Source organism: Coregonus clupeaformis, chromosome 10, assembly GCF_020615455.1.
Source record: "Coregonus clupeaformis isolate EN_2021a chromosome 10, ASM2061545v1, whole genome shotgun sequence".
Classification (NCBI taxonomy): domain Eukaryota; kingdom Metazoa; phylum Chordata; class Actinopteri; order Salmoniformes; family Salmonidae; genus Coregonus; species Coregonus clupeaformis.
In genome coordinates, this window is record NC_059201.1 from 47933340 (window position 1) to 48005209 (window position 71870).

Below are 71870 nucleotides of genomic sequence, written 5' to 3' on the forward strand. Positions count from 1 at the left end.
CAAGTGAGCACAGCACAACGATGAGTCCAAAAATGTATTGTATGCTGCTGCATAAATTATGTAATATGCCAGAGAGATATGTATACTGTAGCTAAGAAAGTAATACTAAGTGTATGTTGTGTAGTAAGCTGTTAGCAGGGGCGGTGTGTTCAATAGGGCGATATGGGCGACGCACTGCCAAACGGAAAAAGGAAGGGATTTTTTTTCTAATCAATTATATCACGGCAACAGTAGTTATCAGTGTTCTAATCTGATCTGACTGCCACTAAATGTCAAATCAGGCTAAAGTCGTGCTTCAAATGGCCCCGCCCGTTTTTGGGGCGATTTCAGTCATGTTGAAAATCGCCCAGAAGTCTGTCATAGACTCCCATGTAAAATCTATTTTTTTCAAATTTCAAAGCTTTCAATACAATCTCTATGGGTGTCTGTGGGCTTGCACTTACGCGCTTTCGTCATACGTGACGTAACCATGAACGTAACTAAGAAAATAGCGGCTAGCAGCGTCTCTGTTGCGACCTGCAGTGTGGCGTTATCTTATGTTTTTAATTTGTACACTTAGTGGCGTTATTTTATGTTTTTAATTTGTACACTTAGTTTACAAACATTCTGCCAACCATGGATTTCCAGTGGTGGGTTTTGGACTGATCTTGTTGATCGTGTACATACCCGCTACGAACGGACTAAATAATGAAAACGCTGCTGGCAGCGGAATCCAATACAGCTGGGAGACTTGGCTGGATGACAGAGTCCCGGACAGAGAAGTGGAGCCGGCCGGCTTCACCCTGGTCAGAGCGGACCGCGATCTGACAGTCACAGGGAAAATCGATCCTGGTAAGAGAGCGACTCTGTACCCCGACATTGAACTGCTTTCTGTGTCACTGCGACCTTACTATCTGCCCCGTGAGTTCCCCCAATTGTTTGTTACCGTTGTGTACTGTTGATAATCACAAGTTTACTGGAGAACTGAGACCAAGTAGAGACTTTGGACAGGGTGGATATGGTATAATAAAGGCAGTTTATTCAGAGGTAAAGATATCTGGAATCGCGTGCACGGACTCGTTCGTCAAACTCTTAGGGAGCTATCTGAAGAGAGCCCCGAAAACATTGTGTGCAGACATTTTATACAATAAATGATGTAGGTTGAATCTAGTAGTTCTGATCTTCTGATTGGTCCTGATGAGTTGGGCGAGGTCCCCTCCACTGTTGCATTGGCTCTGAGTCGGGTTCTCTGTCTTCAAATGTTCAGCCTAAAGAGAGGGGATTTTTTGTGTGTGTGTGTGTGTGTGTGTTTAACAGTGATGATGTGTGTGTGTGTGTGTGTGTGTTATCAGTGATGATGTGTGTGTGTGTGTGTGTGTGTGTGTGTGTGTGTGTGTGTGTGTCCTCAGAGCAAGAACTCGTGAGTTGGAAGAACTGAGAGACCTATGGCGTGGGTGTTGTCCTTGGCCACCTGCTGACAAGGCTGACAAGATAGGACTCTTTTGTCCATTGTTATAGGATAGGAACAGCATTGATTGAAAACAAACGCCCAACACAAAATGGGTCATGCACAAGATTTTAGTCAGACCAAGCTATAACATTATATATTTACTACGACAGTACATTCAACCAAAAGCTAATATAACAAAGGCATCAGAGATTATTTATAATCTGTCACAGAAACTGGAATCCATCTCCCCAGATCAGTCAATAAATGCTTCTGGTATTGACTTATATGCTGCCCCTGTCTTCATGTTGTTGCTGGACATATCTTTTTTAAAATGTGTGTAGGTCACCTAAATCATCAGAAAAATTGCCCCTCCTGAGAATTTTTTCAGGAGCCGCCACTGGCTGTTAGTAGCCCATGTCTCTCACCCTAATAATTTGGTCCCTTTCCCCCCTCATAATTTAGCCTACTGTTCTGACTTGTTTGGTGCACATGTAGCCTATAGCCTGTTTTAGAGAAATGTGATCATTGGATATTGTAAGAGCTTTCATTGTCTGCTTATATGCCCCCTTTATTTATCCTATGGTTCTGACTTGGTGTACAGGGAGAATACTGTAAGAACGGCTAATGTTCTGAATTCTGTGGCTGTACATTTCAAAAGTGCTGAACAAATCGTTTTATTGACTATGTCCGTCTTAGCTCGTTCATTAATGTCTTAATCGGATTACGGGTTGCCTCTTATCCGCTCATCGTTCCCTTATGCCATAGTTTGCACGTCTCAATTGTCAGTAGAAACCACATTTGTTTAAGCATGTCAGCCATATCAGCTATGTTGTTTAAAAAGGCAGTAAATGAACTGTTTCGCTGCCAGACAAAGCTCCTCTGATAGCCAGGTGTAGCGGTGGTAAGGATTCACTCCATGGTGAGAAAAGAAAGCTCTGCTGTTGGGTCAGCTTTATGTAGGCCCTAACAGGTTATGGGAACCGTTTGTCACCGTTATAGTGCAATTAATGTATATTTTAGTGTTGTGTTGTGGCTTTGCTGGCATGCATCTAAAACATTGTAATTGTTTTGCCCCACCAAGACTTACATGTTAAAATCGCCACTGCGCATGTGTAGCAAATGTTTTACAATTATTTATTCAACCGATCCAGCTGTCAATGAGGGGATTGGATTAATCTGGCCCAGGCGAAAGTTGATTGCATTCGTTTTTTAACCGGGCTGCCTCCCGGGCATGAGACAGTTGGCCCAATCAAAGCCCACTGTGAATTCCTCTCAAAATAAAAGTGAGGTAATTAAGCACGAGGAGTAATGAGTAGGATTCTGGGTTTTCACATGCAAAAGTGATTGCTTTTGATAAAAACGCTTTATTTGCCTTCCCAACTAAAACTACTTTGAAAATTCAAACACATATTTTATGGAAAAGATATCTATATTTCTGGACGATCAAACCATGCTGATTTGGTGACAACATGACCGGGCAGCGCAGATTACTGTTCGATTTAAGAAAGGGCGCTCCTCCCTCACAGCTTTTGGACCGGAGCCCTGCCGCTCAGCATAATCGAATCCAACCATTGTTGCCCGATAGCCCAACGCTTTGTGTTCGCGCCTTATGGATAACTGCCAATTAGGCCCATCTCGAAAGCTATTGGGTAACATGGACGTTAGGTCATGTCAGTGAGGGGGTTCGATTCATCTCGCTCGGGCGCCCTTATAGGTATGTTTTGCGTCAGCTGAAAGTTGATTGCGTTCGATTCGGAACAGGGCTGCCTCCAGGGCATGAGCCATGTTCCCTGTTCAAAACCCAAGGCGAAATTGTCTCAAAACAAAAGTGACGTAATTAAGCACGTGTAGTAATTATTAGCCTAGGATTCTGTGTTTTCCCATGCAAAAGTGATTGCTTTTGATAAAAACGCTTTATCTACCTTCTCAATGAAAAATCTTCTAAAATGCAAACATTTCTTTTATGGAAAAGAGATGTATGTTTCTGGATGATGCACCATGCAGCCTTGTTGACAAAATGACAGAGTGGCACATATTACTGTTAGATTTGAGAATGGTGCTCCGTGGCTGATTGGCTGAAAGCCATACACAACATCTGGGATTAGCATTTAGCCACTATAGCATGGTGGTAGAAAATGGTGTTTCATAAGGAAAGTATGCTAACATCAAAGCAGTAACTCACTCCTGCAGGTTCATGCTCTACAACAGGTGTGTCAAACTCATTCCATGGAGGGCCTAGTGTCTGCAGATTTTTGTTTTTTCCTTCCAATTAAGCCCTAGACAACCAGGTATGGGGAGTTCCTTACTAATTAGTGATCTTAATTAATCAGTAAAGTACAGGGGAGGAGCGAAAACCCACAGACACTCGGGCCTTTGTAGAATGAGTTTGACACCTGTGCTCTACAACATCCGTAGAGTACGACCCTACCTCACACAGGAAGCGGCGCAGGTCCTAATCCAAGCACTTGTCATCTCCCATCTGGAGTACTGCAACTTGCTGTTGGCTGGGCTTGTGCCATCAAACCCCTGCAACTTATACAGAACACTGCAGGCCAGACAAATAAAATAAATTAATCAATCCAAATTGTGCAGCGGTCATTTGATGAATGGAAAGAGACATCAGTTACAAAACACCAAAAGGTTTAATGACATTCGGAGATTGTCAAGCCAAGCCTTTGATATTGGGTAGGCCTACAAGGTAGGGAGGGATGTATTTTCTGTTTGTTGAGATATACATTGTCTACATTGTGGTGTTGAAAACACAAACCATGATGTTGAAGTGCCCAAAGTTTATTGGTTGTATGGTGCATTGGCACAGAAACCTGTTGGTGGAAAATTATTTGCATATATTTTATATAATTATAAATATGGCATCAAAATGTTGAAAATATGATTTGCCCCTAGCTGATCATTATCTGCAGCCGGCACTGAACGTAGTGTAGGCCTAGTGAAACAGGAAGGATCAGTGAGCTCCTACGTGGTGGTCGGAAACTCTCAACCGTCTGGCCCGTTGCCCTGCGTGGCATCGGCTGTGCCACAGAAGCATGCTGATGTGGCAAAGTCGATATTCCCGTTGGGTCACTACAGTGATTGTTATTTGTGGTCGTAGACATTATTTACTTAATTCTATGAGGAGAAGCCTGTAAGCTACATGCAACACATATCTGAGTGCACCACAACAGATGCAGGGATTTGAAAGTTGATCACGATGATCTCCCATCCTGTTATTGGTTGCAGCCTCAGCTAGCTTTATCCTGGGTCAGAGTCTGTTTTTTCTGTAGCCGACCTGTCATGGTTTAAAACAGAAACAGTCTGGCATCAAAGCTACCTGAACTCTCTCGTATTAGATAGTGCTAATATTGACTAGTGCTTTGCCACTCATTGACATCAACAATCACCACAGAGTTACACCATAAGGACAACCCTTTAATAATGGGGACAGGTCAATATCCCACTTTCCTGAGGAAAGACTATATCCAATTTCATATTACGAAATCTCCCCAACTGTCAGTCTACTGTTAGGAAGGAGTCCTATGTTCTAGTGTGTCCTTAGGCAGTCTAGAGAGTATCATATTACATTTTCAGGTGCCAGTGATAAGGTGTTCATGTAAGTCCTTATGAAACCTTGGTAGAAACCAGTAGAAAGTAGCCTAAATCATATTGCCTGCTATCTGGTTGACATATTCCAGTGGAAATTATCAATACAGAAACATAACAGTGCCTTGGTCATGTAACAATGTATCAAAAGTTATAAAACATTGCCACTTGCTTGCCATACTAGAAACATTGTAATGGTGAATGAATGAGCTCACTGTGTGTGTTGTAACTGAATGCATTGATGCACTGACAGACTGATGAGGATAGCAAAACCCACTTTATTGCTAAACATGATAGGACTATTAATGCAGGTTACTGTGAGCCTGTCCAAGTAATCTTTTCTGTGCTATTTTTTTCAGTGGTGGAAAAAGTGCCCAATTGTCATACTTGAGTAAAAGTAAAGATACTTTAATAGAAAATGACACAAGTAAAATATAAATAGTAAAATACTACTTGAGTAAAAGTCTAAAAGTATTTGCTTTAAAATATACTTAAGTTCCAAAAGTAAATGTAATTTCTCAAATATACTTAAGTACAAAAGTAAAAGTATAAAGATTTTAAAGTCCTTATATTAAGCAAACAAGATGGCACCATTTTCATGTTTTTTAAATGTATGGATAGCCAGGGGCACACTCCAGCACTCCGACATGTATGGAGTAAAAAGTACATTATTTTCTTAAGGGATGTAGTGAAGTAAAAGTAGTCAAAAATATAAAATAGTCAAGTAAAGTACAGATACCCCAAAAACTACTTAAGTAGTACTTTAAAGTATTTTTACCTAAGTACTTTACACCACATATTTTTTTAATTGGACAGGCTCACAGTAACCTGCATTCCTATCATGCTTAGCAATAAAGTGGCTTTTTCTATCCTCATCTTTTCCACCAGGGGGAACAATTTCTCTAAAATGTCTCAAGATGACCCTATAGACACCTGCTGCTATGATATTAATTTACAGTCTATGACCCATTGCCCCAATGCATGATTTTTTTTAAGCATGCCTTGAAAAATGATGGTTGGAGGGAGAACCTGAACACAAAAAAGTCAACCAGGAATATAGCCTAGGCTACTTGTTGACTGTTGTATGTATGTCACATAATATGAGTAATATGAGAGCATACATGAGAAATCAGTCATGACACCAAGATCAATATTAGGCCCATACCTTCTCATCATATTCAAAGACTGCAAGAGGGAATGGCAAATATTATTGTCAGTCTCTAGTGCATTGTGAGAATATACAGTAAGTAGTCAGCCTAATGCATCGTCATATGAGAGCCTAGATGAAATATGATAGGCTAAATACAACTATACATTATTTCCATATTCTTTGAAGCAGACCAATATGTTACTCCCTTAATTAATTAGACAACACGCTGTACAATAGTCTTCCAGGAGCAAACGAAAAGGGCGTGTCAGTCCCCTCCCCTTTGGCCACACACCTGACGTAAGTGATCGTGTCTGTTAAAATCCTGTTATTGTCGCCTCGATAACCTGCGCATGGTTCTGCTTTTTCAATAAATATACCATATAGGCAACTCACGCGACTCCGGCTACCAAAGTAACTTTGTTGAAAGTCTAAGTTAATTTCTGGAAGATAAAGACAGTAGAGACTAGCTGTCTTCCACTAGTGTCCCTCCGGTTCTTCCGCAGAATGCGGCACATCTTCCACTGAGGTGGAATAGAAACGGTTCCAGGAAATCGATTACTTGTACCACTGCTCTCTTGGCAATTGAACTACGGGCTTCGAGGTTGCGTGTGTGGAAGACGACCTAAATTGAAGCGAGACTAAAACGTTTAGGGGGGTTTAGGTTAGTTATTGAAAGATTCAGCGAAAAGTGAGTATTTGCCATTGATGTTGTTGTTTCTGTTTTTCTTGCAGTAATTGTTGTATATTTCAAACGTTTACGTTTTTTAAAGATTTTCCCGATGAATTACAGAATGCTGAGCATTCTTAGACAGAGACTACACTTTTTCACGTCGGCTTGTATTTATTTTCCACTTGAATACAAATTATTAATTACAATGGGGTATAAAGCCCCACGGTGGAGGTGTCCATAATACCCATAAAACGGGGAAATGGTTCCAATCGTTTTTCCACCATTCATTTTTCCCATAGCGGATTTTAGAAACACTTCGGGCTGTGTTTTGTGTAGGCTTAACCTGGCGTGACGTTTTGATAACCATGTAAATCTCTCTTGGAAAAGGTGACATCAATATATTCAACTCCATTTATGCTCCAATTCGAAAATGCGAATTAGCATCAAAGTAGACATCATGCAAGACTAGAAATCCCTGCAAATAATCTCTAGCTGACACCTTTGTTAACAAGTATTGTATCAATTTAAAAAGCTGCACAAGACAGTTCACAGAATTGTCCAGTTAAATACATTTAGCTAATTTATTCATTATTACATTTAGCTAACATTAGGTAGTAAATCCAGAGCTTCTTACCTTTGCTTCAATTTGGCAGTCTCGTCCAGATCATGGCATTTGTAGTTCTTTATGATAGCCACATTAGCAGCTAATTAGCATTTCATTTTTGTGGGGTAAATACAGTCAATGATTGGTTTAGATTTGGTCCGATTACAGTATGAAAATGTATGCACTCACTAACTGTAAGTCGCTCTGGTTAAGAGCGTCTGCTAAATGGCTAAAATGTAAATCAGGACATTGAAATTAAAGCCGGTCAGGACCGTTCCAAAAAACAACATCTGTGGACGTTGAAATCCAGGCCAGGGCGAACTGACCAAATTTCAACTACTTTTCAACGTCCTTGGACGTCCGGTGTCGGTCAGTTCTCACTGGGTAAGGATGCTGGCTACAGTAAATGGAGAGAGAGGGGGCTCATGGGTAGGTGTCGGTAAGAGCCAGGAGAGGTGACATTAACTGGAGAGAGAGAGCGAAAAGGAGGGGTTGTCCGGATTGTTTTCACACTTGCTTTGACCACCAGACGACAGAAAGAGAAACATTCAGTGCATTGGGAAAGTATTCAGACCCCTTTACTTTCTCCACATTTTGTTACATTACAGCCTTATTCTAACATTGGGAATAAATTGTTTTGTTTCCTCATCAATCTATGCACAATACCCCATAATGACAAAGCCAAGAATCTCAAATTTGGACTTTATACCAAAGTACACATTTCCACCGGTCTAATGTCCATTGCTCGTGTTTCTTGGCCCAAGCAGGTCTCTTCTTATTATTGGTGTCCTTTAGTAGTGGTTTCTTTGCAGAAAATCGACCATGAAGGCCTGATTCACACAGTCCCCTCTGAACAGTTGATGTTGAGATGTGTCTGTGACTTGAACTCTGAAGCATTTATTTGGGCTGCAATTTCTGAGGCTGGTAACTCTAATGAGGTAACTCTGGGTCTTCCATTCCTGTGGCGGTCCTCATGAGAGCCAGTTTCATCATAGTGTTTGATGGTTTTAGCGACTGCACTTGAAGAATTTTCCGTATTGACTGACATTCATGTCTTAAAGTAATGATGGACTGTCTTGTCTCTTTGCTTATTTGAGCTGTTCTTGCCATAATATGGACTTGGTCTTTTACCAAATAGGGCTATCTTCTATATACCCCCCTCCCCTAACTTGTCACAACACAACTGATTGGCTCAAACGCATTAAGAAGGAAATAAATTCCACAAATTAACTTTTAACAAGGCACACATTAATTGAAATAATAATAATAATAATAATAATATGCCATTTAGCAGATGCTTTTATCCAAAGCGACTTACAGTCATGCGTGCATACATTTTTTGTGTATGGGTGGTCCCGGGGATCGAACCCACTACCTTGGCGTTATAAGCGCCGTGCTCTACCAGCTGAGCTACAGAGGACCACGAAATGCATTCCAGGTGACTACCTCATGAAGCTGGTTGAGAGAATGCCAAGCGTGTGCAAAGCTGTCATCAAGGCAAAGAGTGGCTATTTGAAGAATCTCGAATATAAAATATATTTTGATTTGTTTAACACTTTTTTTTGGTTACTACATGATTCCATATGTGTTATGTCATAGTTTTGATGTCTTCACTATTATTCTACAATGTAAAAATAAAGAAAAACCCTTGAATGAGTAGGTGTCCAAACTTTTGACTGGTAGTGTAAGTATTCAGACCCTTTACTCAGTACTTTGTTGAAGCATCTTTGGCAGTGATTACAACCTTGAGTCTTCTTGGGTATGATGCTACAAGCTTGGCACACCTGTATTTGGGGAGTTTCTCCCATTCTTCTCTGCAGATCCTTTCAAGCTCTGTCAGGTTGGATAGGGGAGCATCGCTGCACAGCTGTTTTCAGGTCTCTCCAGAGATGTTCGATCGAATTCAAGTCCGGGCTCTGGCTGGGCCACTCAAGGACATTCAGAAACTTGTCCCGAAGCCACTCCTGCATTGTCTTGGCTGTGTGCTTAGGGTCATTGTCCTGTTGGAAGGTGAACCTTCGCCCCAGTCTGAGGTCCTGAGCGCTCTGGAGCAGGTTTTCGTCAAGGATCTCTCTGTACTTTGCTCCGTTCATCTTTGCCTCGATCCTGACTAGTCTCCAAGTCCCTGCCGATGGGAAAAACATCCCCACAGCATGATGATGCTGCCACCACCACGCTTCACTGTAGGGATGGTGCCAGGTTTCCTACAGACGTGACACTTGGCATTCAGGCAAAATAGTTCAATCTTGGTTTCATCAGACCAGAGAATCTTGTTTCTTATGGTCTGAGAGTCCTTTAGGTGCCTTTTGGCAAACTCCAAGCAGGCTGTCATGTGCCTTTTACTGAGGAGTGGCTTCTGTCTGACCGCTCTACCATAAAGGCCTGATTGGTGGAGTGCTGCAGAGATGGTTGTCCTTCTGGAAGTTTCTCCCATCTCCACAGAGGAACTCTGGAGCTCTGTCAGAGTGACCATCGGGTTCTTGGTCACCTCCCTGACCAAGGCCCTTCTCCCCCGATTGCTCAGTTTGGCCGGGCGGCCAGCTCTAGGAAGGGCCTTGGTTGTTCCAAACTTCTTCCATTTCAGAATGACGGAGGCCACTGTGTTCTTTGGAACCGTCAATGCTGCAGAAATGTTTTGGTACCCTTCCCCAGATCTGTGCCTCAACACAATCCTGTCTTGGAGCTCTACGGACAATTCCTTCGACCTCATGGCTTGGTTTTTGCTCTGACATGCACTGTCAACTGTGGGACCTTATATAGACCGGTGTGTGCCTTTCCAAATCATGTCCAATCAATTGAATTTACCACAGGTGGACTCCAATCAAGTTGTAGAAACATCTCAAGGATGATCAATGGAAACAGGATGCACCTGAGCTCAATTTCGAGTCTCATAGCAAAGGGTCTGAATACTTACTTAAGGTATTTCTGTTTATTATTTTTAATACATTTGCTAATAATTTCTAAACTGTTTTCGCTTTGTGTTTATGGGGTATTGTGTGTAGATTGCTGTTTTTACAATAGTTCCTCAATGTATTTGAAAAATCTTTCCAGCTCTCCCTTTCCATAACCACTCAGCGTGAAAGGGAAAAATGTCATGCTCTGATCAAGTGGAAACGTAATAAAATAGGCCTACCTGATTACTTCTTATCAGTGCTTGACTTGGACTGAAATAGGTTCCGGTACTCATTTTGGGTGCTGGTACTGTTTTTATATTTAGGTGCAGGAGCTTCACAATACTTTTTAGCTAATATTATATAAGAGGAACAGGAGCTCAAGCAGTAGAACATTTAAGGTGCTGGTAGTAAGCTCCGGTGAGCTCCTGCCCAAGTCAAGCACTACTTCTTATCCCTTGTGCAAATAGCCTACAGCTGTGTCTGTTCCAAGCTCTGAGGGCCCAGAATATTTTATCCAATGTTGCAAGTTCGCTAGTGCAAGCTTCAGGCAGGACTCAAGTTAATGGTTGATACAATGTTTCAAGTTTGTTGCAGACTGGCCATGTGTAGCCAATGTGATTCATAGGATATTTATTTTTATCAGGATATTTTCTACATGCAGGCTGCAATGTTTTTATTTATTGGCTTTATGTAGGCTATTTTTACATAGTTGGCAATAGAAGTTACTGATTTTCAGATATGAAGACATGATTATACATTTTTAATTAAACTGTTTCATGTAAATGTGCATATGAAAACCATAACTGGCACGCAGATCGGTAGAAATGGTAAGATAAATTGGCATTCCACATGAGAAAGTTTGCCGACTCCTCATGTAGCCTATTACCGGCAACTTCAGGAGAGTAATGGCAGAATCTGCGAAAGCCAGCAGGAGCGGGAGGATAATAGTTGGGTCATGTTACGTATATTTTCTTCTGGTTATCTAGATCTCTGGTGCCCTTTTGATGCATTTGTCTTATTTATCAAACCGTAAGCTTAAAGCATCAGACAAGCTCAATGCATATAGTTGATTTTATTAAAACGCATACAGTGGGGAGAACAAATATTTGATACACTGCCGATTCTGCAGGTTTTCCTACTTACAAAGCATGTAGAGGTCTGTAATTTTTATCATAGGTACACTTCAACTGTGAGAGACGGAATCTAAAACAAAAATCCAGAAAATCACATTGTATGATTTTTAAGTAATTAATTTGCATTTTACATTATTAGTAAGTGTCCCACACCAGTGATGACTGCTCACCTCCAAAACTTGGAAGAGCACTTCCCAATCCGTTTGACTATGACCCTGGCTCAGTTAACATGCCAGTAAGTGAAATCAAACAGCTGATCGAGCTGTCATGACCGAATGCATTCACAGGTCACTACGGAGGAGTTTTGTTTCCTGACTCAAAGGGAATACCCTGCCGTCTGCCTCTGAGCATTAATGCGGCATTCAAAACAACTGGGTACTCAAATCTTAGTGTTCCGACTTAAGTGCGTTCAAGACAACTGGGAACTCTGGAAAAAACACAAGCTCCGACTGGTTAAAATCTTTTTGAACAGTCATCCAACTCGGAATTCCAACTCGGGAACTCTGGCCTCTTTCTAGAGCTCCAACTTTCCGACCTGAAGATCACTGATGTCATGATTTGACCTCATATTTTTCAGAGTTTCCAGTTGTCTTGAAAGCACCATAGAACTCAGGGTACCCATCGCAAGCTCATATCTGTGTGAAGCTGGATTCAGTGCTCCCAGGTTGGATGTGACAACAGAGATGAGGTGCAAACTGTCGACCGCGCCCCCTGACTTTGAGAATCTCCGATGCAACATGCATCAAGCACACCCATCTCATTAGTGGTGGTGAGATAAGACACATTATGTCAGACTAATTTCCAATTGACTATCATAGACCCACATTAAAAGTATTTGATGGTGAGTTGAGAAGACAATCAGAAATGCTTTTAGACTGTTTTTCAATTGACTGCCATAGACCAAAATATAAAAGTTAACACTGGCTGTTATTTACATATTTTTATTTTTACGTGGTTGGGGTCGTGAGAATTTTCAGATATCAAAATGGGGTCGTGGACCAAAAAAGTTAGGGAACCCCTGTTCTAACCCATTTCTACTACAGATAATAATATGATTAGGCTATATCTTTACATACAAAAACAACTCTGTCAGATTTCCGGTCATTCCAATTAATTTAACACCCCTTGATCTTCAATAATAGGAAATATAGATTAGCCAAATTGTTTTACCTGAGCTTAACCCAAAAACGATGGACTAATTAGCCTAATCTGCTTTCTTTTTGTTACGTAACTGGGTACAGTTCATTTTTAGGTAATCCGTTACTCTCCAACCCTGTCTACTGGTGTAGTGTGGCCATCTTTGAATACATCAACATTATTTTCTTTAGGGAGTCCAAAGACCAAATTTGGAGGGAATCTGACTTTTAGGCCACGATAAGATTTTTATGACTATTTTAAGCATTAGCGTTACATAGTCAAAAAGTGAATTGTTAATAGTTTCCTTATTTTTTAAGATATCTATGCCAAACTCAACATGGTTCATCATGGTAGTGTCTTTGATGACCCTAAAACGTTTCAAGTTGATAGGCCATTGTGAGTTGATTTACAGAAGATTTAAATGGGCACGTAAAATCTGATTTCTTGATTTATCAATAATTTACTCATCTCTTAACCAGTCCCTTTTCTCAAAATAAGTTAAGAGATACAGTGGGGGAAAAAAGTATTTAGTCAGCCACCAATTGTGCAAGTTCTCCCACTTAAAAAGATGAGAGAGGCCTGTAATTTTCATCATAGGTACACGTCAACTATGACAGACAAAATGAGAAAAGAAATTCCAGACAATCACATTGTAGGATTTTTTTATGTATTTATTTGCAAATTATGGTGGAAAATAAGTATTTGGTCAATAACAAAATGTTCTCAATACTTTGTTATATACCCTTTGTTGGCAATGACACAGGTCAAACGTTTTCTGTAAGTCTTCACAAGGTTTTCACACACTGTTGCTGGTATTTTGGCCCATTCCTCCATGCAGATCTCCTCTAGAGCAGTGATGTTTTGGGGCTGTCGCTGGGCAACACGGACTTTCAACTCCCTCCAAAGATTTTCTATGGGGTTGAGATCTGCAGACTGGCTAGGCCACTCCAGGACCTTGAAATGCTTCTTACGAAGCCACTCCTTCGTTGCCCGGGCGGTGTGTTTGGGATCATTGTCATGCTGAAAGACCCAGCCACGTTTCATCTTCAATGCCCTTGCTGATGGAAGGAGGTTTTCACTCAAAATCTCACGATACATGGCCCCATTCATTCTTTCCTTTACACGGATCAGTCGTCCTGGTCCCTTTGCAGAAAAACAGCCCCAAAGCATGATGTTTCCACCCCCATGCTTCACAGTAGCTATGGTGTTCTTTGGATGCAACTCAGCATTCTTTGTCTTCCAAACACGACGAGTTGAGTTTTTACCAAAAAGTTCTACTTTGGTTTCATCTGACCATATGACATTCTCCCCAATCCTCTTCTGGATCATCCAAATGCACTCTAGCAAACTTCAGACGGGCCTGGACATGTACTGGCTTAAGCAGGGGGGACACGTCTGGCACTGCAGGATTTGAGTCCCTGGCGGCGTAGTGTGTTACTGATGGTAGGCTTTGTTACTTTGGTCCCAGCTCTCTGCAGGTCATTCACTAGGTCCCCCCGTGTGGTTCTGGGATTTTTGCTCACCGTTCTTGTGATCATTTTGACCCCACGGGGTGAGATCTTGCGTGGAGCCCCAGATCGAGGGAGATTATCAGTGGTCTTGTATGTCTTCCATTTCCTAATAATTGCTCCCACAGTTGATTTCTTCAAACCAAGCTGCTTACCTATTGCAGATTCAGTCTTCCCAGCCTGGTGCAGGTCTACAATTTTGTTTCTGGTGTCCTTTGACAGCTCTTTGGTCTTGGCCATAGTGGAGTTTGGAGTGTGACTGTTTGAGGTTGTGGACAGGTGTCTTTTATACTGATAACAAGTTCAAACAGGTGCCATTAATACAGGTAACGAGTGGAGGACAGAGGAGCCTCTTAAAGAAGAAGTTACAGGTCTGTGAGAGCCAGAAATCTTGCTTGTTTGTAGGTGACCAAATACTTATTTTCCACCATAATTTGCAAATAAATTCAATAAAAATCCTACAATGTGATTTTCTGGAGAAAAAAATTCTCAATTTGTCTGTCATAGTTGACGTGTACCTATGATGAAAATTACAGGCCTCTCTCATCTTTTTAAGTGGGAGAACTTGCACAATTGGTGGCTGACTAAATACTTTTTTCCCCCACTGTATACCATGGGCCTATATATTGAATGGTGTTATTTGGAAGTCTTTCAAAGTTTTTCCAAAATGTTCAAGATTGAAGAAATTCTATCCTAACTGAGCATAAGGAAAGACACCGACATACAATGTTTCAAGTATTTCGGTCAAACGCGGCGACGGATATGAGGGTTTAAGTGAGACTGCTTACAACAGCGCCCCTATAGGCCAATCGGTGCCATTCTGTTTGAACAAGTTACTCATGGCCTCTAGTTTCTGTGTGCAAAACTAGAAAAATAAGTTAGCAATATATGCTTGCGTTATTTGACCCGTCAATATTTTTTTTCCTAAGAATAACTGTGAACCCCTAAATACCTTCTTAGCAAAATGCAATTTCTCAAGCAAGAATTTTGTTAGGACTGTCTGGGAGTGGTCTGAGTGGGGAGGGGAAAACTGAACTAGCGGTTATTGAAAAAAGAGGTTTGGAACTCTCTTTCTTATTGGTCTATTAACCAATTTACAGCTCTTGCACTAAAAGGGCATGATCATAATTTTCACCATTTCACAGTATTATTCCAACCTCATAGTGTGGCAGAACACTGAACAAAAATATAAACGCAACACTCAACCATTTCAAAGATTTTACTGTGTTACAGTTCATATAAGGAAATTAGTCAATTGAAATAAATTCATTATGCCCTAATCTATGGATTTCACATAACTGGGAATATAGATATGCATATGTTGGTCAAAGATACCTTTAAAAAAAAAGATATGAGGGTGGATAAGAAAACCAGTCACTATCTGGTGTGACCACCATTTGCCTCATGCAGCGCGACACTCCTTCGCATAGAGTTGATCAGGCTGTTGATTGTGGCCTGTGGAATGTTGTCCCACTCCTCTTCAATGGCTGTGCGAAGTTGCTGGATGTTGGCTGGAACTGGAACGAGCTGTCATACACATCGATCCAGATTATCCCAAACATGCTCAATGGGTGACATGTCTGGTGAGTACGCAGGCCATGGAAGAACTGGGACATTTTCAGCTTCCAGGAATTGTGTACAGAGCCTTTCGACATGGGGCTGTGCATTATCATGCTGAAACATGAGGTGATGGCGGCAGATGAATAACACAACAATTGGCCTCAGGATCTCGGCACGGTATCTCTGTGCATTCAAATTACCATTGATAAAATGCAATTGTGTTCGTTGTCTGTAGCTTATGCCTGCCCATACCATAACCCCACCGCCACCATGGGGCACTCTGTTCACAATGTTGACATCAGCAAACCGCTAGCCCACACGTCTGCCCAGTACAGTTGAAATCGGGATTCATCCGTGAAGAGCATACTTCTACAGCGTGCCAGTAGCCATCGAAGGTGAGCATTTGTCCACTGAAGTCGGTTACGATGCCGAACTGCAGACAGGTCAAGACCCTGGTGAAGACGACGAGCACGCAGATGAGCTTCCCTGAGATGGTTTCTGACATTTTGTGCAGAAATTATTCGGTTGTGCGAACCCACAGTTTCATCAGCTGTCCGGGTGGCTGGTCTCAGACGATCCCGCAGGTGAAGAAGCCGGATGTGGAGGTCCTGCGCTGGCGTGGTAATACGTGGTCTGTGGTTGTGAGGCCGGTTGGACGTATTGCCAAATTCTCTAAAACGATGTTGGAGGTGGCTTATGGTAGAGATAAGCCACCTCAAACATTTCAGTTCTCTGGACACAGCTCTGGTGGACATTCCTGCAGTCAGCATTCCAATTGCACGCTCCCTCAACTTGAGACGTTGTGTTGTGTGACATAACTGCACATTTTAGAGTGGCCTTTTATTGTTCCCAGCACAAGGTGCACCTGTGTAATGATCATGCTGTTTAATCAGCTTCTTGATATGCCACACTTGTCAGGTGGATGGATTATCTTGGCAAAGGAGAAATGCTCACTAACAGGGATGTAAACAAAATTGTTCACACATTTCTAGGATCTTTTATTTCAGCTCATGAAACATAGGACCAGCTCTTTACATGTTGTGTTTATATTTTTGATCAGTGTGTTTTTATATGTGTGTGTGTGTGTACATACATACATGCATATACACACACACACACTCACACACACACTTTCTCTCTCTCTCTCTCTCTCTCTCTCTCTCTCTCTCTCTCTCTCTCTCTCTCTCTCTCTCTCTCTCTCTCTCTCTCTCTCTCTCTCTCTCTCTCTCTCTCTCTCTCTCTCTCTCTCTCTCTCTCTCTCTCTCTGTCAAAAGTTTTAGAACACCTACTCATTCAAGGGTTTTTCTTTATTTTTACTATTTTCTACATTGTAGAATAATAGTGAAGACATCAACATTCTGAAATAACACATATGGAATCATGCAGTAACCAAAAAAGTGTTAAACAAATCAAAATATATTTTCTATTTGAAATTCTTCAAATAGCCACCCTTTGCCTTGATGACAGCTTTGCACACTTGGCATTCTCTCAACCAGCTTCATGAGGTAGTCACCTGGAATGCATTTCAATTAACAGGTGTGCCTTGTTAAAAGTTAATTTGTGGAATTTCTTTCCTTAATGCATTTGAGCCAATCAGTTGTGTTGTGACAAGGTAGGGGGGTGGTATACAGAATATAGCCCTATTTGGTAAAAGACCAAGTCCATATTATGGCAAGAACAGCTCAAAAAGCAAAGAGAAATGACAGTCCATCATTACTTTAAGACATGAAGGTCAGTCAATACGGAAAATTAAGAACTTTAAAAGTTCTTATGTAACAGACACATCTCAACATCAACTGTTCAGAGGAGACTGCGTAAATCAGGCCTTCATGGTCAAATTGCTGCAAAGAAACCACTACTAAAGGACACCAATAATAAGAAGAGACTTGCTTGGGCCAAGAAACACGAGCAATTAGACCGGTGGAAATCTGTCCTTTGGTCTGAGGAGTCCAAATTTGAGAGTTTTGGTTTCAACCGCCGTGTCTTTGTGAGACGCAGAGTAGGTGAACGGATTATCTCCACTTGTGGTTCCCACCGTGAAGCATGGAGGAGGTGGTGTGGTGGTGCTTTGCTGGTGACACTGTCAGTGATTTATTTAGAATTCAAGGCACACTTAACCAGCATGGCTACAACAGCATTCTGCAGCGATACGCCATCCCATCTGGTTTGGTCTTAGTGGGACTATAATTTGTTTTTCAACAGGACAATGACCCAACACACCTCCAGGCTGTGTAAGGGCTATTTGACCAGGAAGGACAGTAGTGGAGTGCTGCATCAGATGACCTGGCCTCCACAATCCCCCGACCTCAACCCAATTGAGATGGTTTGGGATGAGTCGGACGGCAGAGTGAAGGAAAAGCAGCCAACAAGTTCTCAGCATATGTGGGAACTTCTTCAAGACTGTTGGAAAAGCATTCCAGGTGACTACCTCGTAAAGCTGGTTGAGAGAATGCCAAGAGTGTGCAAAGCTGTCATCAAGGCAAAGGGTGGCTACTTTGAAGAATCTCAAATAAAAAATATATTTTTGATTTGTTTAACACTTTTTAGGGTTACTGCATGATTCCAAATGTGTTATTTCATAGTTTTGATGTCTTCACTATTATTCTACAATGTAGAAAATAGTAAAAATAAAGAAAAACCCTTGAATGAGTAGGTGTTCTAAAACGTATGTATGTATGTATGTCAAGTTTATGACTGCACTGGGCCTTTAAGTCTCTGAAATACATTTTTGTCCTGGCTTAATTTATTAGAGGGCTTCTGGTTCAGCGTTCATGTAGAGCCTGAACAAGTGGCAAGTGTGTTGTGCTGTGCTCCATCATTCAACACTCGTCTAAGCAGAAGTTCAAGCAGTCTTTCTTACCTCCTTTCAAGTTCTGTTTTTTTGCTTTCACTTTCTCTCATACTCAATCTCTCTCTCAACGTAATTTTTCTGTACAGTACTTGAGTCTTTCTCTCCCTTTTGTCTCATTCACCTCTTGTATTTCTAAATAACATTTTCAGGGAATATTTTCTCCATTAAAACGCATTCACAAGGAGTGAAACCTCCAGTCTGTGTAGAGGGTATCAACAGGAGATTAAGAATGTGTAAGACCTGTTGGTCATTTCTCCTGTTTTCCTCATGTGAACCTCTTCACCTACAACTATTGTCTGAGCTCCACAAGGGGGAAGTAAAACAGTGAGGGTAATTATTCCTATATTTACCCTCATGATAACACCTCATTTCTACCTCTGAATAATTATTTCCTTACTTTCTTTTATTAAGGTGATTTCTAATCGTAAACATCTAGATAAGTGTAAGAAGCTTCGTGGAAATGAAACGGCTCAGTACCATGTTTTCATCCCTCCAGGAGAAGCTCCACAGAGACCGTGAGTGTTTTCTTTTCTTTAGAAGTGGAACCGTTCCATTTTGGGCCTATAGTGAAATGGAACTGAGCCAAAGGGTGTATAGAACATCAATGATACATCATTGGAAAAGGTTAATCACAAATCTCTAAGAAAACATACAGTAAGAGGCAAGCATGGATCATCCTGATCATTAACTAAACATGCCTGTCAAGCATACACAAAGATTTAGCCTCGACTGCTTTGTTCGCTCTCACTCCGGCAAACACATTGGATTCCTAAAACAAAGGACACCTCTTATAAACAAACATTTTTCTCCCTCCAGAAATTCACTTAGACTAATCCTGGAGAAATGTGAGGAATTCAGATTGTCTTTGAGAGAGAACCAGGCTAAAGCTGGACTATGCTGGATGTTTTCTATCACGTACTTTAGACATTGTTTAGTATCAACAATACAGCTCCTGGTATTTGACAGTGTGCATATCATCTGTTGTGGCAAGTCATCGGGGACACAGGTGTGTCAGTGACCATCTACAGTGAGGGAAAAAAGTATTTGATCCTCTGCTGATTTTGTACGTTTGCTCACTGACAAAGAAATGATCAGTCTATAATTTTAATGGTAGGTTTATTTTAACAGTGAGAGACAGAATAACAACAACAAAATCCAGAAAAACGCATGTAAAAAATGTTATACATTGATTTGCATTTTAATGAGGGAAATAAGTATTTGACTCCCTCTCAATCAGAAAGATTTCTGGCTCCCAGGTGTCTTTTATACAGGTAACGAGCTGAGATTAGGAGCACACTCTTAAAGGGAGTGCTCCTAATCTCAGCTTGTTACCTGTATAAAAGACACCTGTCCACAGAAGCAATCAATCAATCAGATTCCAAACTCTCCACCATGGCCAAGACCAAAGAGCTCTCCAAGGATGTCAGCGACAAGATTGTAGACCTACACACATAACTGTCAATCTCCATCGGCCTGGGGCTCCATGCAAGATCTCACCTCGTGGAGTTGCAATGATCATGAGAACAGTGAGGAATCAGCCCAGAACTACACGAGAGGCTCTTGTCAATGATCTCAAGGCAGCTGGGACCATAGTCACCAAGAAAACAATTGGTAACACACTACGCAGTGAAGGACTGAAATCCTGCAGCGGCCGCAAGGTCCCCCTGCTCAAGAAAGCACATATACAGGGCCGTCTGAAGTTTGCCAATGAACATCTGAATGATTCAGAGGAGAACTGGGTGAAAGTGTTGTGGTCAGATGAGACCAAAATCGAGCTCTTTGGCATCAACTCAACTCGCCGTGTTTGGAGGAGGAGGAATGCTGCCTATGACCCCAAGAACACCATCCCCACAGTCAAACATGGAGGTGGAAATATTATGCTTTGGGGGTGTTTTTCTGCTAAGGGGACAGGACAACTTCACCGCATCAAAGGGACAATGGACGGGGCCATGTACCGTCAAATCTTGGGTGAGAACCTCCTTCCCTCAGCCAGGGCATTGAAAATGGGTCGTGGATGGGTATTCCAGCATGACAATGACCCAAAACACACGGCCGAGGCAACAAAGGAGTGGCTCAAAAAGAAGCACATTAAGGTCCTGGCGTGGCCTAACCAGTCTCCAGACCTTAATCCCATAGAAAATCTGTGGAGGGAGCTGAAGGTTCGAGTTGCCAAACGTCAGCCTCGAAACCTTAATGACTTGGAGAAGATCTGCAAAATGGAACAAAGTGGAACAAAATCCCTCCTGAGATGTGTGCAAACCTGATGGCCAACTACAAGAAACGTCTGACCTCAGTACTTGGTGGCAAAACCCTTGTTGGCAATCACAAAGTCATGTTTTGCAGAGGGGTCAAATACTTATTTCCCTCATTAAAATGCAAATCAATTTATAACATTTTTGACATGCATTTCTCTGGATTTTTTTGTTATTCTGTCTAACACTGTTCATATAAACCTACCATTAAAATTATAGACTGATCATGTCTTTGTCAGTGGGCAAATGAACAAAATCAGCAGGGGATCAAATACTTTTTTCCCTCACTGTAGCTTACTGGTTGTTTTGGGGCTTAACTGGTGTTACCATGGGAACAACACATGGTTTCCATGCTTCCCATGGTGTCGTTTGGTCACATGGTAGACTAGCGGAAGTATTTGCTTGTTTTGCAGAAAGCAGCACAGTCACACCTGAACTGTCGCACAACTGTCATTGGTGGGTAACAAGGGGAATTGTCACATTGTCTTTTGAACAAATCCTCGTGCTCAGAATTCGCTTGCACGTTCTACCCTGCAGGCCACCACCACCTTTCTTTAAGACCGATGCCATTGTCAGCGGAACTTCCTACTGTAATTTCCTCCTGACTTCTCTGTGTGTCTGTTTCTCCTCTTGTGGTTTCTGTTGGTTTACACACTGTTCCTCTTAGCTCCTTAGCTCTGTTGTTTCCTTTTAAGTATGGTGTTTTAATCTATAGAGCATTGTATAGGCATCCTCCTAAACTAGTATAGCGCCGAATCCTAACTTCAATTTTCACTCACATCTTCCATGGACATCAATGGATGATGTACAGCAAAGTCCTTTGGCCTACTGGACTGGCGGAATACCAAAATAAAATGATTCAGTTCCAAGCCATGTGGAGTTTGGAACGAAAACAATTGAATGGTCCTCAAATGTCCTCCTAGACCATTTATGAGAACCACCATTCCAAGCCACAGTTAGTTGATGGTTTTGAGGTCTATGAATAAATGTCTTCTCTGCTGTCCCTCTCTGTCTGTCTTTTAGGGAGTGATAGGGATTTGACCCTGCCTCAGCCTACAGCCCCAGCCCTCGCCGGGACCTCTTTCTTTGAGTACCTGGTGGTGGTCAGCCTACGGAAGAAGAGGGGGCAAGGGACGTACGATCCCCAGATCACATATCAGTTTCCCAAGGTCAGACCGACACTGACATAATAGCAACAGACACACACACACACACACATACACACACACACAGTGAGCACCAATCTAAAGTGTGTGTGTGTTGTAGCTAGCTAATATGGGGCGTTCACAGAGAGAGGAAGAAGAGAAGTCCCTGAAAGCCATCCTCCTTTTCTGTTTCCCAGAGGGGGTCAACTGGGCCCCCCTCACTGAATACCCCAGGTATGTGCCACCTCTCATTTTCTCCACCTGTCACTGTCCTCATCTTTCCCTCACTCTCTTTCTCTGTGCTCGTCTCTTTGTTTCTGGGCCCCTCTCACTGATTGTTGTCTCTCTCACGCAACCATTTTTTCAGTTCAGTGTCACACTTGGCTGAAAATATATCTGTCTCTGTATGTGTTGTTCGTGTGCAAAGTCTGCAAACTGCAAAGCATCTTCGCTTTGACCCAGAAAGCAGAGGCGTCTCTCTCTCTCTCTCCGTCTCTCTCTCTGTCTCTCTGTCTGTTCTACTCCTCTGCCAGAGGACGGGTTTGATTAGAGAGGAGAGACGGTTTTGTACAGCCAGAAGAAATGGCCTTATTATTGTAATTACAATGGATCCCTTCTCTAAGCCAGTCAGTGCTTCCTCTATGGTTCTGTTCCTCCACCTGGATGCCAATGCAAATCAGTCTCCAGGTTACCTACTGTCATTAACTCTACAGTCTGTTCTTACCTCTCTTCTCTCTCCATTTCCTGCTTTCCTGTCTGCTACCTGTCTGTCTTCACTGTGACTAGCAAGATGTTCTATAGGGAAGAAGGAACAGTCCACTATAAGATGGGGGAAAGAGACCTTTGTTCTGTGTGGTCTTGTTTTCTTTATCCTACATCCTCTTTCATTTGGAAACATTTTTTGGTTGAAGATGGATAGAACACATGTTGATACAGTACACACAGGTTCACTTGGCTAATCTGTTTCTCCCTCCCTCTCTTCTCTCAATCTCTCTCTCTGCAGTGAGACCTTCTCCTTTGTTCTGACAGAGGTCGACGGCAGTAGGAAAAATGGCTACTGCAGGAGGTTACTGGTAAATAGATAATCCATGGTGTAATTCTCATCATAGGACATGAGAATAATCTCTGGTATTGTGTTTTCTTGTTTCTCATGACATGATGTCGTTGACTGTTGTTTCTTGCAGCCCCATGGCAAAGGGGCGCGGGCTCCGGAGGCCTATTGCATCATCAGCCGGGTGGCCTGCTTTGGACTCTTCTCTAAGGTGAGCGTGGAGGGCAATGTAACACACACACTCATGCATTTGCAGACACATACACACGCACACATACACAGACACTGAGTGTGGTGATGCACTGATGTCCTCATTCCGCAACGGTGTCTTCTAACCCTTACAGTAGATGATCTATGCTGAGGCAGTTAAGGAGTATTGTCAGTAGTTTGTGTCTGTCTGTGTATTTATGTGAGCGTCTGAGTGTGTTTACTTGGGTGCACTGCACAGAAGTGTGTGTGTGTGTGTGTGTGTGTGTGTGTGTGTACGCCAGACAAAGAGTGGAAGATAAACAGGGTGTTCTCGTAACCTTTTTTTCAGACACGGTGAGCTATGATTTCCTTACTTTGTTAGGCCGCAAAGGTACCTGAAGGTCAAACTGTTTATGATAAATTACTTATAACTATTTACAACCTGAGAGCCACTCATCTACCTACACAAACACTTGGATGACAACCTTATCTAACTAGATGAGTAATATAAATCATTGATCAAAAGTCTGATTGCAATACACCTAGATAGGGCTGATGACACATTCTGAATGGTAGGCTTAATATGGGGACGGTCTACCCACAACAGCGGTACTACAGTTTTAATGGTGATTATAGTTCTATCATTTTATGTCTGTTTCAGATCTTTGATGAGGTGGAGAAGCGCCGGCAGATCTCTATGGCGATGATCTATCCATTCATGCAGAGTCTGAGGGAGGCGCCGTTCCCTGCTCCTGGAAACACTGTCAAGATCAAGAGCTTCATTCCAGAGTCTGGAACAGAGGTATGGATACACGCACGCACGCACACACACGCACGCACGCACACACACACACACACACACACACACACACACCAAGGTTGTTATAGTGTTGTGTTTTTATATTCGTTTTTATTTCTATTAGTTTTAAGATTTTTCTTTTGAAATTCAGTTTAGTTTCAGATTGTTTTCAGATCCACTTTACTATTTATTTTATTTTATTTTAGGTTTTATAAAAACATATCTATTGTTTTTATATTATTTAGTGTTAGGGACAGAAAGTCGCATATACCTGGGAGCAGTGGAGGCTGTTGAGGGGAGGACGCCTCATAATAATGGCTGGAACGGAGCAAATGGAATGGCATCAAACCATGTGTTTGATGTATTTGATACCATTCCACTGATTCTGCGCCATTACCACGAGCCCGTCCTCCCCAATGAAGGTTCCACCAACCTCCTGTGCCTGGGAGGCTAGGAGCCATTTATGTGTTGTATAGATTGTGTTTTTTTGGGATGTCACTTCTTGCCACTGGGGGACAGTAATACATACGGTGATGGGTCAGGTCATAGGTTAGGTTTAAAGGTAGACTCGGCAAGATGACATGGATGCACGAAGTTAACATTAGTAGTGGGTCAATTTCCGCAACAACCAGGAGTATTCAAGCGCAAGGCTAAAATTCTCTGCTGTTTTGGTCCCCTGGCTACCATGTAGCAGAATGAAGCGCACCCATGCACATGCACAGATACTCTGTGTGACTTTGTAAGAGCAAAGTCTTGCATCGTGCTCATCTCAATGGCCGTGTTTGAGCAGATCACTTTTGTCAAGTCGGTCACCGCCTTTCAAAGTGTGTTGCTTTCTGGGGATAAAAATTGTCTGACTTGCGCCTACATGTCGACTGCATGAACTTTACAAAAATCATGTGATCAAAGGTCATGAAGGTTTGACTGCAGGTTTCTGCAGTTGCTCTTCACCAACGTCATCCTGCAGCCATCGCCTGCATTGTGGGAGGCTGTATTATCAACCAATCATTAGGATTTTTTTGTTTGACCTACCTGAAAGTGACTAAAGACATGATTGAAACAGGAGCCAATTTTCCGCGATTTATGTGTTGATAAGTGGATATATACAAATAAATGTGATATTTAAGGCTCTCTCTCACTAATTTATTGTACAATGCACATTATATTATAATTTCAGTACAGCGTGTGTGTGATATGGAGGTTAGATACATGTTTATTTCGACATTATAAAGACAATGGCAACACTGCAATGTTGAGCTGAGCCTGGCTGTTGGAAAACCACATTAGTGTCTGACTTTTTTGTTGCTGTTAGTTTTGGAGTCACAGATAGTTCAAGTATATTAATTTTTTTCAAACGGGTTTGTTAATTATTTTATTTCAGTTTATTAGATAGTTGTTTCATGATTAGTTTTGGTTTGCTATAATAACCTTGACACACGCGCGCACACCCAGGCACATGCGCGCGCACACACTGGCACAAACAGAGAGAGGGAGAGCTTCAGGCAAAGTGTTAGGATCAAGACCTTCATCATAGATTACGGCACTAAGATACAGACACAGCGTATACACACACTTTCTGAAGACCTGCTGTCTCTCTGCCCCTGGCCTGCGTGTCTCCAGATCATCAGTTTGACGAGGCCGTTGGACTCATGGTTGGAGCACGTGGATTTCCGGACACTGTTCCGCTGTCTCACAGATGAGGAGGTGCTGCAGGTGTTTGCCTCCACCGTGCTCGAACGACGAATCATCTTCATGGCTGAAGAACTCAGGTACAACCCTAACCCCAACCCTAATCCTAACCCCAACCCTAATCCTAACCCCAACCCTAATCCTAACCCTAATCCTAACCCCAAAAGGACATCACTTAGCCTGGGTCGTCTAGGTGTCTGGGACATGGGCAGGCCTGTTGTCTGCATGTTGAATGGGTGTAAAGTTTGTACCTGCTTCACGCCCTACAGTACCCTGTCCCAGGTGCTGCATGCTGTTGCGGCGCTACTCTACCCATTCACATGGCAACACACCTTCATCTCCATCGTTCCCTCAGTGTTGATTGATGTCGTCATGGCACCCACTCCCTACCTGCTTGGTGTGCAAAGGAACAAACTGGATGACGTCATCGACCAGAGCGATGTGAGTGTGTGTGTTCAGTGTCTGTGTGTGGCAGAGCAAAATGTGTTTGTGTATGTACATGATTGCTTAAAAAAATACTATTTGATGAAGAGTTGTTGTTTGTTGGGGAAAAATTCAGATTTCTTTTTTTTAAGAAGGATTAAGGGATACTTTGGGATTTTGGCGATGAACTTCCCCAGAGTCAGATGAACTCATGGATACCATTTTTATGTCTCTGCATCCAATATGAACGAAGTTAGATGTAGTTCCGTGAGCCAATGCTAACTAACGTGGGCGCAATCACTGGAAGTCTATGGTATCTACTAGCATGCTAGCAGTTACCATAACACTAGTTAGCAACTTCCTTCAAACTACACGCAGAGACATAAAAATGGTATCCACGGGTTCATCTGACTCTGGGGAAGTAGATGGAGGGCTTTATTGCCAAAATCCCGAAGTATGCCTTTAAGGGCAGTTGTTGAGTGCTGTAAACAATCAGTTTTACTGTCTGTTTACTGGTGTGTTTGGGTTCAGGCATTCCTGCCTCTACACTGTGACAGGCTGCAGATGGAAGCTATCCAGTGACACTCGTTAAGCAACTAACACGATTAGAGTCTATGGAAACCAGCCAGTGTGTGTGTTATCTCCAACCTGAAGATTTGTGTTTATTTATTTGTGTGTGTGTGTCCTCTCTCCCCACACATGCAGATCTGTCTTAATGTGTGTTATTCTGTATTACAAACAGCTGCTCATTGTGGATCTGACAGAAGGAGCAGAGAACACTTTCATAACCTGTGTAAGTATTGATGTGCCGTATTTCCCCTCGGGTTCAGAAACAAACGTACAGAAATAATCATCAAATCACAATCATATTAGTAAACTAGCGTCACTCCTCCTCACATGATTCTCATTTTGTGTTCTGTTTGTGTGTGCGTCTGTTTGTGTAGTTCAGACCAGTTCTATCAAAATGTATTTCTTTCTCTCTGGCCGAATGTGTGTATTCTCAGAAATACCTAAACATTCCCGCTGGTCTGACAACAACCTCTCAGATTCCTGTCTGTGTGTGTATCCTCTCTCTCTGGCACAGATAGGAGACGAGAGCACCATTCTACCAGAGAAACTACAGGAGGAGCTTCTCCAGGCCTTGTGTTGCAGAAGAGACAACTCCAGTGAGTGGACCCCGTCCTCCATTTTGTTCTGACGACGTAGCTACCTGATGACTAGGGCCAAACACAATCTGAGGGAATTTGTATTAGCAACACTTCCAGGTTGGCTTAAGAGGATCCAGTAAACAGTTAAGGGTCGCACCAAATGTGAATCTCCCGTTGGTCTACGGATTGTTCAGCGCGCTGTTGACGTCTGACTGCTGACATTTTCGCACATTCTACATGTAAAATCGGTTTGCGCTTGGTTCACAAGTACTCTCAGCAGGCAATCATTATTGGTGTGTTCGAGCCCTTAAATGAAGAGTGACTCTGACTTTCATTCGATTTCAGCTAAGACTGACTCAGAGAGTCAGCCACAAATCGTACCATATGAGGTAGCATCATGGTCCATACAAACCCAATGATAGAACTGAGATCCTCTGTGAAGAATGAGTGAAAAATAATGATGATGTGGATGTGCAACGAAATGTTCTTGATTGCTGTAATAGAAATATATATATATCTTTCATACCACACTGTGAACCCTGGAATATCCCCAAGTTTATGCTAGTCTGAGTGTGTGTGCGTGGGTGGGTTGGGTTGTGTTGTTGGGGAAACATACTGTACAAACATCAATACCCAGGGCTTGACCGTGACACAACCCTGGAAATTCCACTCTGGATACTGCAATGCCTAAGTTGATCCAGCAACCTGGTCTCAGAGCATTTGGTATTATTCTGTACGCAAACCCAAGACTATATTTAGTATGAAATGTTACATTTGGTATGGTTACATAAGACGGATGGTTACTTAAGGTAAAAATGAAAGGAGGATGGTTGGTCGGGCGTGTAACGCAAACGTCTAGCAACCCAAAAGTTGCAAATTCAAATCTCATCATGGACAACTTTAGCATTTAGCTAATTAGCAATTTTTAAAATACTATTTTAGCTACTTTGCAACTACTTAGCATGTTAGCTAACCCTAACCCTTTAACCTAACTCCTAAACTTAACCCTAACCTCTAGCCTAGCTAACGTTAGCGACCTAGCTAATGTTAGCACCTAGCTAGAATTCGTAACATATCATACGTTTTTCAAATTCTAACATATTGTACATTTAGCAAATTCCTAACATATAATACAAATTGTAATTCGTAACATATCATACTAAATGGAGTGTAGGGTATTTACGTACAGAATAATACGAAATGCTCTGAGACCAGGTTGGATCCGGACACAGATGCTACTCCTCAACCCCTCCGCCCTCATACAAATAGACCCCAGCCACACACACTCTATTTCACCATGTTTTGTGGTTGCCAAACAGTTGTCTGTTGCTTTCCAACCTATGATTGTGTCAACAGCATATAGGATATCTCATAGCAGACAATACTTCAAAACTGACTGAATCTTCTGTTCACTCAGTGTTACGTGTCCAGCCTCGGAATATAGGAGAGGGGTGTTGTCAGAGTCCTTCCAACCTGTGTTTGTAGACACCTCCTCAGCATCCTCACTGAATCATCTGTATTCTCTTCACTCTGTGTTTTGTATCTAGCCTCAGAGGAGTTAAACAAGGTGGTCTCGGAGGCCTTCCTCTCCTTCTTTGTGAAGACGGTGGGTCACTTCTCCTCCCATGTCAAACGCAGCAGCGGTGGGCAGCCCGGAGTGTTCCAGAAGAAGAGTTTCTGCAAGGCCTCCGAGCACAAGGCCAGCCATCATTTTGTCAAGTGCTTTATCCAGACACAGATGTTTGACCTCTTCATACAGGAAGTGGAGAGACGGCCCACACAGGAAGGTCTGACCACATCACTACCTGATAGAATACAGTCGTGGTCAAAGGTATTGAGAATGACACAAATACCAATTTTCACAAAGTCTGCTGCCTCAGTTTTGATGATGCCAATTTGCATATACTCCATAATGTCATGAAGAGTGATCAGATTAATTGTGAAGTCCCTCTTTGCCATGAAAATGAACTTAATCCCCAAAAAACATTTCCACTGCATTTCAGCCCTGCCACAAAAGGACCAGCTGCCATCATGTCAGTGATTCTCTCGTTAACACAGGTGAGAGTGTTGACGAGGACAAGGCTGGAGATCACTCTGTCATGCTGATTGAGTTAGAATAACAGACTGGAAACTTTAAAAGGAGGATGGTGCTTGAAATCATTGTTCTTCCTCTGTCAACCATGGTTACCTGCAAGGAAACACGTGCTGTCATCATTGCTTTGCACAAAAAGGGCTTCACAGGCAAGGATATTGCTGCTAGTAAGATTGCACCTAAATCAACCATTTATCGGATCATCAAGAACTTCAAGGAGAGCGGTTCAATTGTTGTGAAGAAGGCGTCAGGGCGCCCAAGAAAGACCAGCAAGCGCCAGGACCGTCTCCTAAAGTTGATTCAGCTGCAGGATCGGGGCACTACTCAGGAACTTGCTCAGGAATGGCAGCAGGCAGGTGTGAGTGCATCTACACACACAGTGAGGCGAAGACTTTTGGAGGATGGCCTGGTGTCAAGAAGGGCAGCAAAGAAGCCACTTCTCTCCAGGAAAAACATCAGGGACAGACTGATATTCTGCAAAAGGTACAGGGATTGGACTGCTGAGGACTGGGGTAAAGTCATTTTCTCTGATGAATCCCCTTTCCGATTGTTTGGGGCATCCGGAAAACACCTTGTCAGGAGAAGACAAGGTGAGCGCTACCATCAGTCCTGTGTCATGCCAACAGTAAAGCATCCTGAGACCATTCATGTGTGGGGTTGCTTCTCAGCCAAGGGAGTGGGCTCACTCACAATTTTGCCTAAGAACACAGCCATGAATAAAGAATGGTACCAACACATCCTCCGTGAGCAACTTCTCCCAACCATCCAAGAACAGTTTAGTGACGACCAATGCCTTTTCCAGCATGATGGAGCACCTTGCCATAAGGCAAAAGTGATAACTAAGTGGCTCGGGGAACAAAACATCGACATTTTGGGTCCATGGCCAGGAAACTCACCAGACCTTAATCCCATTGAGAACTTGTGGTCGATCCTCAAGAGGCGGGTAGACAAACAAAAACCCACAAATTCTGACAAACTCCAAGCATTGATTATACAATAATGAGCTGCCATCAGTCAGTATGTGGCCCAGAAGTTAATTGACAGCATGCCAGGGCAGATTGCAGAGGTCTTGAAAAAGAAGGGTCAACACTGCAAATATTGACTCTTTGCATAAACTTAATGTAATTGTCAATAAAAGCCTGACACTTATGGAATGCTTGTAATTATACCATAGTAACATCTGACAAAAATATCTCATAACACTGAAGCAGCGAACTTTGTGAAGACCAATATTTGTGTCATTCTCAAAACTTTTGACCACGACTGTAGAATGGAATGGAATAGAATAGAATATAACTTTGTCCTTCCAAAGATGGAAGATGTGTGGGTAACTTTAAAAACCTTTTTCATAGACGCATATTCACTTACCCACCCAGCAATGATTAATTCGTTTTTCCCCTGTCTTTTTTTTTTTAGGAGTCTTCCACAAAAAAATTGCGGAGTACCAAGAGAGTAAGAAGAAAGAGAAAGCAAAGAGTGGTGAGAGGGCTTGTGGTGTTAATGTCGGCGTATAACGACAAATCAATTAAAAAAACTACTTTTATTTTTCACATGCTTCGTAAAACAACAGGTGTAGACTAACCGTGAAATGCTTACAGGTTCTTTTTCAACGATGCAGAGTTAAAGATATTTTTAAAATAGAAATAGTGACACAAGGAATAAATACCCAGTGAATAAAAACCTTTTTCGTCCCTGATTACATTTTACATTTACATTTTAGTCATTTAGCAGACGCTCTTATCCAGAGCGACTTAGTTAGTGAGTGCATACATTTTCCATACTGGCCCCCCGTGGGAATCGAACCCACAACCCTGGCGTTGCAAGCGCTATGCTCTCCCAACTGAGCTACAGTAGGAATTATATAACACGTATACAATGTCAAACAGTTGTATACAGATGTGATGCTGACTGAGGGTGACATTACAGGAGGTTGCTGCTGTGATATTTTAATTTTTTTCATTGATGTTTTTGTTTAATTCTTTAGGGGGTAGATCAGCTTTAATAGTGCGAATATAATGTATCGTTGAAGTCTGAAGTTTACATACACCTTAGCCAAGTACATTTAAACTCAGATTTTCACAATTCCTGACATTTGATCCTAGTAAAAATTCCCTGTCTTAGGTCAGTTAGGATCACCACTTTATTTTAAGAATGTGAAATGTCAGAATAATAGTAGAGAGAAGGATTTATTTCAGCTTTTATTTCTTTCATCACATTCCCAGTGGGTCAGAAGTTTACATACACTCAATTAGTATTTGGTAGCATTGCCTTTAAATTGTTTAACTTGGGACAAACCTTTCGGGTAGCCTTCCACAAGCTTCCCACAATAGGTTGGGTGAATTTTGGCCGATTCCTCCAAACAGAGCTGGTGTAACCGAGTCAGGTTTGTAGGCCTCCTTGCTCGCACACGCTTTTTCAGGTCTGCCCACAAATGTTCTATAGGATTGAGGTCAGGACTTTGTGATGGCCACTCCAATACCTTGACTTTGTTGTCCTTAAGCCATTTTGCCACAACTTTGGAAGTATGCTTGGGGTCATTGTCCATTTGGAAGACCCATTTGTGACCAAGCTTTAACTTCCTGACTGATGTCTTCAGATGTTGCATCAATATATCCACATAATTTTCCTTCCTCATAATGCCATCTATTTTGTGAAATGCACCAGTCCCTCCTGCAGCAAAGCACCCCCACAGCATGATGCTGCCACCCCCGTGCTTCACGATTGGGATGGTGTTCTTCGGCTTGCAAGCATTTCCCCTTTTTCCTCCAAACATAATGATGGTCATTATAGCCAAACAGTTCTATTTTTATTTCATCAGACCAGAGGACATTTCTCCAAAAAGTATGATCTTTGTCCCCATGTGCAGTTGCAAACCGTAGTCTATGGCGGTTTTGGAGCAGTGGCTTCTTCCTTGCTGAGCAGCCTTTCAGGTTATGTCAATATAGAACTCGTTTTACTGTGGATATAGATACTTTTGTACCTGTTTCCTCCAGCATCTTCACAAGGTCCTTTGCTGTTGTTCTGGGATTGATTTGCACTTTTCGCACCAAAGTACGTTCATCTCTAGGAGACAGAACGCGTCTCCTTCCTGAGCGGTATGACGGCTGCGTGGTCCCATGGTGTTTATACTTGCATACTATTGTTTGTATAGATGAACGTGGTACCTTCAGGCGTTTGGAAATTGCTCCCAAGGATGAACCAGACTTGTGGAGATCTTCAATTATTTTTCTGAGGTCTTGGCTGATTTATTTTGATTTTCCCATGATGTCAAGCAAAGAGGCACTGAGTTTGAAGGTAGGCCTTGAAATGCATCCACAGGTACACCTCCAATTGACTAAAATGAAGCTTCTAAAGCCATGACATCATTTTCTGGAATTTTCCAAGCTGTTTAAAGGCACAGTCAACTTAGTGTATGTAAACTTCTGACCCACTGGAATTGTGATACAGTGAATTATAAGTGAAATAATCTGTCTGTAAACAATTGTTGGAGAAATTACTTGTGTCATGCACAAAGTAGATGTCCTAACCGACTTGTCAAAACTATAGTTTGTTAACAAGACATTTGTGGAGTGGTTGAAAAACGAGTTTTAATGACTCCAACCTAAGTGTATGTAAAATTCCGACTTCAACTGTAGATTCCATCAATGTAATTGTCTGCATCATTTCCAATCCCCCATATATTTTTTTTGTAAATGTGTGTGTGTATATATATCCTTTAAGAATATTATTTCCTTCATTATTTTCCCCTAACCCTACCACCCCTTTCCTAATTGGAGTAAACTAATGGACAACAACACTTAGGCTTCTACTTCCAGCTTATACATACTATAAACATTTTACGGACACAATGTATTTTACATTAGTTATCTTTTTGTTTGTTTTTAATCCCATCCTTCAGCTCTCCCATCTATCTCTGAAGCCCAACCAGTTTGATTTCTATTTTTCCATATTTTTAACTGTGCTGTTTCACAAAAGTTCTGAACCTATATTAATTTTACGGACACAGTATATTTTACATTAGTTATCTTGTTGTTTTTAATCCCACCCTTCAGCTCCACTCAACCCCTCCCATCTATCTCTTAACGCCATCAATTTTGTATTTCTATTTGCCATATTTTTCAACTGTGCTGTGATCTTTCACAAAAGTTCTGAACCTTTCTATTCTCATAGTTTCTACAGATTGTAAATTAAAGATTTTTGCTAAAAGTATTATTATATTATTGATCGATTGACTATGACTTTTCAAATCATCCAGTAGTGCCATCTGCAGAGTTAGCTCCAGGTAAATGTTGCACTTTTTCAACCATTCCTGGACCTGCGACCAAAAACAAGCTACATATGGAAAGTACCAAAACAAATGATCAAATGATTCTGTCTCTTTGCAGCAAAATCTGCAGAGCTGGGATGGTTGTTTCCCCCATATACAGTATCTCACAAAAGTGAGTACACCCCTCACATTTTTGTAAATATTTGAGTATATCTTTTCATGTGACAACACTGAAGAAATGACACTTCAGTGAGTGTACAGCTTGTATAACAGTGTACATTTGCTGTCCCCTCATAATAACACAACACACAGCCATTAATGTCTAAACCGCTGGCAACAAATGTTAGTACACCCCTAAGTGAAAATGTCCAAATTGGGCCCAAAGTGTCAATATTTTGTGTGGCCACCATCATTTTCCAGCACTGTCTTAACCCTCTTGGGCATGGAGTTCACCAGAGCTTCACAGGTTGCCACTGGAGTCCTCTTCCACTCCTCCATGACGACATCACGGAGCTGGTGGATGTTAGAGACCTTGCACTCCTCCACCTTCCGTTTCAGGATGCCCCACAGATGCTCAATAGGGTTTAGGTCTGGAGACATGCTTGGCTAGTCCATCACCTTTACCCTCAGCTTCTTTAGCAAGGCAGTGGTCGTCTTGGAGGTGTGTTTGGGGTCGTTATCATGTTGGAATACTGTCCTGCGGCCCAGTCTCCAAAGGGAGGGGATCATGCTCTGCTTCAGTATGTCACAGTATATGTTGGCATTCAATGAACTGTAGCTCCCCAGAGCCGGCAGCACTCATGCAGCCCCAGACCATGACACTCCCACTACCATGCTTGACTGTAGGCAAGACACACTTGTCTTTGTACTCCTCACCTGCTTGCCGCCACACACGCTTGACACCATCTGAACCAAATAAGTTTATCTTGGTCTCATCAGACCACAGGACATGGTTCCAGTAATCCATGTCCTTAGTCTGCTTGTCTTCAGCAAACTGTTTGCGGGCTTTCTTGTGCATCATCGTAGAAGAGGCTTCCTTATGGGACGACAGCCATGCAGACCAATTTGATGCAGTGTGCAGCGTATGGTCTGAGCACTGACAGGCTGACCCCCCACCCCTTCAACCTCTGCAGCAATGCTGGCCGCACTCATACGTCTTATTTCCCAAAGGCAACCTCTGGATATGACGCTGAGCACGTGCACTCAACTTCTTTGGTCGACCATGGCGAGGCCTGTTCTGAGTGGAACCTGTCCTGTTAAACCGCTGTATGGTCTTGGCCACCGTGCTGCAGCTCAGTTTCAGGGTCTTGGCAATCTTCTTATAGCCCAGGCCATCTTTATGTAGAGCAACAATTATTTTTTTCAGATCCTCAGAGTTTTTTGCCATGAGGTGACATGTTGAACTTCCAGTGACCAGTATGAGGGAGTGTGAGAGCGATGACACCAAATGTAACACACCTGCTCCCCATTCACACCTGAGACCTTGTAACACTAACGAGTCACATGACACCGGGGAGGGAAAATGGCTAATTGGGCACAATTCTGACATTTTCACTTAGGGGTGTACTCACTTTTGTTGCCAGCGGTTTAGACATTAATGGCTGTGTGTTGTGTTATTTTGAGGGGACAGCAAATGTACACTGTTATACAATCTGTACACTCACTACTTTACATTGTAGCAAAGTGTCATTTCTTCAGTGTTGTCACATTAAAAGATATACTCAAATATTTACAAAAATGTGAGGGGTGTACTCACTTTTGTGAGATACTGTATATAAAATTATATTGGTTGCAAAAAATGTGTATGAATCCGGCGTTGTTTTGCATATCAGTTCATAAACCATGTGCCATGGAATCGGTACATCAAATCTCTTCCCAACTATTTTGCAATCTACAGTGGGGAGAACAAGTATTTGATACACTGCCGAATTTGCAGGTTTTCCTACTTACAAAGCATGTAGAGGTCTGTAATTTTTATCATAGGTACACTTCAACTGTGAGAGACGGAATCTAAAACAAAAATCCAGAAAATCACATTGTATGATTTGTAAGTAATTAATTTGCATTTTATTGCATGACATAAGTATTTGATCACCTACCAACCAGTAAGAATTCCGGCTCTCACAGACCTGTTAGTTTTTCTTTAAGAAGCCCTTCTATTCTCCACTCATTACCTGTATTAACTGCACCTGTTTGAACTCGTTACCTGTATAAAAGACACCTGTCCACACACTCAATCAAACAGACTCCAACCTCTCCACAATGGCCAAGACCAGAGAGCTGTGTAAGGACATCAGGGATAAAATTGTAGACCTGCACAAGGCTGGGATGGGCTACAGGACAATATAATATAATATAATAATATAATATGCCATTTAGCAGACGCTTTTATCCAAAGCAACAAGGTCCCCCTGCTCAAGCCAGCGCATGTCCAGGCCCGTCTGAAGTTTGCCAATGACCATCTGGATGATCCAGAGGAGGAATGGGAGATGGTAATGTGGTCTGATGAGACAAAAATAGAGCTTTTTGGTCTAAACTCCACTCGCCGTGTTTGGAGGAAGAAGAAGGATGAGTACAACCCCAAGAACACCATCCCAACCGTGAAGCATGGAGGTGGAAACATCATTCTTTGGGGATGCTTTTCTGCAATGGGGACAGGACGACTGCACCGTATTGAGGGTAGGATGGATGGGGCCATGTATCGCGAGATCTTGGCCAACAATCTCCTTCCCTCAGTAAGAGCATTGAAGATGGGTCGTGGCTGGGTCTTCCAGCATGACAACGACCAGAAACACACAGCCAGGGCAACTAAGGAGTGGCTCCGTAAGAAGCATCTCAAGGTCCTGGAATGGCCTAGCCAGTCTCCAGACCTGAACCCAATAGAAAATCTTTGGAGGGAGCTGAAAGTCCGTATTGCCCAGCGACAGCCCCAAAACCTGAAGGATCTGGAGAAGGTATGGAGGAGTGGGCCAAAATCCCTGCTGCAGTGTGTGCAAACCTGGTCAAGACCTACAGGAAACGTATGATCTCTGTAATTGCAAACAAAGGTTTCTGTACCAAATATTAAGTTCTGCTTTTCTGATGTATCAAATACTTATGTCATGCAATAAAATGCAATTTAATTACTTAAAAATCATACAATGTGATTTTCTGGATTTTTGTTTTAGATTCCGTCTCTCACAGTTGAAGTGTACCTATGATAAAATATATTATGCTATATGCTTTGTAAGTAGGAAAACCTGCAAAATCGGCAGTGTATCAAATACTTGTTCTCCCCACTGTATATGGCACAGCTGTCAATTTTTTAGTCCTTAAATGAAACTGGTATACTTTTTTTATTTATCACAATGTTCTTGAACCAATTTTGGTCATTAATGCAGGGCCAACAGACAAGTTACTTACTTTTTCCCCCTTCCACTTGCCTCTTCCATTTTTGCGGTAATGCTGTAATTAGCTGGTTGTAATTTTGGGTAGAGCAGACATTTCCATGTATTTTTGTTAGCTGCATGTGTGACATCTCCACCAGTCCTATTTATTATATAATTTACAAAGATTATACATTTTTGTTAATTTTTTAATGTTTTTATCAATTAGTATATTTGAGTGTAACCACAATATTTGTTGTATAATTTGTTCTGTCTTTTTTGGTGGATTAAACTGAAATTGCTACCAACTTTCTATGGATTGTTTTAAAAATAGCGATATTTTGGAGATGATTTCGTTTTCAAATAACCAAAAGGCATAGCTTGCAATCTGAATAAAGGGAATAAGGCCATTCTTGAACATGGGGTGACACATTCTTACTAATCTGCTAGAGAACCAGTTCGGATTTGAATATAACATTTGTATGACTGACGCCTTTAGTGAGAGGTCTAATGCTTTAATAATTGATGCCCTCCGAATTCATATTCATTATATAAATAGGCCCGTTTTAATTTTGTCTGGCTAGCCGTTGCAAATAAAATTTAATATTTAGTAGTGTAAGCAAGACCATATGCAAATAGGTCAACTGGGATATGACTAAAGAGTTAATCAGGGTGATTTTTCCACAAATATTAAAAGATAATAAACAGTGAGTAGCAGCAGTGTAAAAACAAAAAGTCCGGGTGGCCATTTCATTAATTGTTCAGCAGTCTTATGGCTTGGGGGTAGAAGCTGTTAAGGAGCCGTTAGGACCTAGACTTGGCGCTCCGGTACCGCTTGCCGTGCGGTAGCAGAGAGAACAGTCTATGACTTGGGTGACTGGAGTCTTTGGGAATTTTTTGGGCCTAGTATATAGGTCCTGGATGGCAGGAAGCTTTGCCCCAATGATTTACTAGGCCGTATGCACTACCCTCTGAGCGCCTTACGGTCGGATGCCGAGCAGTTGCCATACCAGGCGGTGATGCAACCTGTCAGGATACTCTCAATGGTGCAACTGTAGAACTTTTTGAGGATCTGGGGACCCATGCCAAATCTTTTCAGTCTCCTGAGGGGAAAATGTGTTGTCGTGCCTTCTTCACAACTTTTTTGGAGTGTTTTGGACCATGATAGTTTGTTGGTGATGTGGACACCAAGGAACTTGAAACTCTCGACCCGCTCCACTACAGCCCCGTCGATGTGAATGGGGGCGTGTTTGGCCCTCCTTTTCCTGTAGTCCACGATCATCTCCTTTGTCTTGCTCACGTTGAGGGAGAGGTTGTTGTCCTGGCACCACACTGCCAGGTCTCTGACCTCCTCCCTATAGGCTGTCTCGTCGTTGTCGGTGATCAGGCCTACCACCTTTGTGTCGTCAGCATACTTAATGATGGTGTTGGAGTCATGCTTGGCCATGCAGTTGTGGGTGAACAGGTAGTACAGGAGGGGACTAAGCACACACCCCTGAGGGGCCCCCGGGTTGAGGATCAGCGTGGCAGATGTGTTGTTGCCTACCCTTACCACCTGGGGGCGGCCTGTCAGGATGTCCAGGATCCAGTTGCAGAGGGAGGTGTTTAGTCCCAGGGTCCTTAGCTTAGTGATGAGCTTTGTGGGCACTATGGTGTTGAACGCTGAGCTGTAGTCAATGAACAGCATTCTCACATAGGTGTTCCTTTTGTCCAGGTGGGAAAGGGAAGTGTGGAGTGAGATTGAGATTGCGTCATCTGTGGATCTGTTGGGGCACTATGCAAATTGGAGTGGGTCTAGGGTTTCCGGGATGATGGTGTTGATGTGAGCCATGACCAGCCTTTCAAAGCACTTCCTTGCTACCGACGTGAGTGCTACGGGCGGTAGTCATTTAGGCAGGTTACCGTCACTTTCTTGGGCACAGGGACTATGGTGGTCTGCTTGAAATATGTAGGTATTACAGACACCATCGGGGAGAGGTTGAAAATGTCAGTGAAGACACTTGCCAGTTGGTCCGCGCATGCTCTGAGTACACGTCCTGGTAATCCGTCTGACCTGTTTAAAAGTCTTGCTCACATCAGCTATGGAGAGCGTTATTTCACAGTCGTCCGGATCAGCTGGGGCTCTCATGCATGCTTCAGTGTTGCTTGCCTCGAAGCGAGCATAAAAGGCATTTAGCCCGTCTGGTAGGCTCGCGTCACTGGGCAGCTCGCGGCTGGGTTTCCCTTTGTAGTCCGTAATAGTTTGCAAGCCCTGCAACATCCGAGTGTCAGAGCCAGTGTAGTAGGATTCAATCTTAGTCCTGTATTGACCCTTTGCCTGTTTGATGGTTCATCTGAGGGCATAGCGGGATTTCTTAGAAGCATCCGGATTAGTGTCCCGCTCCTTGAAAGCGGCAGCTCTAGCCTTTAGCTCGGTGCGGATGTTGCTTGTAACCCATGGCTTCTGGTTTGGATATGTACGTACGGTCACTGTGGGGACGACGTCGTCGAAGCACTTATTGATGAAGCCGGTGACTGACTGAGGTGATATACTCCTCAATGCTATTGGTTGAATCCCGGAACATATTCCAGTCTGTGCTAGCAAAACAGACCCGTAGTGTAGCATCCGCGTCATCTGACCACTTCCGTATTGAGCGAGTCACTGGTACTTCCTCCTCGAGTTTTTGCTTGTAAGCAGGAATCAGGAGGATATAATTATGGTCAGATTTGCCCAATGAAGGGCGAGGGAGAGCTTTGTACGCATCTCTGTGTGTGGAGTAAAGGTGGTCTAGAGTTTTTATTTTATTTTTTGGTTGCACGTGACATGCTGGTAGAAATGAGGTAAAACTGATTTAAGTTTGCCTGCATTATAATCCCCGGCCACTAGGAGTATTTTCTTGTTTGCTTATGGCCTTATACAGCTCATTGAGTGTGGTCTTAGTGCCAGCGTCGGTTTGTGGTGGTAAATAGACGGCTATGAAAAATATAGATGATAACTCTCTTGGTAGATAGTGTGGTCTACAGGTTATCATGAGATACCTCGAGACTACCTTAATATTAGACATAGCGCACCAGCTGTTATTGACAAATAGACACACACCCCCACCCCTCGTCTTACCGGACGTAGCTGTTCTGTCCTGCCGATGCACGGAAAACCCAGCCAACTGTATATTATGCGTGTCATCGTTCAGCCACGACCCGGTGAAACATAAGATATTACAGTTTTTAATGTCCCGTTGGTAGGATAGTCTCTAACGGAGCTCATCCAGTTTAGTCTCCAGTGATTGCACGTTGGCCAATAGAATGGATGGTAGAGGCGGGTTAACCACTCGCCGACAAATTCTCACAAGGCACCCTGACCTGTATTTTCTTATTTTCTTAATGCGAATGACGGGGATTTGGGTCTTGTCTGGAAGCAACATTATACCCTTCGTGTCAGACATATTCAAGAAAAAATATTCGTCCAGTTGGAGGTGAGTAATCGCTGTTCTGTTATCCAGAAGCTCTTTTCGGTCATAAGAGAGGGAAGCATCAACATTATGTACAAAATAAGTTACAAACAATGCTAAAAAACACACAAAATAGCACAATTGGTTAGGAGCCTGTAAAACTACAGCCATCCCCACTGGCGCCATTCTCCTCAATCATGGTACCAATAATTGCTTCTATTACACCAGATGTATGTCCTTGAACCAATTTATTTTAAAATCTCACACAGAAGTTATAAAGATAATTGAGTTGCTACCGGCAGCCTGCAATACCCCGGTCGGCCTTCAACTTGAGATACTTGTTGTGTGTTCGAGTGGTAAGCCTAACAAAGCAGACTTCAGATAAAATTTGGCGAGTGAAGTCAGGGGAGGTGCAAATTCGACAGCCGAATGTTGGACACTAGTGGTTTTCCAACAGCAAGGCTCTGATCATCATGGCATTGTCAACATTGCTGCTATTGTTTTATAAAAGTTTTTCTGTAAAATTGTCAAAATAAACTTCTATACCCCGATATCACACACTGACAAACTGAAAACATAACGTTTGTACAATTAATTGGTTAGAGAGAGGTCTCATATCACTTTCATTTGTATCCCCTGTAGCTTTAGAATCGCAGAAAAGTTTGTTCCTGTTTCATTCAGGTCTTTGGCCACGTTCGCGTGGGTCAAACAAAAACACCCTAACGATTGGTTGACAAATAGTGCCTCCCATAATGCAGGTGATTGCTGCTTGGTGCAGTTTGTGAGAAGCAACTGCAGAGACTTTATAAAAAACTGCATGACCTTTGATCAAATGATTTTAGTAAAGTTCCTTCAGTCGACATTAGGGGTGTGCCGAGTATACCGAGTATATTTTGTATACATCTGGCCCTTCATTGGACACTGTGTTAACAAACCTCCAAACGAGCTTCAATGCCATACAACACTCCTTCCGTAGCCTACAACTGCTCTTAAACGCTAGTAAAACTAAATGCATGCTCTTCAACCGAACGCTGCTTGCACCAGCCCGCCCGACTAGAATCACTACTCTCGGCGGGTCTGGTTTATTTGACACAAAAATTCCAGGACCTACAGTAAGGCATTGTTGGCATAATAGATGGCTGCAGTTCAATGCATGATTCATATAATTCCCCAATACATTTCTTGGTAGTCCAAAAAATATTGCTATCAGGTTGTAAATCACAAGGCAGGTCCTACAGACCTTTTGGATGTACACATAGAGCTAGCATGTTAATCTCTCCTGGCTCAAAGTGGGGGAGAGATTGACTTCACTACTTGTATTTGTGAGAGGTATTGATATGTTGAATGCACCGAGCTGTCTGTTTGAACTACTGGCACACAGCTCGGACACACATGCATACCCCACAAGACATGTCACCAGAGGTCTCTTCACAGTCCCCAAGTCCAGAACAGACTATGGGAGGCGCACAGTACTACATAAAGCCATGACTACATGGAACTCTATTCCACATAATGTAACTGATGCAAGCAGTAAAATTAGATTTTTAAAAAACTGATAAAAATACACCTTATGGAACAGCGGGGACTGTGAAGAGACACAAACACAGGCACATACACATGCATACACACACGATAACATACTCACTATATATACAGTACCAGTCAAAAGTTTGGACACACCAACTCATTCAAGGGTTTTTCTTTATGTTTACTATTTTCTACATTGTAGAATAATAGTGAAGACATCAAAACTATGAAATAACACATATGGAATCATGTAGTAACCAATAAAGTGTTAAACAAATCAAAATTCTTCAATTATCCACCCTTTGCCTTGATGACAGCTTTGTACACTCTTGGCATTCTCTCAACCAGCTTCACCTGGAATGCTTTTCCAACAGTCTTGAAGGAGTTCCCACATATGCTGAGCACTTGTTGGCTGTTTTTCCTTCACTCCGCTGTCCGACTCATCCCAAACCATCTCAATTGGGTTGAGGTTGGGGGATTGTGGAGGCCAGGTCATCTGATGCAGCACTCCATCACTCTCCTTCTTGGTAAAATAACACTTACACAGCCTGGAGGTGTGTTGGGTCATTGTCCTGTTGAAAAACAAATGATAGTCCCACTAAGCCCAAACCAGATGGGAGGGCATTTCGCTGCAGAATGCTGTGGTAGCCATGCTGGTTAAGAATGCCTCGAATTCTAAATAAATCACTGACAGTGTCACCAGCAAAGCACCCCCACACCATAACACCTCTTCCTCCTTGCTTTACGGTGGGAACTACACATTCGGAGATCATCCGTTCACCCACCCGCGTCTCACAAAGACATGGCGGTTGGAACCAAAAATCTGCAATTTGGACTCAAATTTCCACCTGTCTAATGTCCATTGCTCGTGTTTCTTGGCCCAAGCAGGTCTCTTCTTCTTATGGTGTCCTTCAGTAGTGGTTTCTTTGCAGCAATTCAACCATTCACACAGTCCCCTCTGAACAGTTGCTGTTGAGATGTGTCTGTGACTTGAACTCTGTGAAGCATTTATTTGGGCTGCAATTTCTGAGGCTGGTAACTCTAATGAACTTATCCTCTGCAGCAGAGGTAACTCTGGGTCTTCCATTCCTGTGGCGGTCCTCATGAGAGCCAGTTTCATCATAGTGTTTGATGGTTTTAGCGACTGCACTTGAAGAAACATTCAAAGTTCTTGAAATTGTCCGTATTGACTGACCTTCATGTCTTAAAGTAATGATGGACTGTCTTTGCTTATTTGAGCTGTTCTTAATATTCAGACCCCTTCCCTTTTTCCACATTTTGTTACGTTACAGCCTTATTCTAAAATTGATTAAATAAATAAAAATCCTTCATCAATCTACACAGAATACCCCATGATGACAAAGTAAAAAACTGGTTTTTAGAAATTCTTGCAAATGTATTACAAATTGAAAACTGAAATATCACATTTACATAAGTATTCAGACCCTTTACTCAGTACTTTGTTGAAGCACCTTTGGCAGTGATTACAACCTTGAGTCTTCTTGGGTATGACGCTACAAGCTTGGCGCACCTGTATTTGGGGAGTTTCTCCCATTCTTCTCTGCAGATCCTTTCAAGCTCTGTCAGGTTGGATGGGGAGCGTCGCTGACATTCAGAAACTTGTCCCGAAGCCACTCCTGCATTGTCTTGGCTGTGTGCTTATGGTCATTGTCCTGTTGGAAGGTGAACCTTCGCCCCAGTCTGAGGTCCTGAGCGCTCTGGAGCAGGTTTTCGTCAAGGATCTCTCTGCACTTTGCTCCGTTCATCTTTGCCTCGATCCTGACTAGTCTCCAAGTCCCTGCCGATGGAAAAACATCCCCACAGCATGATGATGCTGCCACCACCACGCTTCACCGTAGGGATGGTGCCAGGTTTCCTACAGACGTGACTCTTGGCATTCAGGCAAAATAGTTCAATCTTGGTTTCATCAGACCAGAGAATCTGGTTTCTTATGGTCTGAGAGTCCTTTAGGTGCCTTTTGGCAAACTCCAAGCAGGCTGTCATGCCTTTTACTGAGGAGTGGCTTCCGTCTGGCCACTCTACCATAAAGGCCTGATTGGTGGAGTGCTGCAGAGATGGTTGTCCTTCTGGAAGTTTCTCCCATCTCCACAGAGGAACTCTGGAGCTCTGTCAGAGTGACCATTGGGTTCTTGGTCACCTCCCTGACCACCCCATGGCTACCAGGGGTATGGGATTGCACAAATATGCCTGATTCATCCCAAATATATTTTGTGCCAAGCCATAAGTCTGAGCTACAAAAAACTAAAAATATATATTTTTGGATTCCGTGACCAGACATGGCTTGTTAAAATAGAAGGTTTTCTAGGGGTGTATAGAGCTTCATGTCAGAAAACAAGTGTATGTATGTAAATGTTTATAAAAACTGTTTTATATTGATATTGGAGCCTTGAGAACATTGGAAATATACTATTTAAACATTCTACACCCTTTATATGGCCATTCAACCAACCCCTGTACCCATTATTTGCATAATGGCCATAACCGCACCTCTATTTCCATGGTCTTCGGCACAGCATATTTCTGATAAGCAAGACAATTATGCGCTGAATTCTCACCGCCTATCCAAATAGATCAGCAGTGCCATGATTTGGCTTTCACGTTCAGAAAATACATTCCTCTGTTAAGTAGCCCACAGAACCCAAGCAGATAGATGCACCTGTCGCAAAAAATGTCAATATGATGCAGTGGTAGCCTACAGAAAGAATGCACGTAAGGTAATAAACATAATAGCATGGTAGGCTATATATACAGTATATAAGCTATGATAATATACCCATAGGCCTATATGTATTTTCATCTATAGCTACACCTACCCTATTATAGGCCTATAATAAACTCCTCTATGAAGATGCGCTTATTATCGCATATAGCCCTATATTCCATAGCCTATTTTAAGGTCAGTCAGCAATATAATAAGCTATAATAACTTGTTCCCTGTTACAAATGGTAACAGGAGCCCTGCGCAGCCTAAATTGTGCAACACTGTTTCAGCCCCTTCAAAACGCCTTAATTCTTCATGACACCCCTACGCAGGTCCACTGATGTCGGAATTTGCCTACATATTCAATCTACGTATTTGCTTTTCAAAATGCAATATTCCCATCATTTTTGAAGGGTAGAAGGATTACTTTATACTATTCCAGGTATTCCTTAAAGAGATAGGGTTTCAAGTGTCTCCGGAAGGTGGTCAGTGACTCCGCTGTCCTGGCGTCGTGGGGGAGCTTATTCCACCATTGGGGTGCCAGAGCAGCGAATAGCTTTGACTGAGCTGAGCGGGAACTGTGCTTCCGTAGAGGTAGGGGAGCTAGCAGGCCAGAGGTGGATGAACTTAGTGCCCTCATTTGGGTGTAGGGTCTGATCAGAGCCTGAAGGTAAGGAGGTGCCGTTCCCCTCACAGCTCCGTAGGCAAGCACCATGGTCTTGTAGTAGATGCGAGCCTCAACTGGAAGCCAGTGGAGTGTGCGGAGGAGCGGGGTGACATGAGAGAACTTGGGAAGGTTGAACACCAGACGGGCTGCAGCGTTCTGGATAAGTTGTAGGAGTTTAATGGCACAGGCAGGGAGCCCAGCCAACAGCGAGTTGCAGTAATCCAGACGGGAGATAAGTGCCTGGATTAGGACCTGTGCCGCTTTCTGTGTAAGGTAGGGTCGTACTCTGTGAATGTTGTAGAGCATGAACCTGCAGGATCGGGTCACCGCTTTGATATTGTAGTTACAATGTTGCAATACTACTATTTTAGCAGTCCCATTGAGACCAAGGACTATTTTGCAACTCACAATTACACAAAAATCACAATCATGACAGCATAGAAAATACTCCAAGGAAATACAAAAAAACGATCATGAAGAACAACCACATTCCTAAGTAAAGAGGTCCTCAACCAACATTCTGAGTTGCTGATGATGTCGCCATAGTCTAGGACCGGAAGAACCCAAGGAGAGGAGAGGAAACATGGCAATGAATGTTTCCACTAGAGCATAATCAGGCAAATTCAATTTCCCTGGTTGGGTTCAGAAAGTGAGGGGTCAGGGGTCAACGTCGGGAGACCAGGCTGCTCCCGAGGGAGTTGGTGGCGGCCTTCTCCCTCCTGCGGGAGAGAGCGAGACTGAGAGAAAGAGGCAGGGGTGGTGTATGATTTCAGAAAGCATAGCAGTCGTCATCTGAGCTCTCAGCAATAGGACTTCTATCTTCATCTGAGTTTTCATCTACATCAGAGTCATCAAAAATATCCCCTTCTCCCAGAATCAGCTTGTGGTAGGTGTTCCTGGTGTTGTCTTGTGTCAGTTCACTCAATCTTCTCTTCAGGAGGCAGAGAAGGCCTCACAATAGATACATTCTGCAATCATATACTTACTGGTGCCAAGTCTCTCCCATGGCCACACAAAGTTATCAGTATTGAGCAGCTCATCCACTGTGGGAGCCTAAACTCTGCCTGCTGCTCGTGAAGTTGAACAATGGCAGCTGTCAAGGCTGCCTTGTCCTCAACTATTTTTCTCTGAATCTGATGCCTCCTCTTGTTGCCGTCTGAATAAAAAGGGGTGATTAGACGGACTGTAAATTCAGATATATTATATGACTATAAGTTATAGAGCTACTATAGAGGCACAAACAAAGAGAGTACAAAGCAATCAACTCATTTCTAAAGCATTTGTTGTCATGCAGTTATAACATTATATAAGGCATGCAGAGTTGTGGCTCACAAGGTACTCAGCTGTTTATGGTCACGTAATTTCTCAGTTTAATGAAATGTTTTACATTAGATCAATTAAAAACATAGGTCTTGCCTACATTTGAATGTTTTACATTAGATCAATTAAAAACAAAGGTCATGCCTACATTTGATCATAAACATGGTCTGATGTGTGCGACTAATGATTTTTCTTTCACAAATCAGTTTTGCTGCTTGATTAATAATGTGTTTGAGGTCATATTGTTGTTGGGCCTTACCTGTCAAACGGTAAAGGTAGTGTTTCCTCTGTTTCACACTGAGGTAAAGCCCCTCAATGTTCTTCTGGAGATGCCCCGTCTGCCCTGTCTGACTATCCTGAAGTGTGTCTGTCAAAACATAGGGCAAGTTACAAACATGACTCAATGCAATTATGAAGTTGAGAGACAGAGAAACATCTACTTTTCTACCTGTTGGATTCTGGCTTGAAATACACTTATTCCTGTCATCATATTAGAACACATTGATTACTTTACATGTATAAGAAATGTATATGTTAGTGGTCAATGAAGGGTGAAAAGGAACTTTGTGCATGGAAAGTTAGTGAGACAAGGGGAAGCGCAGCAAGTTTATGTTATGCTCAAACATGCTATTGCTTAATATTAATATTTCTACAGAAGGAGGCAAAAGGTAGAGGTCTAGTTTCAGTTCTTGATAAGGCAGGCCAGTTGCTATGGAACTAGTGCAATGAGGGATGTGGAACTTATGTAATACATGTCGCAAATGCATCAGCCCTATGTTCTCGTTTTATCTCACAATGAAATAACACAATGCTCTTGTCCGTGTTTGTGTGCTTCCATGTGTGCCTGTGCATGTCTGCATACACGTGTGTCTGTATCCAGATCTGCCTTCAGCAACAACGTGCTTGTGGCCTATGACCTGCTAACCAAGACAGGGCCCCAGCGGCATGGAGGAGGGAGACCCAGTGGCCATGCTGGTCCCTGCAGCTCTAACAGCCCAGGTGGAGGTGGAGGTGGGGGGCTCAGGGGCCGCCTCTACACTCACACCCTCTAGGTAGCGTATACAATTGATAATTCATACTGTATAATATACACTGCTGGTTTTTAAGATCCCTGATTTCAGAAACCATTAATTACCGTTGTGCTCTTGAGCAAGGCACTGCAGCTGACCTTGCTCCTCTCAAGTGCTGTGTTTGTGTGTTGTCTTGTCTGAGGGGTTTTGGAGCAGAGCAAAATACCCATTTCTGTTGTAGATGGAAATCTAAGTAATATTCTGTTCTGCTCAATTCCCTTCTCCAGTGTCTCTGCAGCGAGGGGGGTGTCCCCATCTCCACCTCAGCCCCCCTGCTAAACCGGCTCCATGGGACAGTGCCCTACAACGTCTTCAGGCACGGTGTGCTGTGTTCTTTGACTACATATGGCGGGCACAGAGACTGTATGCAGAGGGACCTGCTGGTCGGGCACTGCATCTGGCGGTGCTGGGCACCCTCCACGAAGCCCTGGAGACCTCCCGATCCGACGGCGGCTCCTCTGATGCAAACCGCTACACTAACACTTAAGGCCAATCCCTACATGGAGGCTAACGCAAAGGGTAGCCGCTAGCTGGAGGCGAGCAGTAAAATATAACCTGTTAAATTGGACCAGGCTATAGCTGGAGCGGAGCCAGCTGGGGGTAACATGGACGCCAAGGAGTTTGAGGACACTGCTGCAGAGCTCTTCATTGCTCGAGTACGAATTCTGTCATAACTGAATCTTGACAAAGGATAAAATGCTCACTAACAGGGATGTAAACCAAAAAAATTGCAGCACTTTACATGTTGCGTTTATATTTTTGTTCAGTGTAGTTTCTAAGTACAATGGGCCTCATTCACCAACCGTTCTTACGAAGTAATGTGTTCTTAAACCCCACTTACGCACTTTTTACGAAGATTCTGACATTCACTAATGTTTTCTCATCTTGGATTTGTTCTTAGCTAAGAACAAAATCCACGCACACTCAAGAGCATTCTTATGTACATTTGAGTGATGACAGTTTGCTCCAAATAATTGGTTACTGCATTTCATTTCATTCTACAGTCGTTTACAATGATAGTATTTTACTGTAATGTATTTCTGATCATTTGTTGAAAAAAAAATCTTAGTATGCAAAGAAACACTAACACTGCAATTTACATCAGCAATTAAGCTGATTAAATCCTGCATTATGTGGTGATTGATCACGCCATTTATAGGGCCAAAATGGGCCTGTTTCTGCACATCAGGAATGCTATCAAAATGGCACATCTATTGCTGCTTGACGACATTGCCGAGGGTGCTCTGGGACCAGAACTCATCTTTGAGGATCACTTTGATTTATTTGCAGAGACTGACGAGTACTTGATCGGATGGTTTAGGCTTCCAAGACAGGCTTCCATCTTTTTACGTTGCTGCTACTCTGTTAATTATTTATGCATAGTCACTTTAACTCTACCCACATGTACATATTACTTCAACTACCTCAACTAGCCGGTGCCCCCGCACATTGACTCTGCACCGGTACCCCCCTGTATATATAGCCTCCCTACTGTTATTTTATTTTACTTCTGCTCTTTTTTCTCAACACTTTTTTGTTTTATTCTACTTTTTTATTTAAAATAAATGCACTGTTGGTTAAGGCCTGTAAGTAAGCATTTCACTAATGTCTGCACCTGTTGTATTCGGCGCATGTGGCCAATAAAATTTGATTTGATTTGATTTGTGTGATACTTTGGAGCCAGCGCTGCGAAGCCATACCCAACGGTCCAATCCCGTACCACCTCATGTGCAGGTACTCTCCACCTTGGGATTTTTAGCCACTGGGACATTTCAGCGGGAGTTAGCAGACCGGGTGGGCATATCACAGCCATCCATCAGCCGGGCTCTCCCACGAGTTGTGGATGGAATAAATCAACTGGCCACACAATATATTTTCTTCCCCTACACAGCGCAACAACAGCTGCCGGTCAAGAGAGGGTTCTACTCTATTGCGGGTCTGCACAACGTAATCGGGGCAATAGACTGCACTCACGTGCGCATTAAGGCACCCTCACCAGACCCATTTCCGTACCTCAACCGCAAGCAATACCACTCAATGTACAAGTCATCTGCGACTCTGACAACCATCTCTTGAACGTGGTCTCCCGCTTCCCAGGAGGTGCACATGACCCTTATATTTTGCAGAACAGTTCTGTGGGAATGCGCCTGGAACAAGGAGCTGCTGGAGCCGCATGGCTCATTGGTAAGCATCGTTCAGTAATTTCAATAGTTGGTTCCTAAGAGTGGGTTTCTTCATTCATGACTTGTTTCATTAGGAGATCGGGGGTATGCCCTTGCGCCCTGCCTAATGACGCCACTAACAAACCCTCAGACGCACCAAGAGGCCTCTAATAACCAGAGGCACGCACGCACCCGCTCCACCATTGGTATTCTGAAGGGACGCTGGATGTGTTTGGACACAGCAGGTGGTAAGCTGCTTTACGAGCCAGAGAAGGTGAGTAGGACTACTTGTTTTATTCAGGTTTGAAAAATGGAGAACATGTAGAATAATCTAATTCCAACAATTCATTTTATTTAGTTTTTCTAGCTTTTGATCATCTTTACACCGTTTTTAGGTTTGCAGAATAATCATGGCCTGTTGTGTGTTACACAACATCGCTATGAAGCGAGGTGTTCCACTGCCGCCACCACACCAGGATGTGCGTCCTGACGCATTGCTGGGACCAGACAACCGACTTTGCGTGGAAGTCAGACAACAAATAATTTCTCGTTTTTGATTTGTTTTGTCCTTTAAATACCACGAATTAAACACATGAAATGACACAGGTTTCAGTGCGCGTTCTTTATATGTTTTAATGTGTTTATGTTTTTGAGTGTTTCTGATATTGTGGTCAGCGTCGAAGCAATTTCACAGAGACTTTGCGCAATCCGCTCCTGGTTATCGAAGACCGCATCGGAGATGACATGTGCAGTTGGACTGGACCTGGGGGCACATACAGAGGCAGGCCTACTGCAGGAAGGCCGAATGGTGTCAGGTCCCTCTTCACAGAGGGGTTGCCTGGATTGGATATCTGTACATAACAAAAACGATACTGAAAGTAAAACAGTCAGTCACAGTGCACTGATTTTTTTGTTTGTTTGATGTTTCAGTTTGTTCAATATAGGCCTACTGCAAAAGCAATAGGATTTCAAACTGAATAAACTAGGAATTCAGGTGAGGACTCATTCACAGTCACTTAGGCCCACATTTTGGTTTGACAAACTGGTGTAAAATTCCTTTCCAATGGTTTAACCGTTGCTTTCAGTTAAATTATGTCATGAAATTGTATAAATTCAGAAATACTTGCTTACCGTCTGATTCACTGGTGGGAGATGGCCTTGGAGGATATGAAGCTGTTGATATAGGGCCCTGGTCAGTGTCCAGTTGCTCCGCTGATGGCACACCTGAGAGAGCGGTCTCACCAATAATGGCCCCGATGCGCTGGTCAATCTCAGATAACTCAGGGCCTGCATGCCCCCCTCCAGTGGTCAGCATATGTCTCATGTTTGGCAATGGATTTTTTGGTCTCTGATTTTATGTCAAACCATTTCTTTTTTACATCTTCAATTGAGCGACGTTGTCCAGAAACAGAGTTCTCCTTCCATGCCTCCGTTGTTGGTGGCTTTAAAACCACTACTAAATATTATGCCTCGTTTGGCATTTACCTGTTGCAGTAGAATTTCTATTTCAGAATTACTTAAGTTCCTTTTTCGTTTGGTGATCGGTGGACCACCACCGTCTGTGCGTCTTTTGTTCATTCTCCAACTTTTCTTGCACACGCCCCTGCAGTGTCATGTCCTTATATGTGAATTTGCCGGGGGTTTTCTTATGCTAATTAGGAACAACTGGCACACGCTTTCAATTACGAAGACGTGGGATTCATCAAACCTAAGAACACTGGTGCGAACAATTCTGTTGTTTAAGAACATGTCATGAATCCGACGTAGACTTTTCTTAGGGAGTTTATTAAGAACAAAGTTGAAAATTCTTAGGTAGATATTGGTGAATGATGCCCAATGAGATGTGTGTATGACTTTCATCATTCGTATGAAGCACTTGGAAAGAACATACAGTATGGCTAAATATACACTGCATAATAGTATGGTACGACGTAAACGACTCAATATACCAATAAATGTCATAACTATCTTGTTATTTTATTAATTTATAAAGCCTTCATATACAACAGTGAATTTGATGCTTTCCATTCTTATGAGAATGGAGACAAGTAAAGACTATGTAGTTACTGCATAGGTGATTAGGTTAACATGAAACAGATTTGCCTGAATAACTGTCAGTTAAAATGATGGCAATACCTCCTCCACACCTCCCATGTGGTCATAGAAACTGGTGGCAAAAAGTGGCCAACTGACATTTTTAATATACTGTAACAAAATAAACGTTTAGTAGAAACAAACATCTTCAAATAACCAAATATCTAGTAATAAGCACCTCCTTACATCTCCCTGATATTATATCCATTCAACAAGAAATAGATACATTCCCATTACTTTATGGGTATATTATGGAAGTAAAAGTGCTGATCATTAAAAATAAAAACATAAAAAGCACAGAAACTCATAGAAAATTCAGTAATGACCAAAGCTACAGCCAAACACAAATAACTTATCCTAAAGAAAAGTGAAGTAGAGCAAATAAATCATATTCTAGTTAATTAGTGCCTTGCTGCAAACCACCTAATGATATCAATTCTCATGAAAGGCGAAACATAGGATCCCGCAAACAAAAGCTCATCTCCATTTTTTTGTTGTTGCTGACACTGAGGGTTGTTAGACTTAAGAAGGCAGAACCAAACATTTGGATGATTCTTTGGCACCACCGAGTGGCTGGCAGAGAATAGCATACCGGTAGTTGTGTTCTGACTATTGGAGAAAAAAAAAAAGACGTCTTATCAGAGGATCGATCCACTTTAGGTTCAAGAAAAATATAATTACTTTCTAACAAGAACCAAATGTCAGTTTAAAAGAGCATGTAGAATTTACACTATCTGAGAATTAGGACTTTCAGCTGTATATTTAAGCAATAAGGCCAGAGGGGGTGTGGTATATGGCCAATATACCATGGCTAAGGGCTGTTCTTATGCACGACGCAACGCGAAGTGCCTGGATAGAGCCCTTAGCCGTGGTATATTGGCAATATACCACAAACCCCCAAGGTGCCTTATTGCTATTATAAACAGGTTACCAACGTAATTAGAGCAGTAAAAATAAATGTTTTGTCATACCCGTGGTATACGGTCTGATATACCACAGCTGTCAGCCAATCAACATTCAGGGCTCGAACCACCCAGTTTATATTAGTGCTTGTTGATTACACGCTCAGCATTCTATATTCTCATTATTCCATTCAGTATGTTAATAATTACAGCTTGACTCCACCACACCACTAGGAGTTGTCCTGTTCAGATGCCCCCCGCCATCAATGGGGAGGTCTCAGATTGGTTGACCGGTGTGGTGATGCTGTAGTGTGGTGAATCGTAGAGGTGATTGCTCTGTAGGTCCACCTCTGCCCGCAGCGTTACTTTCTACAGATGGGAAACGGAGAACAGTTGTTAGAATCATGGTCTCCAACTTTTGCCCTGGAGAGCTATGGGGTACGCAGGATTTTGCTGCAGCCCAGCATTAACATATATTCTGTCTGGTCCTAGTGGAGTCAGTGAAGTGAGGAGGAGAGCTGAGGTACCTGGAAGTCTCGGATGTAAGTGAGGAAGAAACTGATGAAGGAGAGAGCCAGAGACCACTCAGAGATGGTGCTGATGATGTGAGGGATGTAGCCCTGCAACAGACAGAGCTGTTAGTGTACACACGCACACACGCAAACACACGCACAAATTATCACTAAGGTTACTAACCGTCTCTCCAGGTATCCAGTGCAGTTTATGGGCCACGTCCACTCCAGGCAGACTGCTGTACATGATGACAGATGACACAAACACTGAGAGGTGAGGGGGTCAAGGAGTACAACAGGCAGGGGCTAGAGCTGTGTTCCATAGGGCAACTCTTGCAATATTTCAGAAAGTTTGGGTCTTGAACAAGCTGTCAGAGGTCCTTGCAATTTGTTGCACAAGTTCACAGCTTCCATTCACTGTAATTGAATGGCATTGTCTTATAGCAACAACATTCTCTTATTAGCAACAATTAATCATGATTTCATATTTTCTTGTTGCAGAAATATAGTGGAGGATACTGCTGATGATGCTGGCAAAGGTCCAGACTCCGATGCTGAGTCGGACCCAGAAGATGCTCTTCCCGTGGACATGAGGCTGCATGTACAGAGACACCAAGGTCTGCACAAGGATGTACAGTGCCCCCACGCCAAACGTTAATATCGCCCCCACCAGGTGCATGGAGAACAGAGTCGTTTTCTAGTTTTGGTTAGAGAGAGAGAGGAGAGATAGATTGATTTTATAGTATCACATTTACATACATTGTCATCAAAACAAACAGGAACAAGACTCATCACACACACGTGTCAATGGGTACCTGAAAGTTAGCGACAATGCACATGCCAAAGGAGCTAGTCCATCCCAGCATCAAACCCAAGATGTTGAGTTTATGGAGCTTCGACTCCTCTTCGATCGTCAAGGCTTGGACCTGCTTGTAGCGTATGTACATGGTGGCTATGCCTGCCACGACAAACATGATCACAAATCAAAACATAGTCACACATTTCCAATTAACTGCTAGATTCCAAAGAGGAATCAGAGAGGTAACGATGGTGTTACCTAAGAATGCTGAGACATCCAGCATGATTCCAAACACACATCTCTCTGGGGCAACCGTCCCTGTGTCACTGTGAACAGAAACATGACCAGCAAAAATGTAATCTCCTCTCACAATGTAATGTACAATTGTAATACATGTAAATTGTGCCTACTACTTATAAAGGGAAGTGATTGCAGGTATAATGGTAAAAAGACAAGGAGGATGATGTTTGAGCCTGTGTCTGACCTAATGTATGGTACCAGTGGGTCCACATGTCTCAGCAGCACAGCAGTGATGTAAGCAAAGATGAACGTGGCTGCCGTCCATAACACCAGAGCCACCGGTAGAATACACATACCCTGCTGGAACCACCACATATCCTCTGCTGTGTGTGTGTGTGTGTGTGTCAAACCACTAGTAGCCTATCCAAGTTTGACCACGGACGCTGGTATATTGTCTTCACCTGTAGAGCATCAGATATTGGATTATGTGAGGCACCACACAAACACACACACACACACACAAATAAATAAATAGCTGAAGCACACTCGTTTCCTCATTCTGGATAAATGTAGAGTATAAAGAGACTACAATGTATTCCTGACACTTGATCTCATTTCTCAGTTCCTCTACTATGTATGTGCCTCGATGTAGTCAAGTTCCCTGAGATACAGAGCGAGCTACATTTACATTTGGTAGGCCACAATGTATACATGCTATTGTTTAATAAGATTAAGTAGAGAGTGAACAAGATGCAAAGAAGACGGCTTCAAACAGTTCCCAGTTGTATTGAACGCGGCAATAAACTGTACCTTCAAAAAAGCGGTTCCTTTGCTGTCACCTCATCACACGAAAGTTCACACGTTATTCGGTCTCACAAAAGACCAACAATGAACAGCGGGCTAGCAGAAAAAGCTAATATTTGTAGTCTACTCTTTAAATCGCTATAATTAAATGAAGGCTACATGACCCAGATGGGGTATTCTGTCATTCTTTCTCAACTAAAATCACAAGATCATTACTTCCTGTTAGTGTTTCAGAAGAGGCGTGTCATTGAAATACCCATATTTGTAGCGAACGTCAACAAATATACCTCCGTTCCCCCAGCAAGAATAAGCAAGACATATCAAAAATAAAGCCGAGACCTCGGCGATTTCCTTTCAAAATAAAAGTCCCTCAGTGAAAAGGGGGGTCCATTCTACTCAGGAGCACTTCTAGTTTCCAAATCCACAGAGTTTACACCCAGAGGAGCATCACTGCTCATTCTGCAGCCTTTATAGTGGTCTATCAGCCTAAATACAATCCGTTTTTTCATATTGGACATACATATTGCATACATATTTATGATAAATGATATGATAAATAGAAAATCCTGTATTAATACCGGTCATAGCATTAGCCTGTGCAATTAAGTGGATACATTAGTGTTGGCCATTGAATCAACTAAAAAGCCACAAACTGTGGGAATATCAACACTGACACAAAGTAACACCAATTGTATCAAACATTGTATCCACCAACAAAGTGATGTAATTTGTCCCTGTGCTCAGTTGGTGTGCCAACGTTTTTCGCGTGCCAATGTTTTCAACTGGTGACTTCACTGCAAGCTTAGCTAATTTAGTTGAAGCTAAACTAGCTTTCAAGACCATATTTACATATATTTCAACACGTTTGAAACAAAAGTATTGTAGCAAAAGAAGGATTGTTACTTTGATAGCCTATTCTGTTTTGAAAATAGGTCAGTAAGTTCATTTCACACCTGGCACTAGATTGTTAACAGTAGTTAGCTGTTTGCTCGCTAACGTTAGCAAGCATATAGGCTAAAGTTGTCATTTGAACCAGTTCTTTGGCACATTTATTTTCTTTATTGACAACCAGCAAACCAGCAAGAGATGGCAACCCACAAGGGACATGCTCAAAAAGGCAAAGCAAAAGGCACTATAACCACCTCAGGCAAACACTATATGGAGGACTTCAATGAGAGTTTCAACAATGAAAACCTGGCAGGTAACATTGTTAGTCCTGGAAACTGGTAGCCTAAAATAATGTGCATGTTTTTCTTCATGACATAATATCTAATAGTCTACTTTCTTTATTTTTACAGTAGTTGAGGCAGAGGCATTGAGAGGAAGGAAACATCTGTCAGAGCCAGATTATGATGATATTGACATGACCAAAGGGTAGGCCAAGCATTTGTCACAAAGTGACATTTATTTGACAGAGGTGAACATACAGTATTATCCTGTGTGATTTAATTGATGGGTTCATATTGCTGTCATTCAATAACTATATAATGTCTTCCTCTTCCACAGAGGGGTATGATGACTATGTTGGACAGATTTGGAGGTATTGTGTGTTCCAAAGGAGAATCAGATTTTCATGACTCTTTTTCACTAGATTTCATCTCTAATTTCTCTATTTCTATCCTTATATTTCATACTCTGGCCTTGCCAGTGGTGTCTAGTACTTAAGTAAAAATACTTTAAAGTACTACTTAAGTAGTTTTTGGGGGTATCTGTACTTTCTTTACTATTTATATTTTTGACAACTTTTACTTCTACTCCACTACATTCCTAAAGAAAATAATGTACTTTTTACTCCATACATTTTCCCTGACAGCCAAAAGTACTCGTTACATTTTGAATGCTTAGCAGGACAGGAAAATGGTCCAATTCACGCACTTATCAAGAGAACATCCCTGGTCATTCCTACTGCCTCTGATCTGTCAGACTCACTAAACACAAATGCTTAGTTTGTAAATTATGTGTGAGTGTTGGAGTGTGCCCTTGGCTATCCGTACATTTTTAAAACAAGAAAATGGTGCCATCTGGTTTGCTTAATATAAGGAATTTGAAATGATTTATACTTTTACTTTTGATACATAAGTATATTTGAGCAATTACATTTACTTTTGATACTTAAGTATGTTTAAAACCAAATACTTTTAGACTTTTACTCAAGTAGTATTTTACTGGGTGACTTTCACTTTTACTTGAGTCATTTTCTATTAAGGTATCTTTACTTTTACTCAAGTATGACAATTGGGTACTTTTCCCACGACTGGGCCTTGCACACTGATTGGTACAGCGATTGTTTCTCATCAATGAACTATGCATTGCATCTGTGAGCCTCTTTTTCTCTTTACTGCCCTCGGACATCAACAAAGCCTTCCTGGCAAAACGCAAACGCTTGAAAACGTTCACCAAGTCCTCTGTGAAGACCAGCCATCAGAAGATTGAGCAGTTATAGAGGGTCCAACAAAGAAACAGGTAATGAGATGTGTAGAGTGAAAGTGTGTGTGTGACTGTGTGTGTGTGTATATTGGGCTCCCGAGTGGTGCAGTGGTCTAAGGCACAGCATCTCAGTGCTTGAGGCGTCACTACAGATCCCCTGGTTTGATTCCAGACTGTATCACAACCGGCCATGATTGGGAGTCCCATAGGGCGGCGCACAATTCGCCCAGCGTTGTCCGGGTTTGGCCGGTGTAGGCCATCATTGTAAATAAGAATTTGTTCTTAACTGACTTGCCTAGTTACATAAAATAAAAAAAATGTGTATAACCTGATTTGTATGATATCAATTCCGCAGGAGTAAAGTGACAGAAGATTACTGCACCCAGTTCAATGCAGTCTTCATTCAGTGGGACGCAGATGTGCAGAAGTCAGAGGAGAAACTACTGGTAATGCTCTGTCAGGACAGAACATATTGTACCTAGTTCTATTCTATACCTACAGTTGAAGTCAGAAATGTACATACACTTAGGTTGGAGTCATTAAAACTCATTTTTCAACCATTCCACAGATTTCTTGTTAACAAACTATAGTTTTGGCAAGTCGGTTAGGACATCTACTTTGTGCATGACACAAGTAATTTTTCCAACAATTGTTTACAGACAGATTATATCACTTATAATTCACTGTATCACAATTCCAGTGGGTCAGAAGTTTACATACACTAAGTTGACTGTGCCTTTAAACAGCTTGGAAAATTCCAGAAAATAATGATGTCATGGCTTTAGAAGCTTCTGATAGGCTAATTGACATCATTTGAGTCAATTGTAGGTGTACCTGTGGATGTATTTCAAGGTCTACCTTCAAACTCAGTGCCTCTTTGCTTGACATCATGGGAAAATCAAAGTAAATCAGCCAAGACCTCTGAAAACAATTGTAGACCTCCAGAAGTCTGGTTCATCCTTGGGAGCAATTTCCAAACACCTGAAGGTACCACGTTCATCTGTACAAACAATAGTACGCAAGTATAAACACCATGGGACCACGCAGCCATGATATCACTCGGGAAGGATACACGTTCTGTCTCCTAGAGATGAATGTACTTTAGTGCGCAAATCAATCCCAGAACAACAGCAAAGGACCTTGTGAAGATGCTGGAGGAAACAGGTACAAAAGTCCTATATCGACATAACCTGAAAGGCTGCTCAGCAAGGAAGAAGCCACTGCTCCAAAACGGCCATAAAAAAGACAGACTACGGTTTGCAACTGCACATGGGGACAACAATCGTAATTTTTGGAGAAATGTCCTCTAGTCTGATGAAACAAAAATAGAACTGTTTGGCCATAATGACCATCGTTATGTTTGGAGGAAAAAGGGGGTCGCTTGCAAGCCGAAGAACACCATCCCAACCGTGAAGCACGGGGGTGGCAGCATCATGCTATGGGGGTGCTTTGCTGCAGGAGGGACTGGTGCACTTCACAAAATAGATGGCATCATGAGGAAGGAAAATGATGTGGATATATTGAAGCAACACCTCAAGACATCAGTCAGGAAGTTAAAGCTTGGTCGCAAATGTGTCTTCCAAATGGACAATGACCCCAAGCATACTTCCAAAGTTGTGGCAAAATGGCTTAAGGACAACAAAGTCAAGGTATTGGAGTGGCCATCACCTCAATCCTATAGAAAATGTGTGGGCAGAACTGAAAAAGCGTGTGCGAGCAAGGAGGCCTACAAACCTGACTTAGTTACACCAGCTCTGTCAGGAGGAATGGGACAAAATTCACCCAACTTATTGTGTGAAGCTTGTGGAAGGCTACCCGAAACATTTGACCCAAGTTAAACAATTTAAAGGCAATGCTACCAAATACTAATTGAGTGTATGTAAACTTCTGACCACTGGGAATGTGATGAAAGAAATAAAAGCTGAAATAAATCATTCTGTCTACTATTATTCTGACATTTCACATTCTTAAAATAAAGTGGTGATCCTAACTGACCTAAAACAGGGAATTTTTACTAGGATTAAATGTCAGGAATTGTGAAAAACTGAGTTTAAATGTATTTGGCTAAGGTGTATGTAAACTTCCGACTTCAACTGTAATTACAGAGTAACACTGGAGTAACTAAGGCATCTTTTAGAGCTAATTGTAGGGGCTGTATGTGTTCCCATAGAGTATGTTCCAGCACCAGCAGAAGATGTTTCAGCACAAGAGGGCCTCCCAGAGCCAGAGACTGAATACTCTCAAGTAGCTGCTGGAGCAGTACATCCAGGTATATTATCTCATAGTAGTCTTTAACGTTGGGATTTAAATCTATGTCTCAGCTGGTTTTCTCATGTCACCTTGTTTGGCTGTGCTGGTATAGCCTTGATTCTACTGTATCTTAGTCCATGCCGCTCTGACATCGCTTGTCCATATATGTATATATTCTTAATTAATTCCTTACTTAGATTTGTGTGTATTGGGTATACGTTGTGAAATTGTTAGATATTACTGCACTGTCGGAGCTAGAAGCACAAGCGTTTCGATACACCCGCAATAACATCTGCTAAACACGTGTATGTAACCAATAAAATGTGATTTGATTTGGAGAAGACCCATGTCAGCCAGCAGGGTGCTGTTCAGGTAAATCTGCACCTGGAGATGGCACTGTTTCAGAAAAAGATCCTCATGGACACAGTAAGTGAAAGGACGGATCAATTTATTAACTCATTGTTCACATGCATTACGTTGGTTGACCCTTTGCTTAGCTGAAGCGTTGCTAAGAATACAAATTGATATGTGCCATTTTGAAATATTAGCATACTATGAGCATGAGCACAAACCAAATTATTTAGAAAATACTTATTTAAATGTTCTATTTAGAACATTTAATTTGGTTCAACAGACAATATTTTTTTATTAATAGCAACAGCAAGAGATGGCTAAAGTGCACAAGTCTCTGCAGACGATGCTTATGTAGGATCTTCAGAATGCAGGGAGCTGAGAAGAATCCACTCCATCCAAATGCTTGTTGTGTGTACATATCACTGAGCTGGGTTGCCTGTTCTACTTTAGTTTGTGGATGTGTTTCAGATTGACCTTTACAATGCCCAGATAAGTGTTAAACATCTCAGGAACCACATCAACCTGATCCAGTAATCTGCAAAGAACCGTTTTGAAATCTTCAAATATTTATTCAGAACAGCCTCGATTCATCAGGGCATGGACTCTACAAGGTGTCGAAAGCGTTCCACAGGGATGCGGGCCAATGTTGACTCCAATGCTTCCCACAGTTGTGTCAAGTTGGCTGGCTGTCCTTTGGGTGGTGGACCATTCTTGATACACACAGGAAACGGTTGAGCTTGAAAAACCCAGCAGCATTGCAGTTCTTGACACTCAAACCTACTACCATACCCCGTTCAAAGGCACTTAAATATTTTGTCTTGCCCATTCACCCTCTGAATGGCACACATACACAATCCATGTCTCAAGGCTTAAAAATCCTTCTTTAACCTGTCTGCTCACCTTCATCTACACTGATTGAAGTGGATTTGGCTTTCACCTGGTCAGTCTATGCGGTGTGTGACTTGGACTGAAATAGGTGCCGGTACTCATTTTGGTTGCCTGTACTGTTTATATTTATGTGCAGGAGCTCCAGAATACATTTGAGCTAATATATTATAAGAGGAACAGGAGCTCAAGCAGTAGAACATTTGAGGTGCCTGTACTCAGCTCTGGTGAGCTCCTGACCAAGTCAAGCACTGAGTCTGTCATGGAAAGAGCGCAGGTATTCCCAATGTTTTGTACACTCAGTCTAGAAACCTTTATCACAAATAACACAGACAACCGGTAGCATCTTACATGTGTGAATTACATTTTATTTGCATTGGTAGGTGAGGGAGAGATCTTGGAAGTTATTTTCTCGTAGCCTATGAACATCCTGTTCTGCACACTGTAATATACCTGAGCTTGACAGTCTGGCCAAAAGAAAACAACAGTAACAAGGAAGAAATCACAAGCCTCTGCCAGTAAACACACACAGAGACAACATGCCCCTAAATTGTTTAAGAGGCTTGACCTTTATCTTACAAAAGAAGAAAAAACTAAAATTGTGTTTAAGGCAACCTTTTACCCATCTGTAAATTACTAGTACACAATGTCGAATGAGCTCAGCAACGGGCCAATAAAATTACACACAGAAATAAAGTCTGTTTTTCATTGAAATGACAGTTTCTATTGATTCTGACGGTGAATTATAAGCAGACTGCAGGTATAGAGGCAAAAACGTTGTACAGACAAATAAGATTACGGCACAGTCAGAATATCATTTTTCTGTCACATTGAAGCTCCCCAATTATCCCAAAACACTATCAATTGCTGTATGTGGACCTGGCACAGGGCAGAATGCTCTACACAAATAAAGTTGTTCGTAGATGTGTTACAAGGTAATTTAAAAATAAATTACAAAATAATTTTAAGTAAAATTAAAACATGTTGTTAGATTCTAGATATGAGCAAGCTTTGGACAACAGACAACATCTTTAGCTTCCAATGAGAATGACACTACTTTTTTGGGACAAAATCACATTCTTACTTTTCTTCAATAACACTTGGCATTTAGTTTTCGTCAAGCATTTTCAGACAAATGCAACACTACAGTATCTGAGAGCAGAGGTGCAACAGGACAATACAATAATAAACAGGCACAATTCAAAAGCAAGAAACTCTTTGCTGCTAAAAATGTAAATAATATGTTATACATTAAACTATTTAAAAGCAATATTAAACTGGATATACAGAATAGTATGCTTGACAACTGCTAGCAATCCTGCATGTGGTGCCATAAGTGCTGTGTAATGTTGGTGGCATTGGAGACAATGTATGCTTGAGCCATTTCAGGGAAGCAAGGCTTGAGACACTACAAATATCAACACCCTAATAGTTAGATATTTGTGAAACCGAAAAGTGAGGTTATGCAAATATTGCAAAATTATATATACATTTAATAAAGACAACACTCTTACGAAACAAAACTGAAAGCAGACTGACATCCTGTGTAGATCTCTTTCGATTCCTGTACATTTCTTTGTAGAGAACAACCAACAATCACAACACATTAAATATTTGTTTTAAAGTTCAATAAGAAAATAATAATGATCATTATTAAATGAATAAGGTAGTACCTATTCAAGCCCCTTACAGTCTTCTTGCACTTATTTGCCCTCTCTGGCACAGAAAAGAGCATTCATGTCCAATGTGACCATTCATTTCAGAAAAAGAGACAAAGCATTCTTTTTGTCCAGGAATCTGATTACTGTAACAAGATGAAATCAACACATATTGCACAAAGCAACGATGGAAAATAACTTAATAATAATATGAATATCTCATTATATTTAATTTATCCCCACATTCACTTGGCGTGCACATCTACTGGTAATAGCTCCACCCACATCCACCCCAACCCTGCCTCAACAAATTACTAACTAACATGAAGAGAGAGAGAAAGAAAGAGAGAGAGAGACAGTAATGGCGTCCTTGTCCTCACTGAAGGGTGGACGGGGTCAGTGGCTTGATTCTGAAGACAAAGATGTGAAGATGGGAGGCAATCTGGTTGCAAACACTGAAACAGTAACGCACCAAGTCAACGAAAGACAGGATCTGCAGACGGAAAGCAGAAGAGGAGAAAAAGAAGAGTCCGGAAACAAGAACTTGATCAACACCACTGTACACAATGGACCTTATGTGTAGATGGCTAGAGGATGCCAAAGATAAACGTATGAAAGGGTTTGGCGATTAGTTACAAATAAACGTGGCATTAGACTGAAAACATGCCTCTGAAAAACGCACAGTAAGTCTTTATACCTTTCAGAGTTTCAGGATGAAATATAAATCAGTGTTGCATATGAATAGACTGATGGTTCATTTCAAAGATACATGTTGTCATGTGAACACATGCTGCAGATTGCATGCCCTCATACATTGTTGTTGCATAACTTCACCCTGGACTTGCTCAGATACTATAGACCTCTAAGCCATGGAAATGTGTGTGTGTGTACTCACCAGCGCAATCCACAGCACCAGGTATTCATCAATAAAACTGTTGAAATACTGGTCCAGGAACAGCAGGCCTGGCCCCAGGAATGCTATATCATGGAGATGCATCTCACTCTTTGTCATATGTGCTACCTGAAACAAACAAGACACAGGCTACAGTCATGCTCCAATCAGCAAGCACATTTACATGGATGACGTTCATTTATATCATTCACGTTCTTACATCAAGCACATTTACATCAATATCTACAGTGCACAGGATGCACAGGTATTGCATTACACCAATTAGCAGCACACCACACTTACAACTAATTTGTTGGTGATCTTGGCCGACACGAAGCCAAAGGCCAGGATATAAACACAGGGGTGCTTCTCAAAGAGCTGGTTAGCTGACTTCTTATAGATCATCATGGCCAGGATTATTACTGAGCCTATATGTAACACAGGAGACAGGACACTGGTTCCCTGGAGAAGAGAGAGAGACTGTATAATCAATTACATTAATAGGCCACAATGATACAGTATGTTAATGACATGTGAGTGCAGTTAGGGTAAAAGAAAACACACAGTAATGAATGCTGGTGTGAATAATCCATCATCACCTGAGGCGGAAACATTTCTGTTTTGTTTTCACCTTTCACTTATGCATGATTTTTGGGCAGCATGATGTTTAAATAAACATCTTTATTTTGCATTCAAGCCTCAGTTTTACATTTACATTTGGATGTATTCATTTTTTCGACAGTGCGGGTCTCAATCTCTTCCAGTATTCTTATTTTGACTCCTACGCACCTGGAACAGACACTATTCAGTAGTAAGGACCTTAAAAGAACGCAGATGGCCTCTTATCATTTGTGTATAACTAGGTGTCATAATATACAGTATCTCCCGAAGGAAAACATGTAAAGTAAATACTTCCAATTGACAAACACTGATATCGCTTCGCCAACTGAACTGAACTGGGATCAGGTCCAACAGTCTTAATACACATCCTTCATTTCCTCTGAAGCTAATAGATAGCTCAGTAAAATGGATGAAACAAGTACACAAGCACCTAGGCATCAAGTCAGCTTCACCATCTAGAAGGTACATGGCAAAGCCTACATAGTGATTGTAAACTACCTTGTGTCACGGTTGGTGAAGGAATTTGGGAGAAGGACTGATGTCAGATTCCCCCTTCCCCCTAGGCATTTCTGTAGATCTTAAAGGACTGGATAGATTTAAAAGATCTGAGTCTATCAGGGCAAGGAGGAGTCACTACCATTATGTTTACATACCTATCTACATGAAGGTCAGGGACTAGGCTACATGTCGATTTGGAATTGAGCGCGAGTGTTGACTTACTGCTATTGTGGATCCATTTTTGCCCTTACCTCCGGTAAATATAACCCGGAAGTAATTAGTACAGGAAAAGATGGCACCTAAGAAAGTGCAGATGGCTGGAACTATTTTCATCTGGATGTTTATGACTGGGATCTGTGGAGGTGAGAGAACAAAGATATAATGTATTATAAAACAACAACCAGTCACCACCATTTGAGTGTTTAGTACATTAAACAGCTCTGAACATTGTTAGTAAGATGGGTACTTGTTAATAAAACTGTTCCATTACTCAAAGTGAAATTGCATTTACTATGGTAAGGAATCACACTGTACACAGAATTTGAACATTCCGATGCAGGCAACTCTACCATTATATTACCAACAGACAATCAGTGGAAATTTGAGCCAATCAGAATTACCAGTGACTGCCAGAAAGCGGATCCTCCCACAGCGGCCAGCAAATACATGATTATAATGAAGATTTGCACCTCAGTCACATCAATGCTGAGAGGAGCAGGCAGAGAGCAGAGGTTAGTCAGAACAGTCATCAACTCTGTCCATAAGCACAGCGCCACACAGCTGCCCTATGGACCATCTTCACCCAACTGACCACAGCTCTCCCAACCAATCACGATGCACTAATGGCAAACATGTATCTTTCAATATTCCTTCAGTAGCATGGATTACTCCTCGTCACATGCTTTGTAAACAACAGGTGTGGGCTAACAGTGAAATGCTTACTTACGGGCCCTTCCCAACAATGCAGAGAGAAAGAAAATAGAGAAATAATAGAAAAGTAAAACACGTAATAATAAAAAAGTAATAATAGATAGACAATGAGTAACGATAACTTGGCTATATACAAGGTACCAGTACCGAGTCGTTGTGCAGGGGTACAAGGTAATTGAGGTACATATGTACAGTACCAGTCAAAAGTTTGGACACACCTACTCATTCAAGGGTTTTTCTTTATTTTTACTATTTGCTACATTGTAGAATAATAGTGAAGACATCAAAACTATGAAATAACACATATGGAATCATGTAGTAACCAAAAAAGTGTTCAACAAATCAAAATATATTTTATATTTCAGATTCTTCAAAGTAGCCACCCTTTCCCTTGATGACAGCTTTGCACACGCTTGGCATTCTCTCAACCAGCTCCATGAGGTAGTCACCTGGAATGCATTTCAATTAACAGGTGTGCCTTGTTAAAAGTTAATTTGTGGAATTTCTTTCCTTCTTAATGCGTTTGAGCCAATCAGTTGTGTTGTGACAAGGTAGGGGGGTATATAGAAGATAGCCCTATTTGGTAAAAGACCAAGTCCATATTATGGCAAGAAAAGCTCAAATAAGCAAAGACAAATGACAGTCAATCATTAGTTTAAGACATGAAGATCAGTCAATACGAAAAATGTCAAGAACTTTGAAAGTATCTTCAAGTGCAGTCGCAAAAACCATCAAGCGCTATGATGAAACTGGCTCTCATGAGGACTGTCACAGGAATGGAAGACCCAGAGTTACCTCTGCTGCAGAGGATAAGTTCATTAGAGTTACCAGCCTCAGAAATTGCAGCCCAAAGAAATGCTTCACAGAGTTCAAGTAACAGACACATCTCAACATCAACTGTTCAGAGGAGACTGCGTGAATCAGGCCTTCATGGTCGAATTGCTGCAAAGAAACCACTACTAAAGGACACCAATAAGAAGAAGAGACTTGCTTAGGCCAAGAAATATGAGCAATGGATATTAGACCGGTGGAAATCTGTTGTTTGTCCAAATTTGAGATTTTTGGTTCCAACCACCATGTCTTTGTGAGACGCAGAGTTGGTGAACGGATGATCTCCGCATGTGTGGTTCCCACCGTGAAGCATGGAGGAGGAGGTGTGATGGTGCTTTGCTGGTGACACTGTCAGTGATTTATTTAGATTTCAAGGCACACTTAACCAGCATGGCTACCACAGCACTTTGGTTTGCGCTTAGTGGGACTATCATTTGTTTTTCAACAGGACAATGAGTAGAAACTTTTGACTGGTACTGTACATATAACCAGGAATAAAGTGACAGATAGTAAACAGGAGCAGCAGTGTACGTGACGAGTCAAAAAAGTTAATGCAAAAAGGGTCAATGCAGATAGTTAAATATTTGACCAAATAGCTACCCAGACTAACTATACTGAACAAAAATATAAAATGCAACATGTAAAGTGTTGGTCCCATGTTTCATGAGCTGAAATAAAAGATCCCAGAAATGTTCCATACGCACAAAAATCTCTCTCTCAAATTTGGTGCACAAATCTGTTTACATCCCTGTTAGTGAGCATTTCTCCTTTGCCGAGGTAATCCATCCACCTGACAGGTGTGGCATATCAAGAAGCTGATTAAACATCATGGTCATTACACAGGCGCACCTTGTGCTGGGGACAATAAAAGTCCAACCGGCCTCACAACTGCAGACCACATGTTTGGAGTCATGTGGGCAAGCGGTTTGCTGATGTCAACGTTGTGAACAGTTCCCCATGGTAGCGGTGGGGTTATGGTATGGGCAGGCATACAGACAACGAACACAATTGCATTTTATCGATGGCAATTTGAATGCACAGAGATACGTGACGAGATCCTGAGGCCCATTGCCGTGCCATTCATCCGCTGCCATCACCTCATGTTTCAGCATGATAATGCACGGCCCCATGTCACAAGGATCTGTACACAGTTCCTGGAAGCTGAAAATGTCCCAGTTCTTCCATGGCCTGCATACTCACCAGACATGTCACCCATTGAGCATGTTTGGGATGCTCTGGATCGAAGTGTACGACAGCGTGTTCCAGTTCCCGCCAATATCCAGCAACTTCACACAGCCATTGAAGAGGAGTCGGACAACATTCCACAGGCCACAATCAGCAGCCTGATCAACTCTATGCGAAGGTGATGTGTTGCGCTGCATGAGGCAAATGGTGGTCACACCAGACACTGACTGGTTTTCTGATCCACGCTCCTACCTTTTAAAAAAAGGTACCTGTGACCTATTCCTAGTCATGTGAAATTCATAATTTATTTAAATTGACTGATTTCCTTATATGAACTGTAACTCAGTAAAATCTTTGAAATTGTTGCATGTTGCATTTATATTTTTGTTCAGTATAAATCTATTATTACTATTAAACCCGCTTTTCTCCCAACTCCCACTGTTGCCAACTCCCTCTCATCTGAGTGCAGACACACTCACATGCCAAAGCGCAGGGTGCCAGAGACGTAGGTCTGCCAGTGGGCACAGTAGAACATGAACATGCCAGCGAAACAGCAGAAGAACATCCAGTCAGGATTGGTGCCCAGCTGCACTGCTATACTGGTGCCCAGGACCACAAACACTGAGAGCGAGAGGAAAAAGGAACACAGATTCAATGAAATCCTAATAGGGCAAACACTTACAGTGAGGGAAAACAGTATTTGATCCCCTGCTGATTTTGTACGTTTGCCCACTGACACAGACATGATCAGTCTATAATTTTAATGTTAGGTTTATCTGAACAGTAAGAGACAGAATTACAACAACAAAAATCCAGAAAAACGCATGTCAAAAATGTTATAAATTGATTTGCATTTTAATGAGGGAAATAAGTATTTGACCCCTCTGCAAAACATGACTTAGTACTTGGTGGCAAAACCCTTGTTGGCAATCACAGAGGTCAGACGTTTCTTGTAGTTGGCCACCAGGTTTGCACACATCTCAGGAGGGATTTTGTCCCACTCCTCTTTGCAGATCTTCTCCAAGTCATTAAAGTTGAGGCTGACGTTTGGCAACTCGAACCTTCAGCTCCCTCCACAGATTTTCTATGGGATTAAGGTCTGGAGACTGGCTAGGCCACTCCAGGACCTTAATGTGCTTCTTCTTGAGCCACTCCTTTGTTGCCTTGGCCGTATGTTTTGGGTCATTGTCATGCTGAAATACACATCCATGACCCATTTTCAATGCCCTGGCCGAGGGAAGGAGGTTCTCACCCAAGATTTGACGGTACATGGCCCCGTCCATCGTCCCTTTGATGCGGTGAAGTTGTCCTGTCCCCTTAGCAGAAAAACACCCCCAAAGCATAATGTTTCCACCTCCATGTTTGACGGTGGGGATGGTGTTCTTGGGGTCATAGGCAGCATTCCTCCTCCTCCAAAAACGGCGAGTTGAGTTGATGCCAAAGAGCTCGATTTTGGTCTCATCTGACCACAACACTTTCACCCAGTTCTCCTCTGAATCATTCAGATGTTCATTGGCAAACTTCAGACGGGCCTGTATATGTGCTCTCTTGAGCAGGGGGACCTTGCGGGCGCTGGAGGATTTCAGTCCTTCATGGTGTAGTGCGTTACCAATTGTTTTCTTGGTGACTATGGTCCCAGCTGCCTTGAGATCATTGACAAGATCCTTCCATGTAGTTCTGGGCTGATTCCTCACCGTTCTCATGATCATTGCAACTCCACGAGGTAAGACCTTGCATGGAGCCCCAGGCCGAGGGAGATTGACAGGTCTTTTGTGTTTCTTCCATTTGCGAATCATCGCACCAACTGTTGTCACCTTCTCACCAAGCTGCTTGGCGATGGTCTTGTAGCCCATTCCAGCCAACTACAATCTTGTCCCTGACATCCTTGGAGAGCTCTTTGGTCTTGGCCATGGTGGAAGAGTTTGGAATCTGATTGATTGATTGCTTCTGTGGACAGGTGTCTTTTATACAGGTAACAAACTGAGATTAGGAGCACTCCCTTTACGAGTGTGCTCCTAATCTCAGCTTGTTACCAGTATAAAAGACACCTGGGAGCCAGAAATCTTTCTGATTGAGAGGGGGTCAAATACTTATTGCCCTCATTAAAATGCAAATCAATTTCTAACATTTTTGACATGCGTTTTTCTGGATTTTTTTGTTGTTATTCTGTCTCTCACTGTTCAAATAAACCTACCATTAAAATTATAGACTGATCATTTCTTTGTCAGTGGGCAAACGTACAAAATCAGCAGGGGATCAAATACTTTTCCCCCCTCGCTGTAGACACACAGAGGAGCAGCTGTACCTGTGGAGAGGGAGTCACAGCCGTGGTCAAACAGTTCGCCCAGTGGAGAGCTACTATTGGTTCGTCTGGCCTGCTTCCCGTCAATGGCGTCCAATGACTGGTACACAAACAGGCCCACAGCACACAGCAGGTATGCCCACAGAGGTGCCTGAAGAAAAAGGAAGACTTGGTGAATACTTACAAAAATGACTTCCTTTCTCCCAATGGAGAAATATTTTTTTTTTGGTTATGGTAGGGTAATCTCACAAGGCATTTAGAAGTTGTGTTCTTTGAGAACCAGTGGGTATTATCATCAATAGAGCATCATCTGACATAAGACATGATCTTCTGGCAGATGTAGGCTACCGCTACACAAAGGAGAGATGTTTGTGAACTTGAGTAAAAGAGGTTTATATTTAGTTGGTTTCCCTTTAAATACCTTTGGAACACGGCAGGGCTTTGTCCTTCATTAGCCAATCAGCATGGAGAGAGTTTCACACCATCATCAATGTTGCCTGCCTTCATTTCCTGTTCTGTACTCACTGGGTCTATGATGAGCTGACAGCAGTTTATACACTGACTAAAACCAACTGGAATATGACACGGCCTGGCCTACAACTTACAGGCTTGCCAATTTGGCATTCATATAAATAACACTGTTATCGCAAAGCGGCACAATCTGGCTCAAAGCCCGATAAATTACGTTTTTTTATTCATTCTCACTCTGACCAAAAAGTGGAATATGTGAAAGGAAAGAGTCTGTGCTTTTCGTGGGGCATGGGGATGTTGAAAAGTAGAGCAGGGTGGAAAGATCTACCGACTGCCTCTGTGTTCTCAGCAAACATATGATTAGGAATTAAAATGGTGTGAGAAATCTAACAAGATGACAGGGCTGTGAAACTAAGAGCCCCTAGAGCAAGTGTCCTTTCTGTTCAAACACCACATGGTGAGAAACTCAGCACAGAGAACAAGACACCCTGTATCAGCTGCACTGTTTCCTTAACTATCCTGACCTGGGCAATCAGAAAACAGGCCACTGACTAGTACAGCATGTTAAGTAAATACAATTTTCTCTGGACTGTGAAACAGTGCTGCCACTGATGTTTTAGCACTTTAACTAACCACACCTTCATCCTGTTAACATAACTATGACCTGTTATGTCAGGTGTTGAATCATTCTTACAACAATGAGCATGGACATAATAAAGGCAATATAATGATGATGTCTGTACATAGTCACCGAGCCTCTCCCTCTAGAACTAGTACCCTACCAAGCCTGTTCTCTCTGTATTAAACTCAACTGAAGTCCCTATAGTCTAGCGACTCCAGCCCAGCAGATGATATTCTCTTTGCTCTAAATCAGTTTCTCCACATCGTGAGAATACATGCGCGCAGAGCGATTTCTCAACCTTTGTCCTACAAAAGAAACAGAGGAGGAGGAGGTAGAGAACTAGAGACAGCGCACTATTTATAGAAAGGGAAAACAAGTTACGCCCATCGTCAAATCCTGCAGATCCTCCTAATTACAACCCTGACTGACTACTCTAACCCACCTTTGAGCGGCTGACTGTTAAGACCGTAGTCTGGTTTAGCAGCACAGGGGAAGTCAGGTGACAGTGAAGCAGTGCTCTTCAATCCTGCCTCCTGGAGACCCACAGGGGGTGCAGGATTTTGCTCCATCCCAGCACCGGATTCAACTAATCGACTAATTATCAAGCCCTTGATTAATTGAATCAGGTTTGTTACTGCTGGGCTGGAACAGAAACCTGCACAACCTATGGGCTTCAAGGACCAGGATAGAATAACACCTGCATTAAAGAGACCCCTAAGATGAGGACATGTTTTGCCTTGCAGA

General features: G+C 42.3%; 4 protein-coding genes across 4 annotated transcripts in view; 2 read left to right on the forward strand and 2 right to left on the reverse strand.

Moving 5' to 3' along the window:
• Positions 1-6531: 6531 nt before the first annotated feature.
• Positions 6532-31073, forward strand: LOC121575988 (DENN domain-containing protein 2D-like). The gene is made up of 13 exons (XM_041889289.1): positions 6532-6864; positions 18945-19048; positions 21809-21954; positions 22052-22164; positions 22934-23003; positions 23115-23192; positions 23832-23972; positions 25590-25738; positions 25928-26099; positions 26824-26874; positions 27166-27247; positions 28777-29016; positions 30738-31073. The coding sequence occupies exons 2-13, from the start codon at positions 18994-18996 to the stop codon at positions 30833-30835; spliced, it is 1395 nt and encodes a 464-aa protein (XP_041745223.1). The 5' UTR covers positions 6532-6864; positions 18945-18993; the 3' UTR covers positions 30836-31073.
• Positions 31074-49720: 18647 nt separating this feature from the next.
• On the forward strand, positions 49721-50452 carry LOC121575989 (putative nuclease HARBI1). The gene is made up of 3 exons (XM_041889290.2): positions 49721-49871; positions 49945-50123; positions 50245-50452. Exons 1-3 carry the CDS (start codon positions 49829-49831, stop codon positions 50404-50406), a joined length of 384 nt encoding a protein of 127 aa, XP_041745224.1. The 5' UTR covers positions 49721-49828; the 3' UTR covers positions 50407-50452.
• A 2460-nt stretch (positions 50453-52912) lies between these two features.
• On the reverse strand, positions 52913-55505 carry LOC121575990 (DNA damage-regulated autophagy modulator protein 2-like). Its single transcript, XM_041889291.2, has 8 exons — positions 55207-55505; positions 54641-54857; positions 54415-54482; positions 54173-54315; positions 53877-54054; positions 53542-53624; positions 53373-53465; positions 52913-53214 (listed from the first exon to the last, which is right to left on the reverse strand). Exons 2-8 carry the CDS (start codon positions 54769-54771, stop codon positions 53092-53094), a joined length of 819 nt encoding a protein of 272 aa, XP_041745225.1. The 5' UTR covers positions 54772-54857; positions 55207-55505; the 3' UTR covers positions 52913-53091.
• Positions 55506-61456: 5951 nt separating this feature from the next.
• The window catches only part of LOC121575416 (choline/ethanolaminephosphotransferase 1-like), a 27128-nt gene continuing 16714 nt past the window's right edge, over positions 61457-71870 (reverse strand). The window contains exons 4-10 of the mRNA XM_045223052.1: positions 70037-70184; positions 68211-68352; positions 65406-65490; positions 65008-65139; positions 63970-64128; positions 63670-63795; positions 61457-63267 (exon numbers count right to left, since the gene is read on the reverse strand). Of these exons, the coding sequence (XP_045078987.1) occupies positions 63151-63267; positions 63670-63795; positions 63970-64128; positions 65008-65139; positions 65406-65490; positions 68211-68352; positions 70037-70184 (909 nt within the window). The 3' untranslated portion in view covers positions 61457-63150. The remainder of the gene's footprint in view (positions 63268-63669; positions 63796-63969; positions 64129-65007; positions 65140-65405; positions 65491-68210; positions 68353-70036; positions 70185-71870) is intronic.

What these genes read in the sequence shown, in the direction of transcription:
- LOC121575988 (XM_041889289.1), top strand. Translation starts at nt 18,994, where the DNA reads ATGAAACGGCTCAGTACCATGTTTTCATCCCTCCAGGAGAAGCTCCAC. An exon ending in GCTTTGGACTCTTCTCTAAG is followed by an intron (nt 23,193 to 23,831) that starts GTGAGCGTGGAG and finishes TGTCTGTTTCAG; the next exon opens with ATCTTTGATGAGGTGGAGAA. An exon ending in ACGTCATCGACCAGAGCGAT is followed by an intron (nt 26,100 to 26,823) that starts GTGAGTGTGTGT and finishes TATTACAAACAG; the next exon opens with CTGCTCATTGTGGATCTGAC.
- LOC121575989 (XM_041889290.2), top strand. Translation starts at nt 49,829, where the DNA reads ATGCGCCTGGAACAAGGAGCTGCTGGAGCCGCATGGCTCATTG. An exon ending in TGGAGCCGCATGGCTCATTG is followed by an intron (nt 49,872 to 49,944) that starts GTAAGCATCGTT and finishes TTGTTTCATTAG; the next exon opens with GAGATCGGGGGTATGCCCTT. An exon ending in TGCTTTACGAGCCAGAGAAG is followed by an intron (nt 50,124 to 50,244) that starts GTGAGTAGGACT and finishes CACCGTTTTTAG; the next exon opens with GTTTGCAGAATAATCATGGC.
- LOC121575990 (XM_041889291.2), bottom strand. Translation starts at nt 54,771, where the DNA reads ATGTGGTGGTTCCAGCAGGGTATGTGTATTCTACCGGTGGCTCTGGTG. An exon ending in CCACTGGTACCATACATTAG is followed by an intron (nt 54,483 to 54,640) that starts GTCAGACACAGG and finishes TTCTGTTCACAG; the next exon opens with TGACACAGGGACGGTTGCCC. An exon ending in ACTGGATACCTGGAGAGACG is followed by an intron (nt 53,466 to 53,541) that starts GTTAGTAACCTT and finishes TGTCTGTTGCAG; the next exon opens with GGCTACATCCCTCACATCAT.